Genomic DNA, 72,089 nt, shown 5'->3' on the forward strand with positions numbered 1-72,089 from the left:
AGTTTATTTGTGCTTAGTTTATTTCTGTCTAGTATTATTTTCTTAGTTTACTTTTGCTTAGTTTCTTTTTGTCTTGTTTTATTTTTCTCATATACCCAAAAATCCATAAAAATTTGAAAAACCTAAAAATTAAAAACTGCTGTTATGGGAGAACCCACAACCTACTTGGAGCTTATAGAATATTATAATAATTATAGAGAATCAAGAACGGGTAAAGTCATGAGTGCTGTGATAGAAAAATTGAATTCAATTGCTAAAATCTTGCTTAAACGCCATGATATAAATTGTTGCTCTCAACAGGGTACTAAACATCTGAAATTTCAATATGGCTTTAGTGAGGAATTTTTAATTAAGAACTATAATCGGAATAGCTATATTCATTTTGGGTTCGAAGAAGTAGAACAATTTGTCTTATTTATGGGATCCTCTGAGATAGAATCCTTCATGTCTAAAAATTATGAAACTTGTGTTGTTTGTAAGGACCTTAAAGATTATGTCTCTTCTATCCTTAATTTTTGCATAGAAAGTTACAGCGATAATCCTTATATCATTGATTATAAAGAGAGACTCGTTAATGCACAAGAATGCACTCACAATTTGCAGGAACCTACGGAAGAAGAAATTGATGAACCTGAAAGCTCATTGGATGAAAAAGAGGAGGAAATAGATGAACCTGAAAGCTCATTGGATGAAAAAGAAGAGGAGAGTGATGAACAAAAGGAGGAAGAATGGATTAGCTACCCATGCCAACCTTCTAATGAGAGTAACTCTTTATCTCTTACACTATTTGATTGTCCTCCATGCTTACTGAAATAGGTTGAATGTTATATTCCTGTGGATTCTCTTGAAATATTCCCTATGAGTAAAACTTGTGAGAATAATTATGCTACTATTATCTATGATAATCCAGGCTATTTTGATAAATCTTATGATAATGCTTTGTTTGTGCCTGATGTCGAAATGCATGATACTAAAGAATTTTGTTTAACAAATGTTTATGATAAAGCTCTAGATGATGGTCCTATGTTACTTGATAATATTAATTGTACTACTAATGAAAATGGGATTGGAGAGGCTTTGACTTTATCTATGAGTCCCATATCTCTTGAGATTGATCAATCATCTTGTTATATTATTGATAAAAGTGGATTTGAAAGTTTTAATCCCACTATTTTTGAGCTTGATAAAAATTATGTGTTTATGGATCATGAAAAACATGATTTATGTGATAGTTATATTGTTGAGTTTGTTAATGAAGCTACTGAAAATTACTATGAGAGAGGAAAATATGGTTGTAGAAATTTGCATGGTACTAGAACACCTCTCTATACGGTGAAAATTTTGAAGTTACTCTTGTTTTATCTTCTTATGCTTGTCACTTTGTTCTTCATTAATTTATTTGTGTACAAGATTCCTATGTATAGGAAGTGGGTTAGACTTAAATGTGTTTTGAATTTGCTTTTTGATGCTCTCTTTTGCTTCAACTCGTATTTCTTGCGAATGCATCATTAAAACTGCTGAGCCCATCTTAATGGCTATAAAGAAAGAACTTCTTGGAAGATAACCCATGTGTTTATTTTGCTACTGTTTTGTTGTGTTTTGGAAGTTGTTACTACTGTAGCAACCTCTCCTTATCTTTATTTTATTGCATTGTTGTGCCAAGTGAAGCCTCTAATCGAAGGTTGATACTAGATTTGGATTTCTACGCAGAAACAGATTTCTATCTGTCACGAATCTGGGCTGTTTTCTCTGTAGGTAACTCAGAAAAATCTGCCAATTTACGTGCGTGTTCCTCAGATATGTACACAACTTTCATTAGTTTTGAGTTTTCTGATTTGAGCAACGGAAGTACCTCTTTAAAATTCGTCTTTACTGGCTGTTCTATTTTGGCAGATTTTGTCTCTGTTTTTTGCATTGTCTCTTGTGGACTTTAAGCAAGGCTTTCTAGACGTGGAGAGCTGTAGCTAATGTTTTATTGAGTTCTTGCAATGTGTCACTACAGGACTAAAATTGGATTCAAGTTTTTTGAGTACTAACCCCTCTAATGAAGTTTATGAGAAGTTTGGTGTGAAGGAAGTTTTCAAGGGTCAAGAGAGGAGGATGATATATGATCAAGAAGAGTGAAAAGTCTAAGCTTGGGGATGCCCCCGTGGTTCATCCCTGCATATTTCAAGAAGACTCAAGCGTCTAAGCTTGGGGATGCCCAAGGCATCCCCTTCTTCATCAACTTATCAGGTTTCTTCTATTGAAACTATATTTTTATTCGGTCACATCATATGTGCTTTACTTGGAGCGTATGTGTGCTTTTATTTTTGTTTTTGTTTGAATAAAGATGGATCCTAGCAATCCTTGTGTGGGAGAGAGACACGCTCCGCTTTTTCATATGAACACTTGTTCTTCGTTTTACTTTTAATGTTCAATGATAAAAGTTGGAAGCTACAATACTTATGGTTATTTGGTTGGAAACAGAAAATGCCTCATATTGTCTTGGATAATTTGACACTTGGCAATTGTTTTGAGCTCTCAAGTATATTATGATTAAGTTTTTTTTCATGTAGTTTAAACCTATTAGTGGAGAACTACTGTAGAGCTTGTTAAAATTGGGTTGCATGATTGGTCTCTCTTAAGGTCTAGATATTTTCTGGTAAAAGTGTTTGAGCAACAAGGAAGACAGTGTAGAGTATTATAATGCTTGCAATATGTTCTTATGTAAGTTTTGCTGTACCGGTTCATACTTGTGTTTGCTTCAAATAACCTTGCTAGCCTAAGCCTTGTATCGAGAGGGAATACTTCTCATGCATCCAAAATCCTTGAGCCAACCACTATGCCATTTGTGTCCACCATACCTACCTACTACATGGTATTTCTCCGCCATTCCAAAGTAAATTGCTTGAGTGCTACCTTTAAACAATTCAAAATTTATTACCTCTGATTTGTGTCAATGTTTTATAGCTCATGAGGAAGTATGTGGTGTTTATCTTTCAATCTTGTTGGGCAACTTTCACCAATGGACTAGTGGCTTCATCCGCTTATCCAATAATTTTGCAAAAAGAGCTGGCAATGGGATTCCCAGTCCCAAATTAATTAACCTAAATAGACACTCCTCCATGGTATGTGATTGTTGGACGGCACCCGAAGGATTCGGTTATCCATGGCTTGAGAAAGCAAAGGTGGGGAGGAGTGTCATCATAATAAAACTAAAATAAAAAGGCACTCCTTCATGGTATGAGATTGTTGGCAGGCACCCGAGGATTCGGTTAGCCATGGTTTTTGAAAGAAAGGTTGGAAGGAGTGCCACCCAAAAATAAAATAAAATGGGAGCCGCTCTTTGAAGGTTTGTCTGGCAAGGGGGTTAGAGTGCCCACTACCATTCGTTGACAACAACAAACACCTCTCAAAACTTTACTTTTATGCTCTCTTTATGTTTTCAAAACCAAAGCTCTAGCACAAATATAGCAATCAATGCTTCCCTCTGCGAAGGGCCTTTCTTCTACTTTATGTTGAGTCAGTTTACCTACTTCCTTCCATCTTAGAAGCAAACACTTGTGTTAACTGTGCATCGATTCTTACATACTTGCTTATTTGCATTCATCATATTACTTTATGTTGACAATTATCCATGAGATATGCATGTTGAAAGTTGAAAGCAATCGCTGAAACTTATATCTTCCTTTGTGTTGCTTCGATGCCTTTACTTTGAATCTATTGCTTTATGAGTTAACTCTTGTGCAAGACCTTTTGATGCTTGTCTTGAAAGTACTCTTCATGAAAAGTTTTGCTATATGTTATCTATTTGTTAGCAACTATAACTCATTGCCTTGAGTCACTTCATTCATTTCATATGCTTTGTAATAGTATGATCAAGGTTATGTAAGTAGCATGTCACTACAGAAATTATTCTTTTTATCGTTTACCTACTCGAGGACGAGTAGGAACTAAGCTTGGGGATGCTGATACGTCTCCAACGTATCCATAATTTCTGAAGTTCCATGCTTGTTTTATGACAATACTTACATGTTTTGCTTGCACTTTATGATGATTTCATGCATTTTCCGGAACTAACCTATTAACAAGATGCCACAGTGCCAGTTCCTGTTTTCTGCTGTTTTTGGTTCCAGAAAGGCTGTTCGGGCAATATTCTCGGAATTGGACGAAATCAACGCCAAAGATCTTATTTTTCCCGGAAGCATCCAGAACACCGAAGGAGAGTCGGAGGAGAGCCAGGGGGCCACCACACACGTGGGCCGCGCGGGCTACACCCTGGCCGCGCCGGCCTGGTGTGGGGCCACCCTGTCGCCCCTCCTGCGCCGCCTCTTCGCCTATATAAGCCCTTTCGACCTAAAAACGCGAGACGAATTGACGAAACTCCAGAAAGACTCTAGGGGCGCCGCCACCATCGCGAAACTCCAATTCGGGGGACAGAAGTCCCTATTCCGGCACCCTGCCGGGACGGGGAAGTGCCCCCGGAGGCCATCTCCATCGACGCCACCGCCTCCATCATGCTCCGTGAGTAGTTCCCCCATGGACTACGGGTTCTAGCAGTAGCTAGTCGGTATTCTCTCCTCCATGTACTTCAATACAATGATCTCATGAGCTGCCTTACATGATTGAGATCCATCTGATGTAATCGGTGTTGTGTTTGTTGGGATCCGATGGATGATACATTATGATTAGTCTATCTATAAAGTTTGTGAAGTTATTGTTGCTGCAATCTTGTTATGCTTAATGCTTGTCACTAGGGCCCGAGTGGCATGATCTTAGATTTAAGCTCTATAATTATTGCTTAGATTGTATCTACAAGTTGTATGCACATGTCACTGTCCGGAACCAAAGGCCCCGAAGTGACAGAAATCGGGACAACCGGAGGGGATGGCGGTGATGTGAGGATCACATGTTTTCACGGAGTGTTAATGCTTTGCTCCGGTGCTCTATTAAAAGGAGTACCTTAATATCCAGTAGATTCCCTTGAGGCCCGGCTGCCACCGGCTGGTAGGACAAAAGATGTTGTGCAAGTTTCTCATTGCGAGCACGTACGACTATATATGGAAAACATGCCTACATGATTAATGAATTGATGTTCTTTCTTAATGCTTTATCAATCCTATCAATTGCCCAACTGTAATTTGTTCACCCAACACTTGTCACTTGTTATTGGAGAGTTACCACTAGTGTAGATCGCTGGGAACCCCGGTCCATCTCTCATCATCATATACTCGTTCTATATGTCATTGGAAGTAGTATCAACTATTTTCTGATGCCATTGCCTCTGTATTCTTTATTCTGCTGCTTTGTATTCTTGTTACTATTGCTCTCATATTACTGCTGCTTTCACATCACCCCTGTTGCTAGTGCTTTTCTAGGTGCAGCTGAATTGACAACTCAGTTGTTAAGACTTATAAGTATTCTTTACCTCCCCTTGTGTCGAATCAATAAATTTGGGTTTTACTTCCCTCGAAGACTGCCGCGATCCCCTATACTTGTGGGTTATCAGGGCGTTGAGCTCGGCTAATGTCGACGGGCCGGCACATGCGGCGGCGGGCGTGCAAGTGACGGAGAGGCTGCTACCCGGCATGGACGGTGAATCCCTAGCACCTGCGATATTGCCGGCGGCCGGAGGAGTCTCCATTGTAACATTAGTATTGCCGGCGGCGCCATCGAGTTGCTTCCGCCGAAGCTAATCACTTGCATTTGCGGGGGCGGGGGGGGGGGGGGCTTGTTTGCCACCCTCATACCACGCGATGGCAGAGATGAAATCAGCTTGGACTGAAGCGGCGACTTCAGCTGTGATATCAGGTACGAGTGAAGCTTTGAGTTGCGGTACCAAGCCAGCTTGGACTTGGGCTAGGATTGAGTCCCTCATTTCCTGCGCCTCCCGCTGCTTCCTCTCATTGCGCGCTTTTTTATCGGCCGCAGACAACAAGCCGTAGTGACCATGCTTGTAGCCTGTACCGGCGCCAGCCACACGGCCTCTATGCGGCCTTCTCGTAGGTGAATGCTCATTAACAATGTTTAGCGCCCATACGAGAGGCTTGTCCCAGGCTACCCTGCCCGTCGACGCCTGCGACGAGGAGCCTTCGTGTAATGTCCCAGGTTTAGAGACGATCGAGGGGTAGATTCTAGAAAGGGATGTGCATTGCATGGTAAATTCTGGGGAAATTTCGCGCTTTTAAACAAAAACTGCATCGGAGGGGGACAAGTTTCTCTCTCGACACCTTACAGGCTTAGGGTTTCGAGAGTGCGACAAACTTGTTTCTCATCTAACTAAACTAGGGTTTTGAGAAGAGAGGGGAGAGTTTACATCACAACTTAAGTTGCATGATTGAATTCAAACCTAAGTTGAATTTGAATTTCAAATTCAAACATCAAATAAACATCTCATAAATTCAATTGTGAGGAAATTCATTAAGTAAATTATAAATAATAAACAATATGAACAATTAAAATAAAGTAAAGCTCATTAGAGAAAACTTTGAGCTTTATTGATCATCACACAATTTACATTGTCATTACAATATTCATAAAGAAAATAAATGAATAATACAACACATTACAAGAATTGCTTAAATAGAAAAAGAAAAAGAAAATTACAAGTAAGAAAAATATATCCTAAGCTACAAGTTAATCTTGAGCTTGAAGATCTTCATCTTGATCAATTTCATGATCCCTGCATAGAAATCACACAAAAAGAACATTGTGCCAAGTGGCAATGCCAATTGGCAGGTTAGTAGAATAATGAAAATGAGAAGATATGGATCAGCTCTGCCGAGCTGATCATCTCACAGCCAAGCACATGCCAGATACCAAGTATCTGGTATATACACACACACAAGCAGCTCACACAGCCTGTGTGCATGCTCAACACCAAGCCAATGAGTGTGCATGTAGCACAACACACACACACACCAGCAGTGAGTCACATAGTGTGCCAGACCAAGCTGTCGACCAGGGAGAGCAAGGGAGCACCAAATATAAACTTTTCAGAGCCAAACCCTAGCTATTCATCGACATAATCTCCAGGGTAAGAACACAAGCACATCAAGAACAGGAAGAACAGCCACTGCTGTTCAACCTGCCTAACTCACCACAGCACTGAATCAAACACCACAAGATTGCAAGGAGGAGCAGGGCAAGCATCATCACCACACTGAAGAAATCCTCTACACCAACACCCATTTTCTAGGAGCTGGAGTGAGGTATACACAAAAGAACCTGAGCAAACACATGCTTTGCTCATAAATAAGCATCCAATGCATCACAGAAGCACAGAAGGGTAGGATACCCTGTTTGTATCATCATTTGGCTGTAAAGCCATTTGGTGCAAGCAAATTTGGGCATAGACCACTAGGCAATCATCCTATGGGAACAGCAGTTATGCAAATCAATACATAACTGAAGAAATCCAGCAAAAGATGAAGTCACAGCTAGCCTAGCCACACACTTAGCACCTACAGCTACTTATGCCATCAGATTATAGACAAAATCTTGTCTATATACTTTGTCAACATCAAAAGGGTCACTGGAAGTCCAATATTGGATCAAGCCAGTGAACAGTTATCCCAATCCAGCAAGCAATCATAAATCATAGTAAGTCACAGAGAGGGGAGCAACCATGACAGCATCACAAGTGCTGCCAGGGCCACCTCAACCCTGAGCCAAAGACAAGAACCACACATCATTATCCATTTGGGAATCAGTAGAGGGCTAGGGTACACAACTGAGTGTTGACATCCATCTAGCCCTAGCACATTTAATAGGATGATCACAACTGCAAAGCAGCTCACATCACTTATCCACTTCAGTAAAATTCAGGCAATACAGATAAGTGAACAAAACAAATAAATCAAAGCAACAGGGCTTTGCTGATGATCCAATGGATCATTGCAAGCAATAGCTACTGCTTTAGTAAGCACCAACACACACCAGGACCAGCCTGTGTGATACACATACATCATAGATTGAACAGAATTGAAGCACTGAAGAAACACAGTAGCTTTCACAAGCAACTGATGATCATATGATCATCAGAAGCTTGCTAGAGCATGCCAGGGCATGCTAGGGCATCACTGGCATCAACACATGAATCATATAAGTTAAACAGCCAAAGCTAAGCAATAATTGAATCACAGATAATGATATAAACCATTTTTATGATTGTATCCAGAAGCATATCATCAAAGAATTGATGTATATGGATCATAATTAAGCAAGGCTGAGCCTACCATGAGCCAACAATCTCTAATCACCAACCAAGCAGCACTGGTACTTGCTAAATAGCAAGAATCACTCACAGCAGTGAGCCAGGGAAGCATACATGAACACATATGAGTGACTGGTAAGCATAATAACATGAACAGATGCACAGGGCAAGAATCTAGCAAGAATGGCAAACACTGGCATGGCCAGGGCAACAATAGCCAAGGCCAGAAGAGGCAGTAGCATGAACAGCATGAGCAGCATAGCAGCAACAGCAGCACAGCAGTAGGGTTAGCACAACGGCTAGCACAGCAAACCAAGCGGAGTCATGAGCTTGACAATTCAATTCCGTTAGCTCTGTTTCCTCCGGCAAAAAGAGGATAATCGGTACCCCGCTGCTTGATCATTAAACCAGACTTGGGATAAAGGCTAAGAAAAAGGTATCCATTGGTCTAAGGCCAGAAGGAATATTTCCACAGCAGCAAGAACAGAACAGCAGCAGCATCACGGCATGGCCGCACCTCTACGAGGCACGGCAAGCCAGTGACCAAGCTAGACGGAGAAGAGGAAGGGAAGGAGTAGAACAGGCAAAGGAGAGAGAGCAGGAGGTGGCGCACATACCCGGGGCAAGCAGACGAGCAGATGCGGCCATGGCGGCCACGGCGGCGCACGCCGAGTGCTCGGTAGCACCTGGCCAGGCCAGGCCATGCGCCGACAAGCGCCGCAGCACCCCACACCACCGTGGCGAGGCCCACGGCGGCGCCACCGCGCCTGGAGCCCAGTGAACGGCGGGATCGAGCGATCCCGTTACCCTAGCACTAGAAGGGGTCGAGGCAGAGAGCAGCAGGTCGCCCGCGTCAGATCGACGCGGATGAAGATGACCGCCGTCGTGAGGCGCATCGATTGCGCATCATGGCGGGGGCCAGTTCCGGCGGAGCTCGCTGGAATCGAGCGGCGACGGCGGAGGCGACGCGAGTTGCCAGAGCGGCTAGGGTTAGGGTTCGGTCGCGCGTGAGAGGGAGAGAGAGAAGGTGGGCCCAGGGGCATTTTTGCCATTTCACAATTCAATTAAAATGCATAAACTTTGAAAAGGCACAATAAATACTTAATAGCTCTAAAAAAATAATTAAAAATATGAAAATATATCAGCATAAAATTCTCTATCATAATAAAATACAAAGTGGAATTTTTGAAGACAATTAAGAATAAGTCTTCATTTGATGATTTAAATAATCATTTAAATCACACATATAATTTTCAATAATAGAAATAAGTCCATTAATGCATTTGGACTTTAAAAACACCTTGACAACATTTCAAGGTTGTATATTACTTTAAATCAAGTATTCCCAAATTATTCTTAGTAATAACCTCCTACATGAAATAATAACGACATCGGAAGGGGGGAACAAACCCTAAAACTGGAACCATGCATAATTGCTTCTTTAACCATTGCCCTTATCGGACAATGATGCTATTTTTCAGAACCAGAGGACAAGGGTCAGTCCACACCTTCAAACTGCAAAACTTTGCAGTGTTCAGGCAAGTTCATCACTTGCTCATGTCATTCGAGTATTTCTATCAAATTACTTGCAAAGTATTATGGTTATCACTATTGCATAAAAATCAAAACCACTACTTTCATAACTATGAATATGACTATGTGGTGGGCAATGGAACCATGGATTGTCTTGATATGGTGGAGGTTCCATTGCAAGGGTTTATATCCATCTAGGATTTAACAACAAATGTCGCCAGTGATTCTTGTGCCGTAATAACCGTGTTAACCATAAGATCTGAAATGGGACGGACTAGTCAATCGTATTTCCACCTCTTGTACATCAACGGATGCGCTTACCGTAGCAGTTGTATCTTGCGGAGCAACTTGTGGGTGGGGAACCCATTCTAAGTCCCCACGGTTATCTTTTGTGCATACCGTAGCGGTTGCGGCTTGCGGAACAACTTGAGGGTGGGGATCCCACTCTAATTCCCCACGGTAATGTGGTCTATGATGGGTTGCAGCTACCGGCGAAGGAGTTTGGTTCGATCCCAGACTGTTGTCGTGGTCGGGGTCCGTCCTTAAATGGTGTAAGTGGACCGACGAGGACCCAGGGTCGGGGTTTGCAACAAAGGGTGGGTGTGCGAGGTAGCGGAGGAATATGATTGGCTATGACCTTATACCGGGCCTCACACCGAAGGAAGTGTGAACGGGAAAGCTGCCCGGTTGGCACCAAGGTTAAGATCTCTTATGGGTAAAGCAACACCCCTCTGCAGAGTGTAAAGAACTGTGACCTGTCACTCCCTGTTCCGGGATAAGGAACTGCGAACGCGGCCGGAAAGGAGCTCCATGAAGTTCTAGTAAACCGGTGAAGGTTGACGGACATAGCTCTTTGGAATAAAAGCAATCTCTTGAAGAAATGTTTATCAAAACTTGCATTGGTATTAGACTTTCTGGTCTAATATCGTAGCTAGTGCATTAAACACCTCTTATCTATAATGAACTTGTTGAGTACGCTCGTACTCATACCACTCTTAAATCCCATGCTTAGATTGTCTGAATCATCTGGAGGAGGACTACGACAACAATGAAGGAGCCGAGATCATCGGCTATGAAGAACCAAACCTCTCTGGAGGTATAGAAGGCGTAGACTACCTCATCGTCTACGGATCCGGAGAGGCTTCCGGAGGAGATCAAGCCTAGAGATATCCAGTAGTAGTAGTAACCGAGCAGCCCGAACTCTTAGTATTTAGCTGCTCGAGGAAATAAATGTATAACTTAATGAGACTCTTATATTGTAAGCTAAGTTGGGGTCGCCTCGAACCCAGGAGTATTCCTCTTAGGACCCAAGAGGAGCTCCGAGATGACATGTGTATGATAGTTGTAATAATAAATGAATGAGTTATGGACCTGCTATGTTCTGTTGTACTACTCTGAGGGATGTAATATTTGCGGAATGGTACTTCGTGAATGTTATATCAACGACTGGCATACTACAACATGCAGTGGTATGCAGGGTCACCACACTTCGTCACCTTGAGAAAGTCTTTGTCTTTCTTCTTCCTACGGAAGAAACGTGAACCATTTAGAAATGTTGCTACTATTATATGAATGATACTTGATCTAATTAAAACGGTAAATTTCTTACCAGTTTTTTCTCCAACGACAGGACCTTCTTGTCGTTCGTGAACCAAATTATGTTGGTTACGGCCTTGGGGTCAGTGACAAGTTCCCCGATTGGTTTCTTCTTATGGTAGCGGGACCTGATGAATCTTCTTTCAAGCGGGTCCTTGTACTTGAGCCAGGGGTTCTCAATGCCGGCATTTACATATGTCTCGTCCTCCTTCGCCCAATAGGGCTCCTTTCCCTCGTACCCACGGCTCCCAAGGTTGTGGTTGCCGATGTTAAGCTCCCGCATTTCCTTCCCCTACAACTTGCGATTCTTGGTCTCCTGTAGCTCTTCATTGGCCACAAAAGAATCAAAGTCCGTCTGGGAGACATGCGGAAAGGCAGAGTGGACCTCTTCGAAACCTTTGCCGTCAGCAATCAGCTTCCGCACCATGTACTTATAGCTGCTGAGGTGTTTGGTGAACTTCAGGAGGGCTTGTGAGTTCACAATGTTATTGGTTTCATGAGTGGAGACGTAGCCGCCTAGGAACTTGTATCGTGAGTGCAACCTCGCAATGAGCTGGGCTCGCAAATGTGCTTTGTTCTCAGCTCAGAGGTCCGTCTCGCTGAGATTGACGACCTCTCGGAGGATACATGCCAGTTGGTTGCCGTACCCCTTGGCAACATCCTGAGGCTCCACCGGCAAACCACTAGCGGGGTCCACCTCTAAGATTGTGTCTTTGCCGGTGGCGACCGTGTTTTGGCGTATTGCCTTCCGTGGCCTCTTGGAACCACTTGTTCTGGTGCCACTACTCCCGGCGGCGCCGCTAGGATCGTCGCCGCTTGGCTCGTAGGTACTACCCCCGTCGGCGCCGGTTGCCTCGTCGCCGCTTGGCTCGTCGGCACTACCCCCAGCGGCATCCTCCATCTCACAGTCCTCATCGCCGCCAACCCTAGCGGCCTCGGCATCCTCCTCCATCCTAAAGAAGTGCCTATTGTAGTGCTCCTCTAACTGTTCTTGAGACGCCATGGTGGCTTGCACTAATAGAAGATGAAAAGTGTTAGAATTCACAGAAATTTTTTGCATGACCTTTGCTAAAAATTGGTCATGCGGAGTGCTAGAATTGCCGGAAAGGAAATGAATCAACATTCCGGCACTCAATAGCAACTTAATCCCTGTAACAGAAATGCAATTCACATATATCATACATAGAAAAAATTTCATTTGCATTTTCATTTCTTTTCCAACCAGCAGCATGACAACAGTAGCTTCATTTTCATTTTAAAATCCTGATACATCTAGGAATTCCTGATACATTTTAGTAGTAGCAGCAGTATGTACTACAACCAGTATAGTGAGCATTTTACATCCCTGGCACCTACTGAGAACCTGTGTAGTGAGCATTTTACATTCCTGGCAGCAATAGTAGCAGCAGCAGCATTGCATGTACTACAACCAACAACAATAGTAGCAGCAGCATTCACCTACAGCTAGCATTCAAAAAATGCCTCCTCTTGCTTCATCCTTGCAAGACACTATGATATAGGTTCAGACTTCAGAGATTATGACAAGCATCTGAACCTCAATATTTATTTTTGGCAGCGATTGTGACAAGCATATAAAACTAACATGTTAATTTATATGTATAGGATCAGACTTCAGAGATATAGCAAACACTATGATATAAAAACTCTGTTCATAATTTTTTATATTTCCACAAAGATGAGTACAAGTGACAAGGGATTAACTTATCAATACCTACAGATTGTAGACTAGGGTTTTAGTCGGAAGTAGAGGGCAAGTAGATCTCGAAGGTTTCAGCCGAAAAGTGCTCGACGATTATGAAAACTAGGGTTGCGTGAAATAGTGAGTCGATCCTCTCTTTGTTCCTCGACTCCCCCTTATATAGGAGGCGGAGCCGAGGGATTCGTAATACACAAGTTACAGAGTCCGGGAGGGTTTCTAACCCGTCCCGTAAAATTACAAGTCTATATTTTCTAATACAACTCTAACTTTCCTTAATATAACTTGGGCTTCCAAACTTCATATTCTTCGACTCGTGGGCCTTCGGTAAACCCCGGGTACCATCTTTGGCAGGCCCATTGGGGATGCCTATGTCAACAAGCATGGCATAAGCAAATAATTTCAATTTAGGAACAGACTTTCAGAGGGCTAAACAGTTCTGATGGCAAAAAATACCCATGCTGTCAAAAAAAGTTCAGATCCTGCAAATGACAAAGGCAGTAGGTAAATCCTAACCCTACCGAGGAGGGGATTTCTGGGCATTTTATAAATGGTATAGTGAACTAAACCTACTGCTTCTTTACCTACTGCTTATTTACCTAAACAAATGGAATGGTGTTGCATTTTTTTGCTAAAATGAGAGAATCTACACACTAAAACATGTCATATTGCAAGCATTTAAATGAACCCTAAATCATCAAACATGTGTGTGAACTGAGATAATCAGAGCATATAACCTACTGCATATTTCATTCTAAATTAAGTGTTGCATTTTTTTTTGATAAAATGAGAGAATCTACACACTAAAACATGTCATATTGCAAGCATTTAAATGAACCATAAATCATCAAACATGTGTGTGAACTGAGATAATCAGAGCATATAACCCACTGCATATTTCATTCTAAATTAAGTGTTGCATTTTTTTGATAAAATGAGAGAATCTACACACTGAAACATGTCATATTGCAAGCATTTTCATCAAATGGTAGTGTGTGTTGTTTGAGGCAGACCAATGGGGGTACCAATTTCAATTTCAATCCTGGAAATCTCATACATGCAGGATACTTTTGCAACATTCTAATACAGCTAACAGTAGGATACTTTTGCAACATTCTAAGAAACATCATTCTACAACGAACTCCAAATTACTTTTGCATATGTACTGCTCCCTGTGGCATTTTAGCAAGCACTTAACCTGCAAAGTTGCAATAGGCTACAATAAACAAGATGATCACAACGGGCAGACCTAGCGGGTGCCGTCGATCATCTAGCATAAGGAGGAGGGAAAGTTTGCTGACGGCCGCGACGCAGGGGAGATAGCCGAGGGGGTCCGCAGGGCCAGCGCGTTTCTTGGCGGATGGGGATTCAGAGACAGATGGAGGGGGATTGGGGGCGGAAGAGGAGGATGACAAATTACCTGACTAGCAGTAGGGGGCCAACAGCGGCGGGCTAGCGGCAGGTCCGGGGCTCCCCTGCTCCTGCTCCTCCTCTCTGTAGCGGCGGGCGAGCGGTGGATCCGGGCCTTCCACGCGGCGGCGTACGAGGCAGGTGGTGGGGGCTGGTGGAGGTGGATGGTGGCTGGTGCAGAACGGCGGGTGTGGCGGTGCAGAACGACGGGTTAGGGTTCGACGTCGTCGTCTCGGCTCGATTTGGGAAGAATGGGGATTAGGAAGAGGATCGCGCGGTTAAGTCCCAGGTATACCCGCAGTAGTCTTACTGCCGGCGCACCAGGTCTTTGGTTCGCCAGGGACAAGTTTGCCCCCGGCGAACCAAAGGCCTGGTGCGCCAGCAGTAAGACTACTGCGGGTATACCTGGGACTTGGCCAAATCATGAAGGGTTGACCTGACCTCGGTAGCGTGGTCCTGCTTCTTCTTGTGGTGTATGTTGTGTCTTCGTTCTCGGATTCTTCCATCATTGGGTCTCCAACCTGTCCTTCGAAGTCTTCCTCGTTGGCGACTCCATCCATTGCGACGATGGTCCTCTTGCCTCTCCTCACGATAAAACGGCTAGGCCTGGATGGGTCGGTTATGAAGAAGCATTGATGCACGTGTTCTGCCAGTACCCATGGCTCATTCTGCGCGGTGGCGTTCGTGGACTTTGATTTGTTGGCTTCGGGTAGAAACATGGTGGTGAAATACCGGTCTTCTTTTGTGACGCTCTTAGCCCATCTGATACGGAACCTCGGCACTTTCTCCCCAATGTAGCTAAGCTCCCAGATTTCCTCGATCCTTCCGTAGTATCTAGTATTTACGTCACCCATCCAGGAATCCATCGTTACCCCTGAGTTCTGGTAAACACTGTTCTTGTCTTTTTCTTCCGTGTAGAATGTGTACCCGTTGATATCGTATGCTTGGTAAGTCATGATGTTGGGCGCGGGGCCATGTGACAAGGCAATACTAGTTTATCCTTGTCAGAATCCATTGGTGGGGGATTTGCATTAATGTGGTCTTTGAACCAGCGCGCGAAAGAGAAGTTGTGCTCTCTGAGTATTTCTGTTTCCATCATCATCGGCTTGCCACTGTTCTCTATCATGGTTTTGTGCTCTTTCAACCAAGGATCGATCAAGTCAATGTGTTGTAGCGCTACTAAGTTGGCCCTGTCAAAGTCGGAAGTCCGACCAGACTTGTGCACGTGCAGTTCCTTCCTTCCATTTTTGTGGCCTACTCCCTCGAACCTGTGGAGGTGCTTGTTTTGAGGCAAACCAACAGGGTCCTCGATGTCTAGATAATTCATGCAGAAAGAGATGCACTCTTCGGTGATCCAGCCCTGGACGATGCTTCCATCTGGATGTGACCTGTTACGAACGTATCCTTTAATAACCCCATTCATTCTTTCAAACGACATCATGTTGTGTAGGAATGCCGGCCCTAGATTGATGATATCATCCATGATATGGACCAACAGATGGACCATCACGTCAAAGAATGCAGGCGGGAAGTACATCTCAAGCTCACATAGGATCACCACGATCTCTTCCTGGAGCCTTGCGAGTTTCTTCACGCTTATCGACTTCCGAGTTATGACGTCGAAGAAGTTACAGAGCCCAGTCAGCGTTGCACGGACATGGTCATCCATTATACCTCGGATTGCAATCGGAAGAATCTGCGTCATCATCACGTGACAGTAATGAGACTTCATGCCGCTGAAGTTTCGTTTCTTGGGGTCCATGTATCTGTTATTAGCTCGGAGTAACCGAAGGGCACTCTGACTCCTAGAAGGCAATTGAAAAATTGATCGACCTCAGCCAGACTAAAAGTGAAGCAGGAGGGGGGACAGTAATAGTCTGGCTGCTTAATCCTTTTTCGCTTCTGACCGCCGTCCGTCTCCTCCTTCGACTGTCCCTCTTGGGCCGCCGGGATCTGAAGATCTTCCCTGCTGCCCAAAACTTTTAGGTCGTGTCTTGCTTTCGGCCCATCTTTGGTCCGGTCCGGCATGTTGAGAAGAGTGCCAAGCAAGCTCTCGCACACGTTCTTTGTAATATGCATGACATCAAGGCAGTGAGGTGTATCGAGAATTATCCAGTACGGCAAGTCCCAAAACACGGACCTCCTTTTCCATACACCAATGAGCGGCGTCGACGTGGTCTTTTTCTTCCTCTCTCCAGGCTTTTGACGAATCTTTCCCGGCGTAGGGCACTCCTTCCAACCTTTCAGTAATGTATCGATCTCTTCGCCGCTCTTTTTACGTGGAGGTCCTCGGGGTTCATTTGTACCATCGAACATATCTCCACGCTTTCTCCACGGGTCAGTCTTGTGTAGCCACCTTCGATGCCCCATGTAAATTGTTTTCGAAGAGCCGTGAGCCTTACCAAGCTGCAAAAACATCGTCTCTTCCATGCACCTGACATATGCCTTGTGTCCATGGCACACTGATGACCCACAAGTATAGGGGATCGCAACAGTCTTCGAGGGAAGTAAAACCCAATTTATTGATTCGACACAAGGGGAGACAAAGAACACTTGGAAGCCTTAACAGCGGAGTTGTCAATTCAGCTGCACCTGGAAACAGACTTGCTCGCAAGAGTTTATCAGTAGTAACAGTTTTATAGCGATAGTGATAGTGAAATAACAGCAGCAGAGTAACACAGACAGCAGTAGTGATTTTAGTAAACAGCAGGATTAAAATACTGTAGGCACGGGGACGGATGACGGGCGTTGCATGGATGAGAGAAACTCATGTAACAATCATAGCAGGGCATTTGCAGATAATAATAAAACGGTGTCCAAGTACAAAGCAATCAATAGGCATGTGTTCCGTATATAGTCGTGCGTGCTCGCAATGAGAAACTTGCACAACATCTTTTGTCCTACCAGCCGGTGGCAGCCGGGCCTCAAGGGAAACTACTGGATATTAAGGTACTCCTTTTAATAGAGTACCGGAGCAAAGCATTAACACTCCGTGAACACATGTGATCCTCACATCGCTACCATTCCCTCCGGTTGTCCCGATTTCTGTCACTTCGGGGCCATCGGTTCCGGACAGCGACATGTGTATACAACTTGCAGGTAAGATCAATAAACAATGAATATCATGATGAAACAATAACATGTTCAGATCTGTGATCATGGCACTCGGGCCCTAGTGACAAGCATTAAGCATAACAAGTTGCAACAATATCATCAAAGTACCAATTACGGACACTAGGCACTATGCCCTAACAATCTTATGCTATTACATGACCAATCTCATCCAATCCCTACCATCCCCTTCGGCCTACAGCGGGGGAATTACTCACACATGGATGGGGGAAACATGGCTGGTTGATGTAGAGGCATCGGCGGTGATGATGGCGATGATCTCCTCCAATTCCCCGTCCCGGCGGAGTGCCAGAACGGAGACTTCTGGCTCCCGCGACGGAGTTTCGCGATGTGGCGGCGTTACGGAGGGTTTACGGCGACTTCGACTTCTCCCCGTGCGTTTTTAGGTCGAGGCCGATAAATAGTCCGAAGGAGGGCGTCGGAGGCCGGCCGAGGGGCCACACCACATGGCGCGCGCAGGCCCCCCCTGGGCTGCGCCGCCCTATGGTGTGGGGCCCTCGGGCCTCCACCTTAATTGTCCTTCTGGCTCCGTCAGTATTCTGGGAAAATAGGGCCTTCTGCATAAATTCCGAGGATTTTCCCGAAAGTTGGATTTCTGCATAAAAACGAGACACCAGAACAGTTCTGCTGAAAACAGCGTTAGTCCGTGTTAGTTGCATCCAAAATACACACATTAGAGGCAAAACAATAGCAAAAGGGTTCGGAAAAGTAGATACGTTTTGGACGTATCACACACCTGGCACGAAATATAACCGTATCCGAGGTAGTCCTGCACCATCGTGATCAACGCGGCTCTCAGAGGGAAATATTCTTCCACGACGGCGTCCCATGTATCTACCCCTTCCTCCGCCCACAATGTTTCAAGCTCCTCCTTTAATAGTTCGAGATACATGTTGATATTGTTTCCTGGCTGTGTCGGCCCTTGAATTAGCATACTCATCTGTATGTACTTCCTCTTCATGCACAGCCAGGGCGGGAGGTTGTAAATTCATACAAACACGCGCCATGTGCTATGTGTGCTGCTCTGGTTTCCGAACGGATTGAATCTGTCCGTGCTCGCACCCAACCTGATGTTTCTGGGATCTGCCCCAAAACTTTTGAATTCATTGTCTAATGCTTTCCACTGGCTTGCATCCGAAGGGTGTGTCAGCACTGGGTGCTCAATCCGCTCTACATCATTCAACACTGCCTCCTTTCTTTCAGCGTGCCAGCGCATGAGCTTTGCTTCCTTGCGGTCCGCGTAGAACCGTTGCAGCCGGGGGGCGAGCGGGAAGTACCACACAACTTTCCGAGGAACTTTCTTCTTCCCTTTCTTGTACCGTTCAGCGTCACACACATGACATTTGGTCTTGTCCACGTGCTCCTTGCGATACATGATACAGTCGTTGATGCAGGCGTGATACTTTTTGTGGGGTAAGTCGAGAGGGCACTTGATTCTCTTGGCCTCGGCTAGACTACCAGGACACGTGTTCCCGGCAGGAAGGAGATCTTTCATGTATTCCAGAATGTCATCGACGCTTGTGTCCGTCCATCCATGTTTCGCCTTCATCTGCAGCACATCGAGCGCTACTCCCAAGCGGGACTCCCCCAACCCGCGACTTGAGCCGTACAACGGAGTATTCGAGTCTATCTCCAGTTGCTCAAGCTTTGATTTCCGCTTGGCGCCTTTCGTCTTTTCGAGAAGCAGATCTTGAAGATGAGGGTCCCGCACGACTGAAGCTAGCGGCACCACTTCGTCATCGGCAAGTTTATTGTCGTCGTCAAGGTTATTGTCGTCGTCAAGGTTATCGTCCTGTGCGACAAACTCTTCATCATCATAAATATCATGATGCCCTCCTTCTTGTCGGCCATTACCACCTGCTGCCGTCGCCCCATTGACCTCCGCGCCATCATCACTCATCCATTGAGTGTGTCCATGCATGAAACCATTAGTGAGCAGGTACCCCTGCAATTTGCCTGAATAGGGGTCGAACCATTTCCCTCGTTTGCATCTTCGGCATGGATACAATACCTCCGTGCGGTTATTTTCATACATGTCGATGATCGCGTGTTTCAGATATCTCATCACGACGCTTTCACTCATCTCGATAACCATTATCGCCTGCACGGTAAGATTATATAATTGATTAGAACCATGCATCCGACGGTAGTTTTCACGGAAAATTTCGGCATGACCTTCCTACACGGTAGGACATAGGAGCGCCAGAAATGTGCCGAAACGGAAACTTAACGAATCAAAATTTCGGCGCAACGTTGGCAACTCATTTTCAACGCCAACACACACAAGCACAAACACAACATATATATATGCCACACAGGAGCTTTGCTTCAAACGTCCAATATACGTCGATTTCATTCCTTAATTTGTTCATTAATCACCTATTTGTTTGATATATTTGTCAACGAGATCGAGACGTCGCGCCACGACCACGGCGTATGGAAGCCGACTTTCTAGATCTAGATCTAGATTGAGCGGTCAATGCGGGATAGTAGATCTAGATCTACATAGGAGGATGTGGGAGATGCATGTAGGAAGGGAAGATTTGCTCAAAAAGTATGATTTTGTTTGGTCAAATTGGCTAAATTGGGGGTAGAAATGGGCAAAAATAAGCTGGGTTGGGAGAAGGCTCGGGTTTGTGTGGAGGAGTGGAGTAGTGTTGGGTGTGTGAGTGCTGGTTGGTGGGAGAAATAAGTGCCAGGTTACTGCCGGCGCACCAGGGCATGGGTGCGCCGGCAGCACATAGCTCATTCGGCTATATCTGCTCCGGGCCAGGCCCAAGAATCATTGCCGGCGCACCAGCCTAGGGGCGCGCCGGCAATAGTAAATTTCTGCCGGTGCGCCCCTGGGCTAGTGCGCCGGCAATGATTCTTGGGCCTGGCCCAAATCGGGCGAGCCCATGCTAGGATTTGTCCTCGACACGTCTATTCCCGTGGTGCGTCGGCAGTAGGCCTGCATCGCCGGCGCGGCGACAAAGTGGTGCGCCGACACCTCTTTCCACCGGCGCATGTCCAAGGTGGTGCGCCGACACCACTTTCCTCCACCTATAGGCTTTTTCCTAGTAGTGCCGGTCACCATGCGTCGGGCCGCTGGCCTGATTCCGGACACATTTTTCGACCGTGCAAACACAAATAGTCGCTCAATGTCCGTTTGTGTCGCCACATTGGAGATGCCCTAAGACAACTCAAAGACTCATAGTGGGAGTAACATAGGTAGTAATATCACATAACCCAACACATTTTGGTGACATGTCATGACAATAAATGAAGAAAGAGAGTAAGGTGGTAACTAGCTATGTTACCATAACATCACACACCCAAGGATATGATGGGTCTACAACATAATAGGTATGAGTTTGCATGATACATATATTCGTTACTCTCTGATGGGCGTATAGTGTATACGATTAGGTTGAGCTCTAAGTGCAGAGTTTGTAGATGTGAAAGACGTGTTTTCTCCACGAGGGTGACTCGAGGGTAATATCGACCTCTCGGGGACTGTGTGTTAAGGGTTTATCTTCTTATCCTTCTCTTATGAGACCTGCAAAAGAAAGCAAAATATTTTGTGCCCTCAACCTCTTCAATTGGTTGTCAAGCACAAGGTGTGAACAAATATGTGAAAAGATAATAAATGCAAACAAGAAATAAATATGCAATGATATGGATAGTAATGCGATTGTGCTAGAAAACAGTGGGGTGTGTGAAACTAGTGGGATAGATCTATCTACTTGCACAGCTCCAAAAAACAACTTAATATGCAAATGATGGTAAATAAATATACAAAGATGGTGGAAACAATAATGGATGATATTTTTGGGTTTTGTATTGTGAATGTAAGAAATAAAAGTGTTTTTGTATTTTCGGATTTTTAAATGGATGAAACTAAAAGTTGTGTATAAAGTGTTGGAAAGGTGTTTATTATGATTAAAAATGGACTAGGGTTCATAGTTTCACAAATGCACTCTCGCTTTTACAAAGTGGTAGATAATGGAACACTAGAATTGACATATATGATTGCAACATAAATGTTTCATGATAAGTTACTAGTTATATGGGCATCACGTCCTAACATAGAGATCTTTTGTTTATTAATCTCTCTTATACTCCACCAAGATGAGAACTAAATCATAACACCCGAGTAATTAAGATAAATCAGAGTATATTATTAAGTTCTATGTCATGAAGTTAAAATAAGAACATGCCTAGTGAGGTCACCCCACATCCCCACATGCCTAGTGATCTAGTCATGGAGAAGTGGTAAGGTCACCCCACATCCCTGGTAGCATGGTATTCTCTTTATCCCTAGTGAGATAACAAAGTAAGGTAACCACCCGAGTGGATCACGAAATTTCTATCATTTTCACCGCACTAGCCACCCCCGTTACTCCATCTAATGCATACGTTCCCCCTCACACGCTCTCATACACAAGTTTGATCAGAACAAGTAAACAAGAACGGGGTACATAATATGCATCTACTTTCATAACTGAAACAAATCTATTGTAATCTCAAACATATATTAACTCATAAAAAGATACACCACAAAGGTATTACATAGATGATGGTAATCATGTTCAACTCATACGATACTAATTAGTGGATTTCAAAGAGATGATAGATACATATGTTACTTCCACAAACACATAGTCCAGGGGTGGACTACTCGCTCTTCATCATTGTGACGATGGTGGAGTCGTTGGAGGAGGTGGAGACCACGCCGGCAGCGCCCCGCTAGAGTTTCCCCCCTCCAATCTGCAACTCCAGGTCTCTGTTTTTGTGTTTTTGTGTTTTGGTTGCGCTCCTTTCTAAAAGGCATCGGGGGAGTATTTTTACAGACGTTTTTACATCAAGACGAAGGCACGAAGATGAAAACGGACGGCATCAGAGGCTCGAGGGCCAGGATGGGGCACCCCACGCAGCCAAGGAATCTAGCCGCGTGGGCCTACCCCTTTTGGTCCTTGAACTTCCTTTTTTTTGCGCTTCCTTGGCTCTTACTCCTTCTTCCTTCCAAAAACCGATCCTCGTAAAATCTTAGGTGATTTGGACGTTGTTTGAGTCCCTAAAGCATCAAAAATATAGAAAAAGGGGTTTTCTGACATTGCAGGGTTAATTCTAGAAAAATATGGTATTATGAAATATCCCCAAAATCAATATAAAATAATGATATAACCCTTATATGATGCAAATATGATTAAAATATAAGTAATACAATGCAAAGTTCATGTATGCATTTTACATGCATCAACATCCCCTAGGTTAACCTATACTCGTCCTCGAGTATGAAGGTGATAAAACTAACATGGACTTTGCATCTTAATACAATAAATGTATATTAAAGATGAGTACTATTGCTACATATAGTCAAATGATTCAATCCCAAAGGAGTAGCAATATACAAGATAGTTTATGAAGTGATATCAAATATTCAATGTAAGGATGTTTAATGATAATTCACAAAGTGTGACATAGAAGAAAGTAATATGGACCAAATGAATGCATAATGAAAAGTAAAAGACATCCTATAATGGTCATAGAGTATTCTTGTAGAAATTTGAATATAAAAGGTGAACACTTTGGAAATATAGATAAATAAGTAGAGGTAAAACATGAATAAGTCTCATCTAGCTTTCAAATGCTTCAATTTAAGTTAATATTTGCAATGTGGTATTCATTGGTGTGGAGCTCTCATTACCCCTATCATAGCATCTTGAATGGTTAAGTTGAAAGTGAAAGCAAATATGAGTATTGTGCTTGACAAAAAGTACAGGTTGAATGCCTCATGCCCCGTAAAAACAAATACCTCTCCAACTGGCTACTCAACTCGGACCACAAAACAAGTTCAAGTTCAAGTCATTGCAAGTAATAATAGCGTCATCAAGAGCGTCAACTGGGTACCTCTTGTCCCAGGACTTGGAACAAGCCCATATCAAAATGACAAGACAAATATACACAATGAACAATCTCAGTACTCTTTTTATTTACCAAAGGTATAGCTCTTTATTGTAAAGTGCATCACTGAGGGTTCACTGTTGCATGTAAGTAAATTTCCACCATGCATCACGCATGGCTTGGGTTAGCCGCCCATGCTTCTCTCTAGCCATTTATACTCACTCCTCAAACTTACCAAGTTTTCACAATTATTTCAGTCAATGTTAGGCATTCATAGACAAAAGTACATGATATCAACTAAATATAACGGATTGGATAGGGTTCTTCCGCAAACGGCCGCCGCCCCTCGATCTCCTATTCTCCTTCCTCCCGCCCCGTGCTCCAACAAGAACGAGTTCGTACCAAACTCTCCAGCCGAATCAAAATCAAGCTCGATTTCTTTTAGATTATTTTCTCCTCCCCGGAAAAAAAACCGCCCATATATAGCCCCTCTTCTCTGCCCGTGCGATTTCAACAGAAAGTCAACAGTTGATCGAATAAACTCGCCGGATTTTGTTCGCAACCAAGAAGCGATTTCATCAACAGATCTCCTTCATGGTGAATAGCATAAACTCGCCGGATTTCGTTCGCCACCGACGCCTCGAAATCGAGTTTTCCAATAACGATTTCGTCAACGCATCTCCTCGACGATGCATAGCTGGGCGAGCAGCAGCGGTGAGTTGCAGACTAGCCCGGACACCGACGGCGCATAGCTTGGTGAGCTGCGGCACAGCGGAAGGCAGTCGCAGACTAGCCCGGACATCGACGGCGCATAGCTCGGCGAGCTGCGGCCCCGCGGCAGGGAGTCACGGATTAGCGCTGACGCCAACGGCACCTGTGCCCTGGTCTCTTCGGCCTCTTTGAAGCTCTGGAATAGCCCTTCCCACAAGGGCGGCACACCCAGGGTGGCCGCTGCATCTCTATTTCCTCACTCCACAGATCTCATCCCACAGCTAACCTCCTCTCGCCCTGGAGATCTTCCCGACGGGAAGACTGAGCCAATCTCGCTGTAGGCCAGGACCTACAGGCTACAGCTCCGGTGAAACCTGTTTGATTTTTGGCTATGATTCGGTGGCGCTCCTTTGTGGCTGGCAGAGCAACCTGGTCGCCACCTCCATCCCAGGTCTCGTATTTATGCAGTGAAAATTAGCGACTTCTTCTAGCACTGAGATGGAGCAGTGCGTTGTTCTTTTCCTTGAAGTTGTGTGTATGTAAAAACGACTACGACGAATAGTTTTGTTCTGAATTGTATGTTTATGGAGTAGCAATTGCAACAAAAAAATATTGGAAGATGAGATGATAGAGAGAGAAAATGTCACTGATTTATGGCGAAATTAGTCAACGTCAGAGAATAGAACATGCAGAGCCGCCTAAGTAAAAAATGTCTATGATGGAACGCGAGGCCACACTTCACTTGCGCTGAAACGAGATGCCCAAATAGCCGATGCTTGCAGCCCATGGGGACTTTGGGGAGAGATGCGGTGGAGAGTAGAGAAAAAAGATGGCGTCGAGAAGCCACTCGGACTGTAAAAGGAAAATGTCTGTCAAAAATATAATTGTTCAGTTCTGGTTGTCTACTTATCTATTCTATCTTTCATTAAATTTATCGTCTAAAAAACCTAAAAATATTTAACCACCGGATGCTCTTTTTTAATTTGGTCGTTGTGTGTAGTACATATACCGCTTGAAAAAACGCCGAACAAGATTACATGGTCCGCAGGAGCTGAACACAATTTGTGGTGGGAAAACGGGTGTCGGGTGGCCGATGCGTGGGGAAATTCAAGAAAAGAAGCGAAGGCTTCGCCACCGAGTAGAAAACGACAGTGAGCCCAGGGCCGACGAGAAGGAAAGGGGGCAGGGCCGTGTGCATGCACGCCTAAGGTGGATGACAATGAGGCGAAAGTCAGGTGTAAGGGGTGGTGTGTTGTGAAAGTTCTCTTGGGTTCGGGAGCATCAGTGTTAGGTGTTGTTAATAATGATTAATAGACCGGTGATATTTTCACACAAAAATACCACAACAGGTCCATAATAGGTGTCGAGCCTTTAGTTCAAATTTGAACTAAATTAAACCAAACTCCGATACTTATTATAAATTGGAGGGAGTAGGTTACTAGAAAGCTATCATTTCTACTGGTTAGACTTGTAGCAACACACGAGCATATTTACAGTGTTTGTGCTTTTCGTCTCCCGATGCAACGCACGGGCATGTTTACTAGTATCAACTAAATATAATTAAGAGAAATATTGAAAAATTGCAATATGATAGCACATTAGTTAAATAGATTAATACTGTTGCAATCCCTGGCTTCTCAGACCTTTGCCGCTTCACCGTCCGACGTAGTTGTTGCGCGTAGGACGTGGTCTTCCTCCAAAGGATAAAAAGAGAAAAAAAACTCACCCCACTTCCGTTCGACCCACCCTCCTCACCTCCGTTCGTCCCTCCCCACCTGCAAGCCCACCTCGAAACCCTAGCTGGCTAGCTGCACCGGCCGTTGGAGATGGTAGCGGCGTTCTGGTCGGCGGCGAGGAGAGACTCCTTCTTCGAGGCCGCAGAGGGCTCCGCCACGCGTGACCAGATGCCCGATGCTGCGGGCGGCGGAGGCAGCCCCCGTCGGTTGAGGAGCCTGAGCAGTTTCCCGCCGTCTTCGCTCTTCTAGGTTCGTCCCTGCCCTTTTTTCTCTTCGATTTCGCAAGAAATCGTTCTCCAGGTCGAGTCAACGCGGGCAAGCACTGCCGCGCGAGATGCAGGGCTTGCCAGCTTCGCCGGAGGGAGAAGGACGGTGAGGAGATGGGGCGGAGCAGGAGGAGCGCGAGGCGGCAGGACACGACGCGTGTGACGGGCGTGGAGTAGCGGTTCAGACCTGAGCGCCATGGATAGGAAGAAGGGGAGGGAGCTGCATGTCGAGAGGGGCTCTATTTGCGTGGCCTTGTTGTCTATTTGAGAGAGATAGATGCTACGAGCGATTGATGTATAGTGCAGGAACCTCGATTCTGCTATAATGCCTTCAATTCTGCTACTCCTTGCTAAGGATTTGTTCTCCAATTTTGCTATTGCTTGCAATTTTGGTACTTACTGTACTGATTGATGTACTGGTGCGGCTATTAATCTATAGTTACAAAAAACCTGAATCAGTGCTCCGAGAGGACTCGCCGCCCTTGCCGCCTCTGCTGCCGTCGGAGGGGAGGTAGGTGGTGGTTATTTTCCCCATGACAAGCGCCGCGACGACAACGAGGGCGGTGGCCACCGCTGCGCCCTTCTTGCTCCCCTTCGCTCTTGGCAGAAGCGCGCTTTAGGGCCTCCTCCACATGTTCCGCGCTTCAGGGGCAACTATGGAGAAGGAGAGTTGGATGAATTGGAGGCACTCCGCCTCAGCGGAGGCAAGACGGCCAGCAATCTGAGGCGAAGAAATCATGGCGGCAACTGCTTCAGTTCAACACCTTGCTGGAGCAACAGCCAGAGATGGTCCTCACACCCAAGGCAACAATGTGCATCCAAGGAGGTGATATCCTCACCTTTTATGTCTCTCTGATTCCTTTTTATTGGATGTTAAGTACATGTGTTGGTTGCTTAAATTTGAACAATTTCGGTGAGATTTGTGCTCCAGAGCAGTCATGTTTGTGTCCATCTCTGGTTCCTCATGTTAGTAATTGGAAACCGCTTTCTTTTTAAAGTGTCTTCTATCTTCTATCTTCTATCATCTTATATCTTATATTTACTAATTGGAGACTCCCAACGAGCCTCCACGTTAATCCTAGAGATTAACAATTATTGTCCATTAGATGCACTAATGATATGTCTTCTGCCGTTGGATGGCATCCGTTTCGCGGTTTCCACACGCGAGAGGACTCTTCTATTCCCGTCTACTTCCCTAACAGAAAAAAAACTAATCACCGTGTGTTCCTAATCTCGCGGTGACGAATTATCCGGCCGCCGGCCTACAGCCTGAAGTTGATGTTCGTCGGTGCAGATGGGGAGAAGCCGCCTCATGTGCCTCTGTACGCCATAGCCGGAGCAGCTGTCAAACATTCCATCCGGCGGTGCTGGATCGGACGAGGAGCAGCGGCAAGACCTTCGCATCCGCAAATGGTGGATCAGACGCTGATGGATTATCCCAGCGCCGTGCTACATTCTAATCAGATCTGTGAGAATTGACCGATCACGTCTCCCAGCTGCCGCAATCTACGGTAAGCGGTTAATGATTTTAGGAGTCAAACTGACTGCTAGCCTGCTCGATTGAAGAGGTGCGCCTGATGTATGTGCAATTCTGTTGGTAGGCAAACTAACAGCTAGCCTATAGTTCGATTGAATAGGCGTGCGTCATGAATGTGTGCCATAGATTTAGATAATCAACCTCACAGTACGCCTTTCAGTATGCATTAAGTGCTCCCTGACACAAACACTCTTTCTGTCCTGTAAACAATGTCACAATTTTGTTTAGAGTTGAATGTATTTATACACTAAATCACACCTACGTATACCCAAATTTAGACAAAAAACTAGGAAGTACAAGTTATTTGGTAGATTTTGATATATATGTAACTTAATCTTATTTGTAGTACATCTCAAAAGAGATAATTATTTGTGCAATATTATGACATGATATTCAACTATGCTTTGCTATTGTACTTGCAGCACTCGAATTGTTACATTTTTTTCTTCAGTTTGGAAAAAAACTAATGTTTACTTGAGCAAAATAGCACGTGTACAACAGTAAGTTTGGGACATGGAAGCAAGAAGAGAAGTGGAGGAGCTCAAGAATTTGCAATTTAACCCCAATTTCATCGGACAAGGTTAGCCTTATAATATATTTTATTGTTGAATAAAAATATACCTGCAATCAAGGTGGTTGGTGGCTGTCGACGTGGGGGAAGCCGGTTCCCAGTATGGATGGCAATGGGTAGGGTAGCTCTAATTACCAGCTCTGTAATAACATACAGTATATAACTTTTTGATATGCACATCTATCTTCCACTAAAGTACTAATTTCGTTTAACTAGGTAAACATGAATCATCTATGCATACGGCCAAATTCTAATGGTTAAGATTTACACCAAATAATCTTGGATGCACTAGGCATTGGATCAACCATCTTCCGAACCACCAGATCTAATTAAACTGGACGCCGGCAGCTAACAAAAAAAATAGCGCAACGAAACTACAATACCGCCACATCCAGTAAAAATGAGTGCGACCCTAATGAAAAAATGAATTGCATCATAGAAACTTCACTACTGTGTCATCATCAAAAACAGACAAAATAGAAACTGAAACCAATAAAATTATTGCATTTAACCATATCGGAATGCATGCTGGAGAAAGTAATTATACGGTACTTCACCAATTTCTCTAAATCTAATCAATTCGCAGTTTATGCATGGAAAAAAGTTTCTATTTGTTGACTCCATCTATTTTTTCGGTAGGACCATTAAATGAATACGCACGGAAAACCTATCAGTTGCTAATATAAATTATATAAGGTGAAGGATTCAAGGTAGTTTATATGTACTATATGCAGTGAGTGATACAATTTTTAAATAAGATATGTGATTCACTAATGCATCTTCCATATTGTAAAATATCTGGGTTGAAAACTAATATAAACTCTGTAAATTGTGAAGGCCTTATATAATATATCTGTAGCTATATCTATGTAATATACTTTAAGTGCATGTATAGTTAACAAACTATAACACAATTCGACCAACAATTTATTTAAGGTGTTCATGTTTTAAATAGTTACTCCGCATTCGCTAATTAAGAGTCCAAATAAATGCATTATGCACCACAATTTATCTTATATTATACGAGGTAAATTTTGAAAAACACAATAGTTATTAATAACTAATATTTGTGAAGAAAAATGACTAGTTTGTATATAATTAGCATTTATTAGAAAATTAGACTCCAAATACTGATGTAACATCAAATGTTCATCAATCAGAGTTATGAGTATATAGGACTAGCCTATTGACATAGGTGTAACATAATCTCTAATCATCTCTGTTAAAAGAAATATCTCTGATCATCATGCCAAGATTAACAATATTGTTTTATAACTTCCTAATAATTGGATTCCCTTATATGAAGGCAACCATAGTTTACCATGTTCGGCAATAATAATTGCATCCAGAGTTTCTGCAACTGTTAGCAATGTCGGATTGGATGGAGAACTTTAACATTTGTTCAAGGGTGTGGAACTGAAGAGCCAGTTGCTCTTAACAAGTTATTGACGAGCAAGTCTGCTTAAAAGTGTATTGGTTTGGTTGTACATTTTTTCGCCTGAAGTTGTTTATTGATGTTGGAATTCGTCCAACTTCAATCTTAGATAGGACTGCCATTGTTCATTTGTGTATCCAATAAAAAAGAACTTAAACATGGAACTAATCTTCCATTATTTTGCTCGATTGCCACTTCATGTTGCCTCAATGTGAGACTATGAGGTATGATCAAATCCGGGATCTTCCTCACACTCATGCTGTCTCAAGGGAACAACGGACCACTGTTTATTTTGCTCCTCTATGTCCTCATTTTGTTTCTCCTCCTAATCTATCACAGTGCTAGCAAGAAGGAGGCGCGCCATGCATGGCAAGGCGACAAAAGTTTCGGTGTTGGCGATGCATGGCATGGAGTAGTCCCATGGAGTATGACATGCTCAACGCCCCCCTTACTGATCAGCAAGAACGATTTCTATGTGATTATTACACTGGACAATTTTTTCCATGTGATCTTGACGCTGAACCTTGGGTGCATCGATTGTGAACTGATGACGATCCAATGTATTTGCAACTCATAATCATGAGAACTCATTTCTGGCCATCTAGAGGAGAACATCATGAGAACTCTTTTCTGGCCATCTAGAGGATAGCTGGATATCTTTTTCTGAAGACCTGGACTCACTGAAAAATCTGGTAGTGGACATGAGCGAGGTTTGCTGCAAATACTTGGTGTAATATATTCCAAGTAAAATCTAAAGTTGTATGTGTAACCTTGATTCTCTAGAGTTATATTGTTTGTGACATTATGTAGTAGCTGGATAGGCAAGTTGAAAGAAATGTTTTGATCCTATTTTCTTTTGTATAATGTGTCAAAATAGAGCTAGAGCTGAGTACACGCCCGCCAATTTCGGCAGGTTGACAGAAGTAGCTTATCCACAAGAGAAACTGATACTCTTGTGCATGCTATATGCACAAGAGAAACTGATACTTTTGTGCATGCTATATACACAAGAGAAACTATGCTCTCTTCCTTGTATCAATAGTTAGATCTTGTTAGTATCTTCGTGATGGTTTGCGAGTACAATTCCAAATGTACTCACGGCTTTGTCCATAGCTATTAACTTGGCCAGACTATGAGGAGGACTATGAAGACGACGGAAGCTGCCTGGATGACTATGCGACCTAGGACGATCTCCAAGTCAGCTGCCTATAGGTCTAAGGCGTGACTTGGGCCCGACGCTGTTGACGTGTATCCGCTGCTATGTTTGTGTGAACTCGACCGAAGTGGCATTTATTTAAGACCGGGTCATGTGACCTTATTGTTGTAAGACTTTTATTCGGTACTTGTAATTGATGATTGTAACTCTGGATATTCAGTTCGGTTATGTGCTCACGGCACACTGATCATGGGATCGTGAGTTGGATGCATAACAGGGTATTTCGGACAGCTACTCCGGGGTCCCCACAGAGCTGGTATCAGAGCCATCCTGACCATAGGAAACCTTAGTTAGCATGGGTGTTAAGGTAGTACGTACAAAAACTATTTTTATATACTAAAAATGAGATGACTATATGCTGAAATAATGCCTAGTCTCTCCCCTATTAATTTCTCTTAGATTAGATGTTACTTGCATTAATCCTTAATGTTTTACTTTATGTACTTAAAATTTTGCACACTTTGATCATGTTACTAATTACAAACTTAAAATTTTGTGTAGATGGCCGCACCGATGTTCACTGAGAGCCCGTCAGCTGGGCTATGATCAGCCTCGCTACTTGTTTGAGACCACCCTCATCGAGGTGTCGCGGGCCGTTGGACGCTTGCTTCCCGAGGTGAAGGGAGGATAGATGGAGTGCACCAAGGACGATGAGCTGTCCTGGATGGTGGTTTGTACACTCCGTGGCTCCCATGTGAAGAACATCGAGGAGATTGTGGTCCAGGTCTTCGACCGCACTTGGGAGGAGGGACTTGTGAGGGTGCTGCAAGCATCTCTTGCACGCCTCTGCTTCCACCACCGTGTCGAGTTGGAGGCCAAGGGACTCCCGCATGAACTCTTGGGACATCGCAATGAGTATGGGATTCCTACTATGACACCTTACACCTGCCCCCTCGGACGCCAAGCGGCCGAGATGGAGAACCTGTTGTACAAGACTCAGCTCGGCCTTGAATCCAACCGGATGGAGAACGAAGTGCTGAAGCATGAGATGGAAGGGCTTAAGATGGATCTGAAGCTAGCCAAGCTCAAGTATCGCCTCCAGCAGAAGCAGAAGCTCCGTGTCCGTGAGGCCAACTATATGCTCAAGGTAAAGGTGATGCACCTTGATACGTCTCCAACGTATCGATAATTTCTTATGTTCCATGCTTATTTTATGATGATACACACATGTTTTATACATACTTTATGTCATATTTATGCAATTTCCGGCACTAACCTATTAACGAGATGCCGAAGAGTCAGTTGCTGTTTTCTGCTGTTTTTGGTTTCAGAAATCCTAGTAAGGAAATTTCTCGGAATTGGACGAAATCAACGCCCAGGGGCCTATTTTTCCACGAAGCTTCCAGAACACCGAAAGGGAACCGAAGTGGGGCGACGAGGCGCCGCCACACTAGGGCGGCGCGGCCCAGGGGGGGGCCCGCGCGGCCCTAGCGTGTGGGGCCCCCGTCAGCCCTCCGACTCCGCCCTTCCGCCTACTTAAAGTCTTCGTCGCGAACACCCCAGTACCGAGAGCCACGATACGAAAAACCTTCCAGAGACGCCGCCGCCGCCAATCCCATCTCGGGGGATTCAGGAGATCGCCTCCGGCACCCTGCCGGAGAGGGGAATCATCTCCCGGAGGACTCTTCACCGCCATGGTCGCCTCCGGAGTGGTGTGTGAGTAGTTCACCCCTGGACTACGGGTCCATAGCAGTAGCTAGATGGTCGTCTTCTCCTAATTGTGCTATCATTGTTAGATCTTGTGAGCTGCCTAACATGATCAAGATCATCTATTTGTAATGCTACATGTTGCGTTTGTTGGGATCTGATGAATAGTGAATGCTATGTTATGTTGATTATCAATCTATCATCTATGTGTTGTTTATGATCTTGCATGCTCTCCGTTGCTAGTAGAGGCTCTGGCCAAGTTTTTACTTGTAACTCCAAGAGGGAGTATTTATGCTCGATAGTGGGTTCATGCCTCCATTAAATCTGGGACAGTGACAGAAAGTTCTAAGGTTTTGGATGTGCTGTTGCCACTAGGGATAAAACATCAATGCTATGTCTAAGGATGTATTTGGTGATTACATTACGCACCATACTTAATGCAATTGTCTGTTGTTTGCAACTTAATACTGGAGGGGGTTCGGATGATAACCTGAAGGTGGACTTTTTAGGCATAGATGCATGCTGGATAGCGGTCTATGTACTTTGTCGTAATGCCCAATTGAATCTCACACTACTCATCATAACATGTATGTGCATGGTCATGCCCTCTTTATTTGTAAATTGCCCAACTGTAATTTATTCACCCAACATGCTATTTATCTTATGGGAGAGACACCTCTAGTGAACTGTGGACCCCGGTCCATTCTTTTACATCGAATACAATCTACTGCAATACTCGTTCTACTGTTCTCTGCAAACAATCATCATCCACACTATACATCTAATCCTTTGTTACAGCAAACCGGTGAGATTGACAACCTCACTGTCACGTTGGGGCAAAGTAATTTGGTTGTGTTGTGTAGGTTCCACGTTGGCGCCGGAATCCCTGGTGTTGCGCCGCACTACACTCCGCCGCCATCAACCTTCAACGTGCTTCTTGGCTCCTACTGGTTCGATAAACCTTGGTTTCTTACTGAGGGAAACTTACTGTTGTACGCATCACACCTTCCTCTTGGGGTTCCCAACGGTCGCGTGTTGAACGGAAAGACATACGTCAACTACGCGCAGCAAGTAAATTTCTGGCGCCGTTGCCGGGGAACGAAGAAAAGTTACACCACAAAGATTTTCAACTCCCACGTCAACAGCTAAATTTCTGGCGCCGTTGCCGGGGAGATCAAGACACGCTGCAAGGGGAGTCTCCACTTCCAATCTATTTACTTTGTTTTTGTCTTGCTTTACTTTTATTTACTTTTTTGTTTGCTGCACTAAAACAAAACACAAAAAAATTAGTTGCTAGCTTTACTTTATTTGCTATCTTGTTTGCTATATTAAAAACACAAAAAATTAGTTACTTGCATTTACTTTATCTAGTTTGCTTTATTTACTATTGCTAAAGTGGGTACTCCTGAAAATACTAAGTTGTGTGACTTCACAAACACAAATAATAATGATTTCATATGCACACCTATTGCTCCACCTGCTACTACAGCAGAATTCTTTGAAATTAAACCTGCTTTACTGAATCTTGTTATGAGAGAGCAATTTTCTGGTGTTAGTTCTGATGATGCTGCTACCCATCTTAATAATTTTGTTGAACTATGTGAAATGCAAAAGTATAAGGATGTAGATGGTGACATTATAAAATTAAAATTGTTTCCTTTCTCATTAAGAGGAAGAGCTAAAGATTGGTTGCTATCTCTACCTAAGAATAGTATTGATTCATGGACTAAATGTAAGGATGCTTTTATTGGTAGATATTATCCTCCTGCTAAAATTATATCTTTGAGAAGTAGCATAATGAATTTTAAGCAATTGGATACTGAGCATGTTTCCCAACCTTGGGAAAGAATGAAATCTTTGGTTAAAAATTACCCAACCCATGGACTGACTACTTGGATGATCATCCAAACCTTTTATGCAGGACTGAATTTTTCTTCACGGAACCTATTGGATTCAGCTGCTGGAGGTACCTTTATGTCCATCACTCTAGGCGCCGCAATAAATCTTCTTGATAATATGATGATTAATTACTCTGAATGGCACACGGAAAGAGCTCCACAAGGTAAGAAGGTAAATTCTGTCGAAGAAACCTCTACCTTGAGTGATAAGATTGATGCTATTATGTCTATGCTTGTGAATGGTAGGACTAATGTTGTTCCTAATAATGTTCCGTTAGCTTCATTGGTTGCTCAAGAAGAACATGTTGATGTGAACTTCATTAAAAATAATAATTTCAACAACAATGCTTATCGGAACAATTCTAGTAACAATTATAGGCCATATCCTTATAATAATGGTAACGGTTATGGTAATTCTTATGGGAATTATTACAACAATAATAGGAATACACCCCCTGGACTTGAAGCCATGCTTAAAGAATTTATTAGTACACAAACTGCTTTTAACAAATCTGTTGAAGAAAAGCTTGGGAAAATTGATATACTTGCTTCTAAAGTCGATAGTCTTGCTGCTGATGTTGATCTTTTGAAATCAAAAGTTATGCCTAATGAAAATAATGATATTAAGTCATTTGCTACAGCAAATGCCATCCAAGTTAGAATTAATGAGAATATAAGATTGATGGCCGAATTGCGTGCTAGGTGGGAAAAAGAAGAAAATGCTAAAGAAGACAATATAGCTAAAGTTTGGACTATTACCACCACTAGTAATGCTAATGCTCCACATGTTGCTGCACCTCCTACTATCAATGGTAAAATAATTGGTGTTGGCAATGTTTCTACTTCTAATGCAAAGCCTGCAAAACTGCCTGAAACTGCTAAAACTGCTGAAACTGCTTGTGATAAAACTGCTGAAATTTTTTCCAACATTGGGGACAATGATCCCATTGCTTTAGATTATAATGGTTTAGATTTTGATGATTGTCACATCTCTGAAGTTATAAAGTTCTTACAAAAACTTGCTAAGAGTCCTAATGCTAGTGCTATAAATTTGGCCTTTACAAAACATATTACAAATGCTCTCATAAAAGCTAGAGAAGAGAAATTAAATCGTGAAGCTTCTATTCTTAGGAAGTTAGAGGATGGTTGGGAGCCCATCATTAAGATGAAGGTCAATGACTTTGATTGTAATGCTTTATGTGATCTTGGTGCAAGTATTTCCGTTATGCCTAGAAAAATCTATAACATGCTTGACTTGCCACCATTGAAAAATTGTTATTTGGATGTTAATCTTGCTGATAATTCTACAAAGAAACCTTTGGGAAGAGTTGATAATGTTTGCATTACTGTTAACAATAACCTTGTCCCCGTTGATACTGTTGTGTTGGATATTGAATACAATGCATCTTGTCCCATTATATTGGGAAGACCTTTTCTTCGAACTGCTGGTGCTATTATTGACATGAAGGAAGGTAATATTAAATATCAATTTCCTCTCAAGAAAAGTATGGAACACTTCCCTAGAAAGAGAATGAAGTTACCTTTTGATTCTATCATTAGAACAAATTATGATGTTGATGCTTCATCTCTTGATGTTACTTGATACACACTTTCTGCGCCTAGCTGAAAGACGTTAAAGAAAAGCGCTTATGGGAGACAACCCATGATTTTACTACAGCACTTTTGTTTTATATTTGAGTCTTGGAAGTTGTTACTACTGTAGCAACCTCTCCTTATCTTAATTTTGTTGCATTGTTGTGCCAAGTAAAGTCTTTGATAGTAAGGTTCATACTAGATTTGGATTGCTGCACAGAAACATATTTCTTGCTATCACGAATTTGAGCAGTAGGCTCTGTAGGTAACTCAGAAAATTCTGCCAATTTACGTGAGTGATCCTCAGATATGTATGCAACTTTCATTCAATTTGAGCATTTTCATTTGAGCAAGTCTGGTGCACCTAGAAAATCCGTCTTTACGGACTGTTCTGTTTTGACAGATTCTGCCTTTTATTTCGCATTGCCTGTTTTGCTATGCTTGATGGATTTCTTTATTCCATTAACTTTAAGTAGCTTTGTGCAATGTCCAGAAGTGTTAAGAATGATTATGTCACCTCTGAACACGTGAAATTTGATTATGCACTAACCCTCTAATGAGTTGTTTTGAGTTTGGTGTGGAGGAAGTTTTCAAGGATCAAGAGAGGAGGATGATACAATACGATCAAGGAGAGTGAAAGCTCTAAGCTTGGGGATGCCCCGGTGGTTCATCCCTGCATATTTCAAGAAGACTCAAGCATCTAAGCTTGGGGATGCCCAAGGCATCCCCTTCTTCATCGACAACATTATCAGGTTCCTCTAATGAAACTATATTTTTATTCCATCACATCTTATGCGCTTTACTTGGAGCGTCTGTATGTTTTTTTTTTGTTTTTTTTTTGAATAAAGTTGGATCCTAGAATTCATTGTGTGGGAGAGAGACACGCTCCGCTGTTGCATATGGACAAATATGTCCTTAGGCTTTACTCATAATGTTCATGGCGAAGGTTGAAACTGCTTCGTTAAATTGTTATATGCATGGATGGAAACGGGAAATGTTATATGTGGTAATTGGTATAATATCTTGAATAATGTGATACTTGGCAATTGTTGTGCTCATGTTTAAACTCTTGCATCATATACTTTGCACCTATTAGTGAAGAAATACATAGAGCTTGCTAAATTTGGTTTGCATGATTGGTCTCTCTAAGGTCTAGATATTTTCCAGTAAGGGTCGAACAACAAGGAAGACGGTATAGAGTCTTATAATGCTTACAATATGTCTTTTATGTGAGTTTTGCTGTACCGGTTCATACTTGTGTTTGTTTCAAATAACCTTGCTAGCCTAAGCCTTATATTGAGAGGGAATACTTCTCATGCATCCAAAATCCTTGAGCCAAACACTATGCCACTTGTGTCCACCATATCTACCTACTACATGGTATTTCTCCGCCATTCCAAAGTAAATTGCTTGAGTGCTACCTTTAAAATTTCCATTCTTCGCCTTTGCAATATATAGCTCATGGGACAAATAGCCTAAAAACTATTGTGGTATTGAATATGTACTTATGCATCTTATCTCTTATAAGTTGCTTGTTGAGCTATAACCATGTTCCTGGGGACGCCATCAACTACCCTTTATTGAATATCATGTGAGTTGCTATGCATGTTCGTCTTGTCTGAAGTAAGGGCGATTTACCATGAGTTGAATGGTTTGAGTATGCATATTGTTAAAGAAGAGCATTGGGCCGCTAACTAAAGCCATGATCCATGGTGGAAGTTTCAGTTTTGGACAACTATCCTCAATCTCTTATGAGAATATTATTTGTTGTTGAATGCTTATGCATTAAAGAGGAGTCCATTATCTGTTGTCTATGTTGTCCTGGTATGGATGTCTAAGTTGAGAATAATCAAAAGCGAGAAATCCAATGCGAGCTTTCTCCTTAGACCTTTGTACAGGCGGCATAGAGGTACCCCTTTGCGACACTTGGTTAAAACATATGTATTGCGATGATAATCCAGGTAATCCGAGCTAATTAGGACAAGGTGCGGGCACTATTGGTAATCTATGCATGAGGCTTGCAACTTGTAGGATATAATTTACATAATGCATATGCTTTATTACTACCGTTGACAAAATTGTTTCTTGTTTTCAAAATCAAAGCTCTAGCACAAACATAGCAATCAATGCTTCCCTCTGCGAAGGGCCATTCTTCTACTTTTATGTTGAGTCAGTTCACCTATTTCTCTCCATCTCAAGAAGCAAACACTTGTGTGAACTGTGCATTGATTCTTACATACTTGCATATTGCACTCATTATATTACTTTATGTTGACAATATCCATGAGATATACATGTTACAAGTTGAAAGCAACCGCTGAAACTTATATCTTCCTTTGTGTTGCTTCAATACCTTTACTATGAATTTATTGCTTTATGAGGTAACTCTTATGCAAGACTTATTGATGCTTGTCTTGAAAGTACTATTCATGAAAAGTCTTTGTTATATGATTCAATTGTTTACTCATTATATTTACCATTGCTTCGAATCGCTGCATTCATTACATGTGCTTACAATAGTATGATCAAGATTATGATAGCATGTCACTTCACAAATTATCTTTGTTATCGTTTACCTACTCGGGACGAGTAGGAACTAAGCTTGGTGATGCTGATACGTCTCCAACGTATCGATAATTTCTTATGTTCCATGCTTGTTTTATGATGATACACACATGTTTTATACATACTTTATGTCATATTTATGCAATTTCCGGCACTAACCTATTAACGAGATGCCGAAGAGCCAGTTGCTGTTTTCTGCTGTTTTTGGTTTCAGAAATCCTAGTAAGGAAATATTCTCGGAATTGGACGAAATCAACGCCCAGGGGCCTATTTTTCCACGAAGCTTCCAGAACACCGAAAGGGAACCGAAGTGGGGCGACGAGGCGCCGCCACACTAGGGCGGCGCGGCCCAGGGGGGCCCGCGCGGCCCTAGCTTGTGGGGCCCCCGTCAGCCCTCCGACTCCGCCCTTCCGCCTACTTAAAGTCTTCGTCGCGAATACCCCAGTACCGAGAGCCACGATACGAAAAACCTTCCAGAGACGCCGCCGCCGCCAATCCCATCTCGGGGGATTCAGGAGATCGCCTCCGGCACCCTGCCGGAGAGGGGAATCATCTCCCGGAGGACTCTTCACCGCCATGGTCGCCTCCGGAGTGATGTGTGAGTAGTTCACCCCTGGACTACGGGTCCATAGCAGTAGCTAGATGGCCGTCTTCTCCTAATTGTGCTATCATTGTTAGATCTTGTGAGCTGCCTAACATGATCAAGATCATCTATTTGTAGTGCTACATGTTGCGTTTGTTGGGATCCGATGAATAGTGAATGCTATGTTATGTTGATTATCAATCTATCATCTATGTGTTGTTTATGATCTTGCATGCTCTCCGTTGCTAGTAGATGCTCTGGCCAAGTTTTTACTTGTAACTCCAAGAGGGAGTATTTATGCTCGATAGTGGGTTCATGCCTCCATTAAATCTGGGACAGTGACAAAAAGTTCTAAGGTTATGGATGTGCTGTTGCCACTAGGGATAAAACATCAATCCTATGTCTAAGGATGTATTTGTTGATTACATTACGCACCATACTTAATGCAATTGTCTATTGTTTGCAACTTAATACTGGAGGGGGTTCGGATGATAACCTGAAGGTGGACTTTTTAGGCATAGATGCATGCTGGATAGCGGTCTATGTACTTTGTCGTAATGCCCAATTGAATCTCACACTACTCATCATAACATGTATGTGCATGGTCATGCCCTCTTTATTTGTCAATTGCCCAACTGTAATTTGTTCACCCAACATGCTACTTATCTTATGGGAGAGACACCTCTAGTGAACTGTGGACCCCGGTCCATTCTTTTACATCGAATACAATCTACTGCAATACTCGTTCTACTGTTCTCTGCAAACAATCATCATCCACACTATACATCTAATCCTTTGTTACAGCAAGCCGGTGAGATTGACAACCTCACTGTCACGTTGGGGCAAAGTAATTTGGTTGTGTTGTGCAGGTTCCACGTTGGCGCCGGAATTCCCCGTGTTGCGCCGCACTACACTCCGCCGCCATCAACCTTCAACGTGCTTCTTGGCTCCTACTGGTTCGATAAACCTTGGTTTCTTACTGAGGGAAACTTACTGCTGTACGCATCACACCTTCCTCTTGGGGTTCCCAACGGTCGCGTGTTGAACGGAAAGACATACGTCAACTACGCGCAGCACACCTCAAGTCTGCCCTCCGCGATGCCGAGGACAAGCTAGAGAGCCTCCAGGACGAGGGCGAGGATATCCGTAAGGAGCATACCGCTCTCGTTAGCAACGATGAGGACTACATGGAAGAGGAAGGACTTGACGGGCTTGATGAAGAGGACGACAATGACCGCGCCTTCATCAACGACGAGGCCGTGGATCCCGCGCCTCTCCACACCGTCGAGGCTACCCCAGATGATGAGGAGGAAGACCCCGAGGAGCCTCCGTTTGATGACTTTTCCACCCCTCTCGACGACTTCTAGTTGTGCACTCGCGAGACTTATGTTAGGATGTGATGTCCCCGATGTAGTACCGTACTGTGTTGGTCCTTATGTGACCTTATGATGGTTGTGAACCTTGGTCCTTTTGGGTACTATCTATGGTTATGATTATGGTCGTTTGTTTTTGAGTTGATTGCCTTCTTCCGTTTTTGATAAAAAAATCGTTCATGCATTTACATACCCTCCCCCTTGAAGAGGACTTTCCTACCGGAGTTCCATTTGTCTTACCCTCTTCTCTCCCCAGATGGTCGAGACTCGCCGAGGAGGTTCCAGCTCCGATAACCCTCCACCCCCACCACCCCCGGATCCTAACATGGCCCAAATTCCGCGCCTCATAATGGAGGACCGTCAGAATGCCCACGCAGAAAGTGAAGCCAACATCGCCGCACTCAGGCAGATTGCCAGAGCCGCCGCCGGAAACCGCGATGATGAAGATAGAGAAGGGCACGGCAAAGAAGCTCCAAGATCACATCTCAGGGACTTTCAGAATACCAACCCGCCCGTGTTCTCCAAATGCACCGCACCTCGCGACGCGGATGATTGGCTCCGCACCATTGAGAACAACCTTGAGGTCGCTGCTATTGGAGCTCAGGAGAAGGTTCTTCTCGCCACTCATTTTCTCTCGGGCCCTGCGAGAGCATGGTGGGAGAAAGTCAAAGCCATGCAAGCCCCCGACCATGTCATCAACTGGGAGGAGTTTACCGCCAAGTTCCGTAAGGCACATATTCCCACGGGTTTGATCAAGTTGAAGCGTGATAAGTTCTTCAACTTGAAGCAGAACAACTCCAATGTTGTTGATTATCTCGACAGGTTTAACACCTTGGCAAGGTATGCCCCTCAGGACACAGATACCAATGATAAGAAGCGAGACCGCTTCATGAATGGTCTGCATGAGGAAATCCAGAGTATCCTTGTGGCTGAACCCTACCCTGACTTGGAAGCGATAGTGGATGCCGCTATTATGGTGGAATCCAAGCGCAAGGCTGCTTATGAGACCAGGAAGCGCAAGATGCAGCAGCAATAGGGTGGACCCAGCAACCCCAAGTACCACAGCCCACCCCCTGCTAGAACATCCAACCCACCACAGAGAAACCCCACCTGAGCTCCTTCCTATCGTCCCAATAGTTACAATACCAACCGTGCAGCTCCGCAAGTATCGTTCCAGAGGAGGAGGTTACAACAACAACCCCCGTCCCAATCCCCAGCTCGTACCCCGGGAGATGGTTGTTTCACTTGTGGGAAGCCGGGGCACTTCTCTCGTGAGTGCCCTACCAAGATAAAGACACCTCAGCGCGCCAATGCACCTAGGCCCAATCAAGCTCAAGCCAGAACTGCCTCAGGAAAGAAGCCCGTGATCAAGAAGCAAGCCAATGCTGCCCATGGACACCTGAATCATGTCAACGCTGAAGAATCTGAGGAGACTCCAGATATTGTGATGGGTACGTTCCTCGGCCATTCCATCCCTCCTGGAGACTTGTTTGATTCCGGAGCATCTCATTCTTTCGTTACCGAACCCTTCGTTAAGAAAAGTGGGATGGAGCCTACTGTCATGAGACGCCTCATGTTAGTCCAAATTCCCGGATCCACCGCTAAAACTCGTCTATCTTGCACACAAGTTTTTATAATTATACAAGGAGTACCTTTCCAAGTCGACCTTATAGTTCTAGGAGCTCAAGGTTTAGAGGTTATACTTGGTATGGATTGGATGACAAAGTATAAGGGACACATTGATTGCGCCCAAAAATCCATCACCCTAGCAAATGATCAAGGTTTAACAGTAAAATACACCGCCACCATACACTCATCTAAAGCCTTCTGCAAGAAAAGCATCTCTGGACCAACCATTGATCAGGTTCCCATCGTTTGTGAGTACCCTGATGTTTTTCGTGAAGAGTTGCCCAGTATGCCCCCAGATCGGGATATCGAGTTCATCATTGAATTAATCCCGGGTACCGCACCAATAGCTCAAAGACCCTATCGCATGAACCCTCAAGAGCTGATTGAGTTGAAGAGACAGTTGGATGACATGTTGAGCAAAGGTCTGATCCGACCTAGTGCTTCACCATGGGGATCACATGTGATCTTCATGGATAAAAGAGACGGTACTATCCGCCTATGTGTGGATTACTGTTTTCAAGACCGGAGATTTTGCCTATCTTCGAGTCACACCACTCAAAGGAATGAAGTGTTTTCACGTCAAGGGCAAGCTAGCACCAAGGTACATTGGACCCTTCAAAGTACTAAGCCGCCGAGGAGAAGTGTCTTATCAACTGGAATTACCCCTGAGTTGTCAGAACTCCATGATGTCTTCCATATCTCCCAACTTCGCAAATGTCTCCAAGTACCTAATACCCCGGAAGCCTTCAAGGATATCGATTATCGCGCTATCGATCTGTATCACGACTTAACCTACCGGGAGAACCCCATACGCATTCTGGAAGAGGCTGTACGAGTCACTCATCGGAGGAAGATCAAGTTTTATAAGGTTCAGTGGAGTAACCACTCAGAAGATGAAGCCACCTGGGAACGCGAAGATTACCTCAGGAAGGAGTTCCCCTACCTCTTCAAGCTCATAGCCTCGGAATCTTGGGACGAGATTCTTCTAAGGGGGAAAGTCTGTAACACCCCATTTTTCAGAACCTGCATATTTTCAAAACAACTTGAAAATTGGAGCCAACAAAAACTTTTGTTTGATGTTTGTGAGTGTGCTTAGATTTAATTCTTGCTTAACCTAGTTTGAACTTCACTTGGTGTGTTGATATGTACTTCATCACCTAGGGTTTTGCACCTCTGACAACATCACCACCTCTTATTTTTCTTTTTGCTCTTCAACACTTGTGCACACACATGTTGCCACCCTTTGGCACTTGCACATGGCATGGCCATTTCTCTATTCACCGCTGCCCCTTTTTCCTTTCTCTCTCTTTTCTTTTTGGGTGCTGCCAAGGGACAAAAGAAGAGGGAAAGCTTCCCCCTCTCTTTTTTCTTATTTTCCCTCCCTCTCTTTTCTCTCCCTAGTTTGGGTCGTGGACAACACCAGCTCTCCCTCCTCTGCCCTGGCCCAACCCTAACCGCACCACCCCCTCTCTTCTGGCCCACAGGCCACCGGTCGCCATTCTCCACCCAAAACCCTAGCCTCCCCCAGCCCGCGCACGCCTGCCAGAGACATGATGGCATAGAGCCTCGCTCGGCGCGCCATCGGCCTCGACTGCACGCACGCCTCCTCGACTCCCTCCCCTGCTGACGCCACCAGGAGGACGTCACTCCGGGCCCAGCTGGTGACGCCAGCCCTCGCGCGCCCGTTGGCCATCGCCACCGCCCACCCCACTACCGCACCCCTCTCCGCCTATAAAACCCCACCGAGAGCCACTCCTCTCCCTTCATCTCCCCCTCACTCATGCCGTTAGGCTTCCCAAACCCTTGCCTAGCTGCTGTCGCCGCTGCTGTCGCCGCCCGAGACGCTCACCGCATGGGTGACGCGCAGGTGGTCACCGCCGTGACGCCAACGACACCTCCCTCTCCTCTTGCTCGTCGCCAGCACCGTCCCCTGCAGCCCTAAACCTTTTCCCCTACCCCTTTCGCGTAGGTCTGCAGCGAGGCGACGACGACGACGATGCTCTGACGACGCCTGTGATGCAGACGCCACGGAACGAGGCGACGACGACGTGTCCGAGCGCCGCCAGGACAACCACGAGCCGCACGACCACGCCGCCCACACGTCTGCACGCCACCGATTCGCCGTGGACCGCCGGTAAGCTGCCGCGCCGCCCCTTTCTTCTCCTGTACCGACGGGCGCCATAGACGTCGAGTACGCGCCAGATATGGACTGTCGGATCTAGATCGGACGGGCGCATGGCGCATGCACGGCAACGTCGGCGTGCATGGCCACGTCCCCCGGCCTGGCCCGCCACGGGCCCCCGGCCTTTTTCTTTTTTTCCTTTTATCCCGCCATCGGAGAGCCCCACTGGGCCGGCCCATCACCGCAGCACCCACACGGCCCAGAGTTTCCTGCCCACGGGAAATCCGTTTAAATTTTTTGAAATAAATTTAAAACTTGAAATGTATCTGCAAGCATTTTTGTGAATAACTTTAGTTTGCTAGATCCAATTGAGATGATTCCAATTGCAGTAGAACAAGATTGAGAATATCTACCAGATGCCACTGACCATGTATTTTTAGGATTTTATACGATTTTTAGTAAATAGAACATGGCCATTGTATTCTGGTTAGTATTTCTAGCCTCTAAAATTGGAAAATTAATATTTTTGGATGAATCCAATTTTGTTGATCTTGTTTTGTTACTGTGCATCTAGGAAAAAATACCAGTAGTCTCTGTTCATGATATTTTGTCTCTGGTTATGAATGTATGTGTGTCACATGCAATGATAGGTTTAAAATCTATTTGTTTAATTCAAATCCTTGTCACCTTTTTATTTTAAAAATGGCCAACCTATGATTTGTTACTGTCAAACAACTCCCCTGCATGTTTTCATCATTTAAATATTTTACCCTTGGTTCTTGAGTTGTATTTTGATTGTATGTATCGTTTACTCTTGCGATGCTAGATACGAACGAGGGTGAAGTTGAAGGGGAGGACTTCAGAGAAGGATTTGAGGAAGACCAGGGACAAGACAACCAAGGCAAGCCATCTTTTGATCTCTGATGTGATGTCTCTTGGATGTCATCTTGTTGCTATCATTAGCATTTTGGTTCTATGTGTGATGATCTCCATATTATTGTCCTCTATGCTTGAATGCAAGCATGATATCTCTAGTAGTATTATCTTGTCAAGGTCTTGGTAATTAGTTGGATGTATGGCATCATGGCCGTTGTTATCCAACTTGGTTTATACTTCTAGCTTGAACATGTTCCACCTCGGGACAAGATTCAGACGACACCCCCTTTCTAGTGTAGAGGTATCAATGCCATGATCTTGGTGTATTCTCAAATTGTGATGAGTATGCCTATTTACCTAAGTAGTGTTGGTATTGGTAAATTCCCATTCCCATATATTGATTTGGTTAGACAACACCACAAATCTGTAAGTATATTCCCTCTTATGTTGTCATTATACATGCTTACCTTAAGCAAGTATGATCCACTCCAAATACCACATTTTCATACCATCATGGGCGTGATGACTTTCATCTCGGTCATGGTGATGTTTTAGTTCCACTCATGAAACTATAGGTTGGGAACCCCTCAAAGTTTACCTTGTTTTAAATGTTTATGAAAACCTTGGGTGAGTTAACCCAAGTGTATGTTTTAAGAAAGCAAAGGATCTTGACAAATATGTTCGGAAAAGTGGTGTATGGTTGTATGTTGGCAAGCCAAGGGAGTGTGGATGTTATGTTTTCAAAAAGGGCACTGCGTATAAGTGTTCGCCGTCCCAACTATACTAGCGCAACCACACTATCCAAAGTGGGCACGGGCTTAGTCCGTAGTCTGTCGAAATTGGCATGAGACATCTTCACAACTTTCTAGAGAGGGTCACGATGACCTCTGACGCCGGGTTGCGCTCTGAAGAAGGCAATACACTGTAGTTGCCTATAGCCGGACGATTACTGGGGGTCTTCTGTCATGGCACCGGAGATACGCTCAAAAGGAGGTATGCTGCCGGGGTGCCGGGAAGGGGTAAGCCCGCAGGGAAGGACTCGTGCCAAGGGAGACAGGCGAAAGACTATGACTAATTATCCGAGACTCGCATACTTTCATATGACGATCCGGGGATGATTCCGGCGGATTTATCGGTTCTTGTGGGGAAAGTGCGCAAACTCTGCAGAGTCAAAACTATTCGAATAGCCGCGCCCGCGGTCATGGACAAGTTGAAATGGCCATACTTAACCTGGGCTTGAGTTTTGTTTTTCTAAATGCTTTACAAAGGAAATGTGTGTTGGAGGTACCGGAAGGGTACGAGAAAGGCGTGTGTCGACCATATGGAGATGGTCGTGAGAAAATCAAACAAAGTGGGGGACTTCTCCTAGTGTTTCATGTAGAGGAACTCTTCTTCAATAAAGATATAGAGATGTCATAGCTATCTTTTGAAGTATCTTCTTCAATAAAGATATAGAGATGTCATAGAACTTCCCTAGTTTCTCCATCAACTGAGATGACGTGAAGCTAACTCTTCTTCAATAAAGATATAGAGATGTCGTAGATATCTTTTGAAGTATCTTCTTCAATAAAGATATAGAGATGCCATAGTACCACCTTAGTGTTCCCATCAATTGCGATGTCGGGATGCTATATCCATAAGAGAAACTTATACTCTTGTGCATGTTATATCCACAAGAGAAACTGATACTCTTGTGCATGCTATATCCACAAGAGAAACTGTCCTCTCTTCCTTGTCTCAATTGTTAGATCTTGTTAGTATCTTCGTGATGGGTGCGAGTACAATTCCAAATGTACTCACGGCTTTGTCCCTGGCTATTAACTTGGCCAAACTATGAGGAGGACTATCTCCAAGTCAGCTGCCTGTAGGTATATATAAGGCGTCTTCATAGTCTTCATAGTCCTAACAAGTCCTAATAATATTCATGAGATAAGAGGGAATTTTCCATGGCTTGTTTTGAGTAAGTTCAAAAGTTTAAAACTTGAGAACTTGCTATGTTGAAACAAACAACACTTTCATTCATTTCAAACAACACACATTACAAGCTAACACATTAATGGTTTTAAGAACCATTTATCCATGCTACGATACAAGGGATCCTGATACAAACTCACACCTATGCAAGTGAACAAGTGAAAACTACTCATCATCTACATCTATCGGGATGTAGTCATCTTATCCGGCCTCCATGAACTCATAGTCTTCCACATCAGTGTTCTCATCCTCTTCGAAGTCATCATCATCACTCAGGAAGGCTGCTCCTCCCTGAATGTCTTCACCTTCTTCTTCCATTTCCCTCAGCTGAGTCTCCTGAGCCTGAACAGTCTCCTCCAAGGATGCTATCTTCGCGCGGAGGCGAGCGATGGTGGAGTCCTTCTTCGCTCGCTGCTGGCGGAGTGTCTTGCGATCCTTGGCAAGCATCTTGATGGTCTCAGTCTGTTGAGACAGGTGGAGGTGAGTCTGGTTGGCGTAGAAGCGGGCGTTGTCCAGCTCCTTCTGGGTCTCGTGCAGCATAAAGTCAAGGTGCTCCACGTGGTGCTTCAGCTCGGGGTGTTACTGCAGGTCCATGGGTCCTCCAATGGAGTCATGCCTCGCAAAGTGAGCGAAGCGAGTTTCCTGGATCCCAATCACATTCTGCCCGCACATACGGGCTAGTGCTTCCTGCAGAGCACGAGCAAGTCCGTCCAACCAGTTGCTCTCCCAGATGGAGAAGTGGATCCTCTCGGATATGGGAGGCTCCATCTTGCCTCTCAGGTCCGCGATGATAACCCACTGTAGTTCCCCTCCGGACTGGTCGTTGACTTGAGTTCCGAAGAACTCCGGGTGTGGGCGCCCGAGATGCTCAGACAAAGCATCCAAGTCCCTCTCGAAAATCAAGCTACCGCCATTGCCCAGTTGGTAAAACTTGGTCTGGTTGAGTGGCTCCATCTGTAAGCGAATTGGAGGAGTAAGTTAGAGAGGTGAGTGATGCTGGCACGCAGTTAACGAGCCCGTTGGGAACCCCAAGAGGAAGGTGTGATGCGTACAGCGGCAAGTTTTCCCTCAGTAAAAAACCAAGGTTTATCGAACCAGTAGGAGCCAAGAAGCACGTTGAAGGTTGATGGCGGCGGAGTGTAGTGCGGCGCAACACCAGGGATTCCGGCGCCAACGTGGAACCTGCACAACACAACCAAAGTACTTTGTCCCAATGTAACAGTGAGGTTGTCATCTCACCGGCTTGCTGTAACAAAGGATTAGATGTATAGTGTGGATGATGATGTTTGCAGAGAACAATAGAACGAGTATTGCAGTAGATTGTATTCGATGTAAAAGAATGGACCGGGGTCCACAGTTCACTAGAGGTGTCTCTCCCATAAGAATAAGCATGTTGGGTGAACAAATTACAGTTGGGAAATTGACAAATAAAGAGGGCATGACCATGCACATACATGTTATGATGAGTAGTGTGAGATTTAATTGGGCATTACGACAAAGTACATAGACCGCTATCCAGCATGCATCTATGCCTAAAAAGTCCACCTTCAGGTTATCATCCGAACCCCTTCCAGTATTAAGTTGCAAACAACAGACAATTGCATTAAGTATGGTGCGTAATGTAATCAACAAATATATCCTTAGACATAGCATTGATGTTTTATCCCTAGTGGCAACAGCACATCCAAAACCTTAGAGGTTGCTGTCACTCCCCCAGATTTAATGGAGGCATGAACCCACTATCGAGCATAAATACTCCCTCTTGGAGTTACAAGCAAAAACTTGGCCAGAGCCTCTACTAGCAACGGAGAGCATGCAAGATCATAAACAACACATAGATGATAGATTGATAATCAACATAACATAGCATTCATTATTCATCGGATCCCAACAAACGCAACATGTAGCATTACATATAGATGATCTTGATCATGTTAGGCAGCTCACAAGATCCAACAATGATAGCACAATTAGGAGAAGACGTCCATCTAGCTACTGCTATGGACCCATAGTCCAGGGGTGAACTACTCACACATCACTCCGGAGGCGACCATGGCGGTGAAGAGTCCTCCGGGAGATGATTCCCCTCTCCGGCAGGGTGCCGGAGGCGATCTCCTGAATCCCCCGAGATGGGATTAGCGGCGGCGGCGCCTCTGGAAGGTTTTCCGTATCGTGGCTCTCGGTACTGGAGTTATTATCGACGAAGGCTTAAGTAGGCGGAAGAGGTAGGTTTAGGGGCGCCACGAGGGCCCCACACGCCAGGCCGGCGCGGCCAGGGCTTGGGCCGCGCCGCCCTGTTGTGTGGGCGCCTCGTCGCCCCACTTCGTTTCCTCTCCGGACTTCTGGAAGCTTCGTGGAAAAATAAGATCCTGGGCGTTGATTTCGTCCAATTCCGAGAATATTTCCTTACTAGGATTTCTGAAACCAAAAACAGCAGAAAACAGCAACTGGCTCTTCGGCATCTTGTTAATAGGTTAGTGCCGGAAAATGCATAAATATGACATAAAGTTTGTATAAAACATGTGTGTATCATCATAAAAGTAGCATGGAACATAAGAAATTATCGATACGTTGGAGACGTATCAGCATCCCCAAGCTTAGTTCCTACTCGTCCCGAGTAGGTAAACGATAACAAAGATAATTTCTGAAGTGACATGCCATCATAATCTTGATCAATACTATTGTAAGCACATGTAATGAATGCAGCGATTCGAAGCAATATAGATGCAATGAGTAAACAATTGAATCATATAGCAAAGACTTTTCATGAATAGTACTTTCAAGACAAGCATCAATAAGTCTTGCATAAGAGTTAACTCATAAAGCAATAAATTCAAAGTAAAGGTATTGAAGCAACACAAAGGAAGATTAAGTTTCAGCGGTTGCTTTCAACTTGTAACATGTATATCTCATGGATATTGTCAACATAAAGTAATATAACAAGTGCAATATGCAAATATGTAAGAATCAATGCACAGTTCACACAAGTGTTTGCTTCTTAAGATGGGAGGAAATAGGTGAACTGACTCAACATAAAAGTAGAAGAAAGGCCCTTCGCAGAGGGAAGCATTGATTGCTATGTTTGTGCTAGAGCTTTGATTTTGAAAACAAGAAACAATTTTGTCAACGGTAGTAATAAAGCATATGTATCATGTAAATTATATCCTACAAGTTGCAAGCCTCATGCATAGATTACCAATAGTGCCCGCACCTTGTCCTAATTAGCTCGGATTACCTGGATTATCACCGCAATACATATGTTTTAACCAAGTATCACAAAGGGGTACCTCTATGCCGCCTATACAAAGGTCTAAGGAGAAAGCTCGCATTGGATTTCTCGCTTTTGATTATTCTCAACTTAGACATCCATACCGGGACAACATAGACAACAGATAATGGACTCCTCTTTAATGTATAAGCATTCAACAACAATTAATATTCTCATAAGAGATTGAGGATTGTTGTCCAAAACTGAAACTTCCACCATGGATCATGGCTTTAGTTAGCGGCCCAATGCTCTTCTCTAACAATATGCATGCTCAAACCATTCAACTCATGGTAAATCACCCTTACTTCAGACAAGACGGACATGCATAGCAACTCACATGATATTCAACAAAGGGTAGTTGATGGCGTCCCCAGGAACATGGTTATCGCTCAACAAGCAACTTATAAGAGATAAAATGCATAAGTACATATTCAATACCACAATAGTTTTTAGGCTATTTGTCCCATGAGCTATATATTGCAAAGATAAAGAATAGAGATTTTAAAGGTAGCACTCAAGCAATTTACTTTGGAATGGCGGATAAATACCATGTAGTAGGTAGGTATGGTGGACACAAGTGGCATAGTGTTTGGCTCAAGGATTTTGGATGTATGAGAAGTAATCCCTCTCAATACAAGGCTTAGGCTAGCAAGGTTATTTGAAACAAACACAAGTATGAACCGGTACAGCAAAACTCACATAAAAGACATATTGTAAGCATTATAAGACTCTACACCGTCTTCCTTGTTGTTCGATCCTTACTAGAAAATATCTAGACTCTAGAGAGACCAATCATGCAAACCAAATTTCAACAACCTCTATGTATTTCTTCATTAATAGGTGCAAAGTATATGATGCAAGAGCTTAAACATGAGCACAACAATTGCCAAGTATAAAATTATTCAAGGCATTATACCAATTACCACATGTAGCATTTCCCGTTTCCAACCATATAACAATTTAACGAAGCAGTTCAACCTTCGCCATGAACATTATGAGTAAAGCCTAAGGACATATTTTTCCATATGCAACAGCGGAGCGTGTATCTCTCCCACACAATGAATGCTAGGATCCAACTTTATTCAAACAAAACAAAAACAAAAACAAACAGACGCTCCAAGCAAAGCACATAAGATGTGACGGAATAAAAATATAGTTTCACTAGAGGAACCTGCTAATGTTGTCGATGAAGAAGGGGATGCCTTGGGAATCCCCAAGCTTAGATGCTTGAGTCTTCTTGAAATATGCAGCGATGAACCACCGGGGCATCCCCAAGCTTAGAGCTTTCACTCTCCTTGATCATATTGTATCATCCTCCTCTCTTGATCCTTGAAAACTTCCTCCAGACCAAACTCAAAACAACTCATTATAGGGTTAGTGCATAATCAAAATTCACATGTTCAGAGGTGACATAATCATTCTTAACACTTATGGACATTGCACAAAGCTACTGAAAGTTAATGGAACAAAGAAATCCATCAAGCATAGCAAAACAGGCAATGCGAAAGGCAGAATCTGTCAAAACAGAACAGTCCGTAAATACGAATTTGTAAGAGGAACCAGACTTGCTCAAATGAAAATGCTCAAATTGAATGAAAGTTGCGTACATATCTGAGGATCACTCACGTAAATTGGCAGAATTTTCTGAGTTACCTACAGAGAATTCAACCCAGATTCGTGACAGCAAGAAATCTAGTATGAACCTTACTATCAAAGACTTTACTTGGCACAACAATGCAACAAAATTAAGATAAGGAGAGGTTGCTACAGTAGTAACAACTTCCAAGAATCAACAAAACAGTAGCAAAATAAAAACATGGGTTATCTCCCAAGAAGTGCTTTCTTTATAGCCATTAAGATGGGCTCAGTAATTTCAATGATGCTCACATAACGATGAGAGTTGAAGCAAAAGAGAGCATCAAAAGCAAATAAGAAACACTTTTAAGTCTAACCCACTTCCTATGAAAAGGAATCTTGCACACAAATAAATTCATGAAGAACAAAGTGACAAGCATAGGAAGATAAAACACAAGTAACTTCAAAATTTCCAGCATATAGAGAGGTGTTTTAGTAACATGAAAACTTCTACAACCATATTTTCCTCTCTCATAATAATTTCCAGTAGCATCATGAACAAACTCAACAATATAACTATCAAATTAAACATTCTTATCATGAGTCTCATGCATAAAATTATTACTCTCCACATAAGCATAATCAATTTTATTAGTTGTAGTGGGAGCAAATTCAACAAAGTAGCTATCATTATTATTCTCATCAAGTGTAGGAGGCATAGTATAATCATAATAAAATTTACTCTCCATAGTAGGTGGCACCAAAAGACCACTATCATTATAATCATCATAAATAGGAGGCAAAGTATCATCAAAGAAAATTTTCTCCTCAATGCTTGGGGGACTAAAAATATCATGCTCATCAAAACCAACTTCCCCAAGCTTAGATTCTTCCATAGCTTTAGAAATAACAGTGTTCATACTAATAACATTGCTACTAGCATGCAAATAAGGTTCAATAGGTTTTTTAATTTTCGCATCAAACAATCCATGTCTTAACTCAGGAAATAGCTTCAAAAGCTCACTGTTGCTTTCCATTATGCTTAACTAGTGAAATAAAAACATGCATGATATTAAGTAAAGTAAAACAAGTAACTAATTTTTTGTGTTTTCGATATAATGCAGCAAACAAAGTAGTAAATAAAAGTAAAGCAAGACAAAAACAAAATAAAAGAGATTGGAAGTGGAGACTCCCCTTGCAGCGTGTCTTGATCTCCCCGGCAACGGCGCCAGAAAAAGTCTTGATGCTGGCACGCAGTTAACGAGCCCGTTGGGAACCCCAAGAGGAAGGTGTGATGCTTACAGCGGCAAGTTTTCCCTCAGTAAGAAACCAAGGTTTATCGAACCAGTAGGAGCCAAGAAGCACGTTGAAGGTTGATGGCGGCGGAGTGTAGTGCGGCGCAACACCAGGGATTCCGGCGCCAACGTGGAACCTGCACAACACAACCAAAGTACTTTGTCCCAACGTAACATAAGCATGTTGGGTGAAAAAATTACAGTTGGGCAATTGACAAATAAAGAGGGCATGACCATGCACATACATGTTATGATGAGTAGTGTGAGATTTAATTGGGCATTACGACAAAGTACATAGACCGCTATCCAGCATGCATCTATGCCTAAAAAGTCCACCTTCAGGTTATCATCCGAACCCCTTCCAGTATTAAGTTGCAAACAACAGACAATTGCATTAAGTATGGTGCGTAATGTAATCAACAAATATATCCTTAGACATAGCATCGATGTTTTATCCCTAGTGGCAACAGCACATCCACAACCTTAGAGGTTGCTGTCACTCCCCCAGATTTAATGGAGGCATGAACCCACTATCGAGCATAAATACTCCCTCTTGGAGTTACAAGCAAAAACTTGGCCAGAGCCTCTACTAGCAGCGGAGAGCATGCAAGATCATAAACAACACATAGATGATAGATTGATTATCAACATAACATAGCATTCATTATTCATCGGATCCCAACAAACGCAACATGTAGCATTACAGATAGATGATCTTGATCATGTTAGGTAGCTCACAAGATCCAACAATGATAGCATAATTAGGAGAAGACGATGATACGTCCAATTTGCATCACTATTTTATATCATAATTTGCTGTTATGCATTGATATATTTCATATTTGGACATAATACTTATGTTATTTCATCTATTTTGCATGATTCATGATTATTGGAGGATCGAGCACCGGAGCCAGGATTCTGCTGGAAAAAGCGCCGTCAGAATGCAATATTTTGGAAGATCAACAGTTGACGGAAATTATACCAAAAATCCTATTTTTCCAGATGACGAAGGGAGCCAGAAGGGGGAGCTGAGGGGACCCGAGGTGGGCCCACCCCATAGGCCGGCGCGGCCCAGGGCCTGGCCGCGCTGCCCAGTGAGGAGGGGGGCCCACAGCCCCTCTCGCCTCCTTTTCTTCGCGAATTCCTTCGTCCCGAAGACCTAAGCTCCAGAGGGTACCTCACGAAGAGTTACAGCCGCCTCTGCGGGGCGGAGAACACCAGAGAGAAAAGAGCTCTCCGGTGGGCTGAGATCCGCCGGGGAAATTCCCTCCGGGAGGGGGAAATCGACGCCATCGTCACCGTCATCGAGCTGGACATCATCTCCATCGCCATCATCATCATCTTCACCATCATCACCGCCGTCTCCACCGCTGGACATCGTCACCGCCGTAGCAATTTGGGGTTTGATCTTGATTGTTTGATAGGGGAAACTCTCCCGGTATTGATTTCTACTTGTTATTGATGCCATTGAGTGAAACCGTTGAACCAAGGTTTATGTTCAGATTGTTATTCATCATCATATCACCTCTGATCATGTTCCATATGATGTCTCGTGAGTAGTTCGTTTAGTTCTTGAGGACATGGGTGAAGTCTAAATGCTAGTAGTGAAGTATGGTTGAGTAATATTCAATGTTATGATATTTAAGTTGTGGTGTTATTCTTCTAGTGGTGTCGTGTGAACGTCGACTACACGACACTTCACCTTTATGGGCCTAGGGGAATGCATCTTGTACTCGTTTGCCAATTGCGGGGTTGCCGGAGTGACGAGAAACACGAGCCCCCGTTGGTATATCGATGCGGGAGGGATAGCGAGGATCTCGTAGTTTAAGGCTGTGGTTAGATTTATCTTAATTACTTTCTTGTAGTTGCGGATGCTTGCAAGGGGTATAATCACAAGTATGTATTAGTCCTAGGAAGGGCGGTACATTAGCACAGGTTCACCCACACAACACTTATCAAAACAATGAAGATTAATTAGCCGTATGTAGCAAAATCACTAGACTAAAATCCCGTGTGTCCTCGAGAACGTTTGGTCATCATAAGTAAACAAACCAGCTTGTCCTTTGTGCTAAAAAGGATTGGGCCACTCGCTGCAATTGTTACTCTCGCACTTTACTTACTCGTACTTTATTCATCTGTTACATCAAAACCCCCTGAATACTTGTCTGTGAGCATTTACAGTGAATCCTTCATCGAAACTGCTTGTCAACACCTTCTGCTCCTCGTTGGGATCGACATTCTTACTTATCGAAGATACTACGATACACCCCCTATACTTGTGGGTCATCAAGACTATTTTCTGGCGCCGTTGCCGGGGAGTGAAGCGCTATTGGTAAGGGAAACTTCTACTGTTTGTGCTGATTTTATTTCTGCCTGCTGCCATAATTCATTATGGAGAGATCTCCTTTTGAATGTTTATTTGGGAAATCTGCTACTACTGCAAAGGTAGTGGATGAGGCGCCAGGTAAGGAAGAGATACCATACAAAATACCTATGAAAATTATTGAACACGTAGTGGGTAACCGTTATACAGGGGATGGAACTGTCCACCCTAGAGATCATTTACTGTTCTTACATGAATTATGCGGTTTATTCAAGTGTGCATGTATTGCTATGGATGAAGTGAGGAAGAAACTATTCTCTATATCATTGTCTGGTAAAGCGGCGCATTGGTATAAATTACTGGATAATGTGGATTCTCTTGAATGGAATGATATTGTGCCCCGGTTTTATTCTAAGTTCTATCCTCCAAGTGAAATTCACAAGGATCGGAATCGCATATATAATTTTTGGCCTCATGATGGAGAGAGTATTGCCCAAGCTTGGGGGAGATTGAAGTCTTTAATGCTCAAATGCCCCATTCATGAGCTTCCTGGTAATATTATTATTGATAATTTCTATGCAAGACTTTCTTTTGAAGACAAGACCTTGCTGGATACTTCTTGTTCTGGATCATTCACGCGCAACAAAGAAGAGTTTAAAAGGGACCTTCTTAATCGGATCCAGGAAAATACCGAAGGATGGGAGAACGACAAAGATAGAGAATCAGGTATAAATTATGATTATAAATGCATTGAAGCTTTTATGGATACTGATAAATTTCGTAATATGAGTGCTACTTATGGTCTTGATTCTCAAGTTGCTGCAAATCTTTATAAAGCTTTTGCCTCTCATTATGAATTGCCTAAGAAGAATTTTGATAAGTATCATGAACCGTATAAAGATAAAATTGATTCATCTATTAATAAATGCGCTGTAGTTGAAACTGTTGATCATGTTATTCCTGAAGCTTATATTGAAAAAACTCCTTTCCCTGCTAAAATGAAGGAGTACTCTGTTATAAATAGTGCGGTTCATAAAAGTGAAAAGAAACCTATAGAACCTGAAGAACAAATAAAAGTTGAACCCGCTGTTGCAATAGTTAAAGATCTTGTGACTGAAAATGTGGAGGATGGTCATATTATTTTCTGTGAAGATGCTTCTAATATTGTTTCACATCCTAATAAGGCCAAGAAAGCTAGTGTTCCTATGCTATCTGTTAGAATTGGTGATCATTGCTATTATGGTTTATGTGATATTGGTGCAAGTATTAGTGCTATTCCTTATGAGCTTTACACGGAGATTATGCACGAAATTGGTTCTTGTGAACTTGAAGATATTGATGTGGTTATTCAGCTGGCTAATAGAGAAACTATCTCTCCAATTGGTATTGTTCGAGATGTGGAAGTTCTATGCGGTAAGATTAAATATCCTGCTGACTTTTTGGTACTTGGTTCTGCTGCTAGTGAATATTGTCCTATCATTTTTGGTTGACCTTTTCTAAATACTTGTGGAGCTATTATAGATTGCAAGAAATAGAAAATTTTGACTAAATTTGCTGGTGAATCTTATGAGTTTAACTTTTCTAAATTTACCAAAACTCCTTATAAAATTGATCCGCCTAATGATGATTTTAAAATGGAACAGTGTGCATCTATTGTTCTTGTTCCTAATAATCCTTTGCAGCAACATTTGGAGAATAGCGAGAGTGAAGTTTTTAGGCAAGAAAGAGATGAGCTTGATGAAATTTTTCTTCGCCAACCTATTCTTAAGCATGATCTACCGGTGGAAGATCTGGGTACAACACCACCACCAAAGGAAGATCCTGTCTTTGATTTAAAACCATTGCCTGATAATCTTAAATATGCTCATATTGATGATAAGAAAATATATCCTGTTATGATTAGTTCTAAGCTTTCAGAGTTTGAAGAAGAAAGGTTATTGGAAATATTGAAGAAACACCGAGGTGCTATTGGCTACACTCTTGATGACTTGAAGGGGATTTCTCCCTCTATTTGCCAACACGCCATTAATATGGAAGATGATGCGAAGCCTGTTGTTGAACCTCAGCGTCGTCTAATTCCTAAGATGAAGGATGTGGTAATAAATGAGGTATTAAGACTTCTTGAAGCTGGTATTATATATCCTATTGCTGATAGTAGATGGGTTAGTCCTGTGCATTGTGTTCCTAAGAAAGGAGGAATGACTGTTGTGCCTAATGATAATGATGTGCTCATACCTCAAAGAGTAGTTGTAGGATATAGAATGTGCATTGATTATCGAAAAGTTAATAAGGTTACTAAAAAAGATCATTACCCTTTGCCTTTTATTGATCAAATGTTAGAAAGGTTATCTAAAAATACTCACTTTTGTTTTCTTGATGGTTATTCTGGGTTTTCACAAATTGCTGTTAAAACTAAAGATCAAGAGAAAACCACTTTCACTTGTCCCTATGGAACTTATGCTTATAGACGTATGCCTTTTGGTTTATGTAATGCTCCTGCTACTTTTCAAAGATGCATGTCTGCTATTTTTCATGGCTTTTGCGAGAGTATTGTAGAGGTATTCATGGATGATTTTTCTGTCTATGGGAATTCTTTTGATAATTGCTTGCGGAACCTTGATAAAGTTTTGCAGAGATGTGAAGAAACTAACCTTGTTCTTAATTGGGAGAAATGCCACTTTATGGTTAATGAAGGAATTGTATTGGGACATAAAATTTCCGAGAGGGGTATTGAAGTTGGTAGAGCTAAAGTTGAAGCAATTGAGAAGATGCCCTATCCTAGGGATGTTAAAGGTATTCGTAGTGTTCTTGGTCATGCTGGGTTTTATAGGAGGTTTATTAAAGACTTCTCCAAGATTTCAAAGCCTCTTACTAATCTTCTTCAAAAAGATGTACCTTTTGTTTTTGATGATGATTGTAAGGAAGCTTTTGAAACTCTAAAGAAAGCCTTAACAACTGCTCCTATAGTTGAACCTCCTGATTGGAATTTACCATTTGAAATTATGTGTGATGCTAGTGATTTTGCTGTAGGCGCTGTTCTTGGACAGCGAGTGAATAAAAAATTGAATGTTATTCATTATGCTAGTAAAACTCTTGATGCTGCTCAAAGAAATTATGCTACTACTGAAAAAGAATTGTTAGCTGTAGTCTTTGCTTGTGATAAGTTTAGATCTTATATTTTTGATTCAAAAGTTACTATTCATACTGATCATGCTGCAATCAGATACCTTATGCAAAAGAAAGATGCTAAGCCAAGGCTTATTAGATGGGTACTTCTGTTGCAAGAATTTGATTTACATATTGTAGATAGGAAAGGTGCTGATAATCCTGTTGCTGATAATTTGTCTAGATTGGAAAATATTGCTTATGATCCTGTTCCTGTTAATGATAGTTTTCCAAATGAACAATTGGCTGTAATAAAGGTGAGCTCGCGAGACAGTCCTTGGTATGCTGATTATGCTAACTTTATTGTTTCCAAGTACTTGCCTCCAACCTTTTCAGCTCAGCAAAGGAGGAAATTCTTTTATGACTTGAGGCATTATTTCTGGGATGACCCACACTTATATAAAGAAGGAGTGGATGGTATTCTGCGAAGATGTGTTCCCGAATATGAACAACAAGAGATATTGAGTAAATGTCATGGTAGTGCTTATGGAGGACATCACGCCAGAGAAAGAACCGCGCAAAAGGTTCTACAATCAGGTTTTTATTGGCCAACTCTCTTCAAAGATGCAAGGAAGTTTATCTTATCTTGTGATGAATGTCAAAGGGTTGGTAATATCTCCAGACGCAATGAAATGCCTATGAATTATACTCTTGTTATTGAACCGTTCGATTGTTGGGGATTTGACTTCATGGGACCTTTTCCCTCTTCAGAAGGTAACACTCATATACTTGTTGCTGTTGATTATGTTACTAAATGGGTGGAAGCCATACCTACAAAAAGTGCTGATGGTGAGACCTCTTTAAGAATGCTTTTAGATATTATTTTTCCTAGATTTGGAGTTCCTAGATATATTATGACTGATGGAGGTTCTCATTTTATTCATGGTGGTTTTAGAAAAACTCTCGCTAAATATGGTATTAATCATAGAATTGCTTCCGCTTATCATCCTCAAACTACTGGGCAAGTAGAACTATCAAATAGAGAAATTAAATCTATCTTGCAAAAGACTGTTAATAAAACTAGAAAGAATTGGGCTAGTAAATTGAAGGATGCACTATGGGCTTAAAGAACTGCTTATAAGAACCCCATGGGAATGTCACCTTATAAAATGGTTTATGGGAAAGCTTGTCATTTACCTTTAGAACTAGAGCACAAAGCTTATTGGGCAGTTAGAGAATTAAATAAAGATCCTAAACTTGCCGGTAATAAGAGGTTGTTGCAATTGAGTTCTCTAGACGAATGGAGAAGTGAAGCTTATGAAAATGCTAAACTCTTTAAAGAGAAAGTTAAGAAATGGCATGATAGAAGGATTATCAAAAGAGAATTTAATATTGGGGATAAAGTCCTATTGTATCGGTCTCGTCTCAGATTCTTTGCAGGGAAATTACTCTCGAAGTGGGAAGGACCATATGTTGTTGAGGAGGTGTATCGTTCAGGAGCAATTAAAATTAGCTCTCTCCAAGGCAATGCCACACAAGTGGTGAATGGACAAAGACTCAAGCATTATATCTCAGGTGATTCTTATAATGTAGATGTTGATATTATTCGAGTGGAAACACCGGAGGCCTTCATCAAAGGACAAATTGACAGTTCGCCAGAACTCGACTTTGAATAGGTAACAGTACTGGTAATGAAAAGTTCGCAATTTACTTTCTGAACAATATTTTTGCTGTTTTTGGAAAATATGAAAAATTACGAGATCGAAACGGAGTGGAAGAGACGCACGAGGGCGTGCCCCCATAGGCCGGCGCGGCCTGGCCTTGGCCCGCGCCGCCCTATGAGCTGGCCGCCTCGTCGCCCCTTTCCGACTCCGGTTCGACCTGGTACTTTCCTTTTGACATAATTTTTTTTCCTATATAATCCCCCGGACCCCTGGAGGTCCGTATATCGTTTTCTCGACGTGTTTTGTTTCGAGCTGTTTCTGCCAGGATCTGTTTTCAGTCTAGAAGCACCATGGTCTCCAAGAACAAGGGCAAGGAGCTTTCGGATGAAGATATTCAAGATCCCGAGTGGAAAGAGGTGGACAAGAGTGTCAAGGAAGAGGATGAAGAAGAGGTGGAGGAAGACTCTCGCGCACACCTGCGTGCTACCATAGCAAGCGTCAAGGTGGTGGACAACCCTTTTAGTGCAAACAAGAGCGCAAGAATTCGCACCGGAGGAGGGGTTCCACGTCATTACCTAGCCCCGAAGACATCCTTCTCAGGCACTCACCATCCCTTCTGCAATCTAATTTTCAATAGTCAAATTGAAAGGACTCCCAAGGCAGCATTGCCTAGCAATTGGGATATAGATCGTTCTAACACTGCAGGAAGGATGAAGCCTGAGGGTGAAGAGTTGGGAAATAACTCCAAGAGTTGGGACTCGCCGTCGGATATACTTCTTAACCGCGTCGAGCACAATTCGGAGATGATTCGCAACCTCACGTACAAGATTGATGAGCTTCAGGAGCTTGTTGAGAAGCTTGTCAGGAATTCATCACCACCATCGCCGAAGGAGTAATTCATCATCGGTATTGGCATCCCCTTGGTTTGTTCCAAGCTTGGGGGAGTGCCGCGGTATCACATCATCACTATCTTTTACTTTTTACTGTCAAGTAGTGTCATATCATGAGTAGGAAGTTATCATATAAGATGGGTTGCAGTTTGGAAGTATCTCTCCTTTAGTTGGTTGTCTATGTATCCCTTGGTGTGAGTTATCGTTATGGAATATTAATGAGAAGTCTTATCATTTACATATTGTACATCTTATTTTAGTTTGCAATCTCTATTATATGATTGATCTTGATTTTAGTATTGGTATCACTTTGGGAGCATTGAATAAATCTATTTGGTTTTGGCAAACTTAGCATTGGTCAATAGCAACAACACTTTGAGGTTTAAGTAGAAAAGAGGAATACATGTAGTTGTTTCATTGTCTTTCTTTCTTGTTAGCTCATAGCTTATTATTCTGAAGTTAAAACTGTTTGTGCTTATAAGGAAGATGCATGATTATTCCTATCACATGTATATTTGTTTGCTTCCTTCAACTCTTATGCTTGCTAATTAACCTTGCTAGCCAAAGACCTGTACTGAGAGGGAATACTTCTCGTGCATCCAAACCTTAACCCAAACCTATGCCATTTGTGTCCACCATAACTACCTACTACATGGTATTTCCTGCCATTCCAAGTAAATACTTCGTGTGCTACCTTTAAACAATTCAAAATTTACTATCTCTTATTTGTGTCAATGTTTTATAGCTCATGAGGAAGTATGTGGTGTTTTATCTTTCAATCTTGTTGGGCAACTTTCACCAATGGACTAGTGGCTTCATCCGCTTATCCAATAATTTTGCAAAAAGAGCTGGCAATGGGATTCCCAGTCCCAAATTAATTAATAAAAATAGACACTCCTCCATGGTATGTGATTGATGGACGGCACCCGAAGGATTCGGTTAGCCATGGCTTGTGTAAGCAAAGGTTGGGGGGGGGGGGTGTCATCATAAAACTAAAATAAAAAGGCACTCCTTCATGGTATGAGATTGTTGGTAGGCACCCGAGGATTCGGTTAGCCATGGTTTGTGAAAGAAAGGTTGGAAGGAGTGCCACACAAAATAAAAATAAAATGGGAGCCGCTATTTGAAGGTTTGTCTGGCAAGGGGGTTAGAGTACCCGCTACCAGTTGTTGACAACAACAAACACCTCTCAAAATGTTACTTTCATTCTCTTTATATGATTTCAAAACTGAAAAAGCTCTAGCACATGATTTAATCCCTGCTTCCATTTGCGAAGGGCCTGTCTTTTACTTTATGTTGAGTCAGTAAACCTATTTCCCTCCATCTTGAGCAAGCATTTGAGTTGTTGTGATTAAACCATTATATTGTGATTTGCTTCATCATGTCTTTTACTCTTCCTTATTTAGTACAAGTTTTATCTGAATGAATATAGCTTTGCAAGTTATCAATGATCATGAGGAGACTATTATGATTGAGTATGCAAGTTGTGCCATATAAACTTTAACATGAGAGCGCTGCTCAATGAGATAAGTATAATCTGTTAATTGTTCTCTGACCAAGAACGAAGTTTGCCATCACCAACTATGATTTCTTATGCACCTTTATTTGTGATCACCTTATACTTGTTTCAAGTTGAGTTATATGAGGAAGATGTTTACTAGAATGTCTTGTGTGAATGAATATGATGCTTCTTGTCCGTATTTTACTTATTGACTCTTCACTCCATAAACATGTGGTCCTGTTTACCGAGTTCAGTTTCGCTTGGGGACAAGCGAAGTCTAAGCTTGGGGGGAGTTGATACGTCCAATTTGCATCACTATTTTATATCATAATTTGCTGTTATTCATTGATATATTTCATATTTGGACATAATACTTATGTTATTTCATCTATTTTGCATGATTCATGATTATTGGAGGATCGAGCACCGGAGCCAGGATTCTGCTGGAAAAAGCGCCGTCAGAATGCAATATTTCGGAAGATCAACAGTTGACGGAAATTATACCAAAAATCCTATTTTTCCAGATGACGAAGGGAGCCAGAAGGGGGAGCTGAGGGGACCCGAGGTGGGCCCACCCCATAGGCCGGCGCGGCCCAGGGCCTGGCCGCGCTGCCCAGTGAGGAGGGGGGCCCACAGCCCCTCTCGCCTCCTTTTCTTCGCGAATTCCTTCGTCCCGAAGACCTAAGCTCCAGAGGGTACCTCACGAAGAGTTACAGCCGCCTCTGCGGGGCGGAGAACACCAGAGAGAAAAGAGCTCTCCGGCGGGCTGAGATCCGCCGGGGAAATTCCCTCCGGGAGGGGGAAATCGACGCCATCGTCACCGTCATCGAGCTGGACATCATCTCCATCGCCATCATCATCATCTTCACCATCATCACCGCCGTCTCCACCGCTGGACATCGTCACCGCCGTAGCAATTTGGGGTTTGATCTTGATTGTTTGATAGGGGAAACTCTCCCGGTATTGATTTCTACTTGTTATTGATGCCATTGAGTGAAACCGTTGAACCAAGGTTTATGTTCAGATTGTTATTCATCATCATATCACCTCTGATCATGTTCCATATGATGTCTCGTGAGTAGTTCGTTTATTTCTTGAGGACATGGGTGAAGTCTAAATGTTAGTAGTGAAGTATGGTTGAGTAATATTCAATGTTATGATATTTAAGTTGTGGTGTTATTCTTCTAGTGGTGTCGTGTGAACGTCGACTACACGACACTTCACCTTTATGGGCATAGGGGAATGCATCTTGTACTCGTTTGCCAATTGCGGGGTTGCCGGAGTGACAGAAACCTGAGCCCCCGTTGGTATATCGATGCAGGAGGGATAGCAGGATCTCAGAGTTTAAGGCTGTGGTTAGATTTATCTTAATTACTTTCTTGTAGTTGCGGATGCTTGCAAGGGGTATAATCACAAGTATGTATTAGTCCTAGGAAGGGCGGTACATTAGCACAGGTTCACCCACACAACACTTATCAAAACAATGAAGATTAATTAGCCGTATGTAGCGAAATCACTAGACTAAAATCCCGTGTGTCCTCGAGAACGTTTGGTCATCATAAGTAAACAAACCGGCTTGTCCTTTGTGCTAAAAAGGATTGGGCCACTCGCTGCAATTGTTACTCTCGCACTTTACTTACTCGTACTTTATTCATCTGTTACATCAAAACCCCCTGAATACTTGTCTGTGAGCATTTACAGTGAATCCTTCATCGAAACTGCTTGTCAACACCTTCTGCTCCTCGTTGGGATCGACATTCTTACTTATCGAAGATACTACGATACACCCCCTATACTTGTGGGTCATCAGACGACCATCTAGCTACTGCTATGGACCCATAGTCCAGGGGTGAACTACTCACACATCACTCCGGAGGCGACCATGGCGGTGAAGAGTCCTCCAGGAGATGATTCCCCTCTCCGGCAGGGTGCCGGAGGCGATCTCCTGAATCCCCTGAGATGGGATTGGCGGCGGCGGCGTCTCTGGAAGGTTTTCCGTATCGTGGCTCTCGGTACTGTAGTTATTATCGACGAAGGCTTAAGTAGGCGGAAGAGGTAGGTTTAGGGGCGCCACGAGGGCCCCACACGCCAGGCCGGCGCGGCCAGGGCTTGGGCCGCGCCGCCCTGTTGTGTGGGCGCCTCGTCGCCCCACTTCGTTTCCTCTCCGGACTTCTGGAAGCTTCGTGGAAAAATAAGATCCTGGGCGTTGATTTCGTCCAATTCCGAGAATATTTCCTTACTAGGATTTCTGAAACCAAAAACAGCAGAAAACATCAACTGGCTCTTCGGCATCTTGTTAATAGGTTAGTGCCGGAAAATGCATAAATATGACATAAATTATGTATAAAACATGTGTGTATCATCATAAAAGTAGCATGGAACATAAGAAATTATCGATACGTTGGAGACGTATCAGTGAGCAAGTGTGTCAAAGTTCTAGGTGGAATTACAAGTAAAAGTAAGGCATGAACTTATCTTTTTGAAAAAGATCTCAAGGGTAAGAGTGTGAATAAAGTTTTCATAAGTATTCACTTTACTTATTTTTGAAACTAAGTTTTTCAAACGTCCATTCTAACTAGGGTCTCCTAAGGTCAAACAATGGCTCTGATACCAACTTGTCAACACCCGGATTTTTAAGTCCAGGTGCCTATTATGCCATACATCGCAATCCCAGGAAGATGGTTTTTGCGAGACATAACACTTGAATATCATAGAGTCATCATTCATTACAACACCATAATAGTCTTACAACAAAAAGGATCACATGATCCATTCTCATTACAACACTTGATCTAAGGATCAATACATAACACATAGCGAAAGCGAAGTTGTAGAAGTCCATCTAATCCACATGCAACGCTTGACGTTAGAAGACGATCCTAGTTATCGTAGACGTCATGTTGTCCATCATCCTGATAATGTTGCTCCTCTTCATAGTCTGGCCATTTGAATAGCCAGGGACACAGCCGTGAGTACTTTCAAGTACTCGCAAACTAATACTAGTGTAAGTACTAACAGTTTTAGTAAGAGGGTACTAAGCTCTAAGTTTATTTGCATAAAGCCAATTTTATTTCATAAGCATTTATTAAACAAAGACTCTTCATTTATCTAATTTAACTCAAGTGGGAACATTAGTGTCATTCCCACAACTCTGTTGTGATTCAAAATCAAAATCACCTTTCAAATTCACTTCATAAGCAAACCTTTTAGAAAAGTTCTGATGATGGAACAGTATGGCCTTTCCAACTGTCCATGACCGAGGACGCGGCTATTAGAATAGGTTTACACTCTGCAGAGGTTGCACACTTGTGCCACAGCATTTGATTACATCCGTCAGGGATAACCCTGAATAATCATAACTCAGTATGCGGATCATCAACCATAAACCTTTCACTTACATAACCTAGTATAGGCACCTCTCCCCATGAGCTTGGCCTCCCAGTGATAACCAACTGCTATCCTGGGAACTGCACAGGGCTTGGGCAGGACATTCAACTCTTTTCACGTCATTTCACTTTCAACGGAGGAAGCCTTGGCATAACCTCTATGACGCTTGTTCAGAGGGAACCCATACTAAGACACATAAATTTCCAGCTAAAGCCTTACCCATAATCAGGTATTGTGGGGGTACTCAAGAATTGGAATGGTATCGCATCCAACCCAATCATCAGTGTTTATGCAAATCACCATTTCATCCAAGTCACTTTCACCTTCAAAATCTTTCAATAGAATGACTCATCATTCCAAGGTTTTCAAATTTCAAAGATTCACATGTTCCCAGCTAGAGTAGTCATTTTTAATTTAGCACTAGCAACTAGTCATGAGGGCTGCTATCTATCTTTTAACTTTTTAGGCTAACTTTGATATTCTTGCACTACCTTATCTAGACCCTAAAAGATTTTCTTATTGGTGTCATTGCAACTCTGATCCCTACAAAGTTCCTGATTTATGTTACAGGTGTATTATCTAACACTCCCGCCTTACACAAATTTCTTTATTCTATCACACCAAATAGGATCAAATCCCTTTACGCGTAGAATTTGTTGCAGAAAGGGCCATTTAACCTTATCATACGCCTTTTCAAAGTCTATTTAAAATATCACCCCATCAAGTTTTTTCCTATGCATTTCATGAATTGTCTCATGGAGAACTACCACTCCTTCTAGAATGTGCCTTCCCGGAATAAACACCGTCTGAGTAGGTCTAATCACTTTTTGAGCTACCTCAGAAATACGATTTGTCGCAACTTTAGTAAATGACTTAAAACTCACATTTAGCAAGCAAATTGGCCTATATTGTTGAATCTAAGTTGCATTCTCCTTTTTAGGCAGTAAAGTAATCACTCCAAAATTCAGTTTATACAAAGGCAATTCACCTTTCTGAAATCTCTCAAATAAAGCCACCAGATCATATTTAATAACCCCCCAAAAGTGTTGGTAAAATTTTGCAGGAAAACCATCCGGTCTAGGTGATTTATTATGTTCCATTTTAAAAATAGCATCATGAACCTCCTCCATTGAGAAGTTCGCAGTTAACACTCTATTCTCATCCGCCGACAATTGTGGAATATCCTCAGTTCTCCCTTCATCCAACGTGACAGAACTAAGCTCTGGATGCCAAACAATTTCTTATAATACTCCGAAATATATACCCTTAGATTATCATCCTCGACTATCATCGTACCCTCCTCTTGTTCAAGTTGATAGATTTTATTTTTTCTATGTTTACCATTGGCTATGAGGTGGAAATATTTGGTATTTTCACCCCCTTCCTGAATATACTTAACTTTAGTCCTTTGTGCCCACTTAATCTCTTCCTCTCTTCGAAGTTTATTTAATTTGTGATTGGCTTGTTTTAACTCATCAGGCTCAACAATAGATAGCAGCATTGTTTCCGCCTTAATGTCCAGCGAGTCTATGATGTTCAATAACCGTTCCTTCTCCCTCTCATATTTTCCACTTAAATTTTTCGCCCAACCCCGTAAGAATCGGCGCAAATGCCTAATCTTATTTTGGCAAGTTTGAATTGGGGTTTTTCCGATGTGGCCAGCCGCCCATTCATTTGCAATCGGCTCATAAAATCCCTCTTGCTCTAACCAGGCCAACTCAAACGAGAAGCGCGGCTTATTACCTATATGTGTCTGAATACCCACATCAATCAAAAGCGGGGTGTGGTCAGATCCAGAGCGAGATAAAGCCTGGACAGTGACCAAAGGGAATTTTTTCCCATTCAACACTCGCTAGCACCCTATCCAATTTTTCGTATGTAGGGGTTTCTCTTCTACTTGCCCAGGTAAATTGCCGACCCGACATAGCAATTTCTCGTAGATTAAGATTCTCAATGATCGCATAAAAAATGAAAGGCTTAAAGTCTCCGGCCAAAAGCATAGGTATCATTTCAGATTCACAAGTCCTAACTAACTCTGCAAGAAACTCATACTTATTCTTATCTTGTGCCGCACCATACACCGGCACAAGCAACCACTCAAACCCATCTATTTTCGAAGTAATAGACAACTTTACACAATAGTCTCCAGTATCCACCCTATTAACCACCAATGTAGTAGTATTAATCCCTACAAGAATTCCTCCCGACCTCCCATGAGGCGGCAAACAAAACCATGCAAACTCCTTATCCGCTGCTAGATCACGAAGGAAAGGAACTGCGAAATTGGATCGTCCTGTCTCTAACAAAGCTATGAAATCAAGGTCATACTCCCTAATTGATTCTTTCACAAACAAATGTTTTCCCGGATCCTTAAACCCCTCACTATTCCAAGTTAAACCTCTCAGATTATTCATTGATATTTGGTATTTTTAACTCTAACTCGGTTACTCCTCTGCACCATTTTATTATCATATGATTTTTTCTTACGACCTTTTATAACATTTGGAATAACCAAAGGTACATTCATTTCATCATCTAAATGGTCATCCCCATCCAGGTCATCACAAAGGTCTGAAGCACGTGTTACCGCCAAACAAGAAGCGGTATCATGAACCAAATTATCCGAATTGCTAAGCATGGTTACTGTTTGTTCTAATTCAACGTCCTTAATTAATCAAGCAGATGTAATACACTCAGAATGAGAAGTACCCAAAGAAACCCCCAACGATATAGCATTCTCAATTATATGATCATCCGTAAAAGCAGAAATTGAAGTTGGTTTGGATGGAGACTTACCAAGCACAGGCATCTCCGCACGTTTCTTGGCGATCAACATCGCTCTCTCCATCTGTATAACATCCATGTTAGACTGAGCACGTAGTCTTCCACTCTACCGTGCTCCACGCGAAGCCTCTTCATGAATCCCCCCAAACGCAACAATTTGCTGAGGAGTATACTGCGGCATCTTAGGTAGATCCTTACTCACGGCAACTGGAGTAGATCCAAGTGTAACCCCACTCTGATCATGAAAAACATGCTGTTGAAAAGATGTTTCACAATTCATCTTCAAACTAGAAAAAATCGGAGATTGTAAAACCTTTGTTGGTGTGATCGACGTCAAATTTATTGATGTAGGCTGCATGCAATGTGGGCTGCCATGCATAGCAGGCCGGGCATGAGCAGGGCCGGTGGTTGCACTTGGGCGCAGCGGGGCTGCTGGGCTAGCAGGCCTTGCCCACGCCGCCATCTCCACCCGGGCATGCGGCTGCTGCACCACCCCTGCATGCCTCGGGCTGTGGGCGCCATGCAAGATCGACGGCGCCACAGCCAGGCCGTCCTCTTCTCTTCCCTTCCTCACAGTAGCATGGTCACATAGCATTGGAGAGGGAGGTGCAAGGACAAAATTAGGCATACACTCGCCACCCTTGTCCGCGACCGTGCAAAAACAATTAAATAATTTTTTAGGCCTTAAACATATTTCATTTGCATGAGAAAATACAGTATCATACCTTCCTGTATTTTTAACCACACCTACTGTATGAACACTATCATTAGGTGGCTAGGTTGAACCCCCCTTATCTCCTTTATCCCCCTCATTTTGTCCGTGTGGTGACCCTGCATACCACTGCATGTTGTATTATGCCAGTCGTTGATATAACATTCACGAAGTACCATTCCGCAAATATTACATCCCTCAGAGTAGTACAACAGAACATAGCAGGTCCATAACTCATTCATTAATTATTACAAGCATAATGTACATATCATCTCGGAGCTCCTCTTGGGTCCTAAGAGGAATACTCCTGGGTTCTAGGCGAACCCAACTTAACTTACAATATAGAAGTCTCACTAGGTTATACATTTATTCCCTCGAGCAGTTAAGTACTAAGAGTTCGTACTGCTCGGATACTTGTACTACTAGGTTATTCTAGACTTAATCTTCTCCGGAAGCCTCCCCGGTTTCGTAGACTATAAGGTAGTCTACTCCTTCAACACCTCCAGAGAGGTCTAGTTCTTCATAGCCGATGATCTCGGCTCCTTCAGGGTTGTCGTTGTCCTCCTCTAGACGGTTCAGACAATCTAAGCAGGGGATTTAAGAGTGGGATGAGTACGAGCGTACTCAACAAGTTCATTATAGAAAAGAGGTGTTTAATGCACTAGCTACGATACTAGACCAGAAAGTCTAATACCAATGCAAGTTTTGATAAACATTTCTTCAAGAGGTTGCTTTTATTTCAAAGAACTATGTCCGTCAGCCTTCACCGGTTTACTAGAACTTCATGGAGCTCCTTTTCGGCCGCGTTCGCAGTTCCATATCCCGGAACAGGGAGTGACAGGTTACGGTTCTTTACACTCTGCAGAGGTGTGTTGCTTTACCCATAAGAGATCTTAACCTTGGTGCCAACCGGGCAGCTTTCCCGTCCACACTTCCTATGGTGTGAGGCCCGGTATAAGGTCTAGCCAATCATGTTCCTCCGCTACCTCGGACACCCACCCGTTGCTGCAATCTCCGACCCTGGGTCCACGCCGGTCCCATTATTCCCATATATTTCAGGGTGGACCCCGACCACGACGTCAATGCAGGGCTCTACCATACATTCCTACGCCGGCAGTTGCAACCCATCATAGACCTCATTACCGTTGGGACTTCTACGGGTTCCCACCCCTGCATCATGTCTCGCAAGATCATGTGCACCCAGTAATGAACATCCGTTGATGAACGATAGGTGGAAACACTTTTGACTACTCCGTCCCACTCCGGATCTTATGGTTAACACGGGTATTACGGCACAAGAATCACTGGATGACATTTGTTGTTTAATCCTAGATGGATATAAACCCTTGCAATGGAACCTCCACCATATCAACACAATCCATGGTTCCATTGCCCACCACATAGTCATATTCATAGTTATGAATATAGTGGTTTTGGTTTTTATGCAATAGTGATAATCATAGTACTTTGCAAGTAATTTGATAAAGATACTCAAATGACATGGGCAAGTGATGAACTTGCCTGAATATTGCAAAGTGTTGCAGTTGGATGGTGTGGACTGACCCTTGTCCTCTGTTTCTGAAAAATAGCATCATTGTCCGATAAGGGCAATGGTTAAAGAAGCATTTATGCATGATTCCAGTTTTAGGGTTTGTTCCCCCCTTCCGATGTCGTTATTATTTCATGTGAGAGGTTTAATACTAAGGATAATTTGGGGATACTCTGTTTAGGGCAAAATACAACCTTGAAATGTTGTCAAGGTGTTTTTAAAGTCCAAAAGAATTTATGGACTTATTTTCATTATTGAAAATAATATATGTGATTTAAATGATTATTTTAATCCTCAAATTTGAACTTATTCTTCTTTATCTTTAAAAAATTCTATTTCATATTTTATTATGATAGAGTTGTAATGTCCCAGGTTTAGAGACGATCGAGGGGTAGATTTTAGAAAGGGATGTGCATTGCATTGTAAATTCCGGGGAAATTTCGCGCTTTTAAAACAAAACTGCATCAAAGGGGGACAGGTTTCTCTTTCGACATCCTACAGGGTTAGGGTTTCGAGAGTGCGATGAACTTGTTCCTACTTGTCTAAATTATGGTTTTGAGAAGAGAGAAGTGGAATTGCATTGAAATCATAAGTTGCATGATTGAATTACAAGTTAAGTTGTTTGAATGAATTCAAACCAAATTTGAATTTGAATTTCAAATACAAACATCAAATGGTTATCACATAATTCAAATTTGAGATAATTTAACAAACAATTATCATTAAGCAAGAATATAAGTAATACAACAATTACATAAAGCTCAGTAAGGAAAACTTGAGCTTTATTGATAACCACACACATAATACATTGTCTTTACAATATTCAGAAT

The 72,089-nt window shown here is 43.0% G+C and overlaps 1 long non-coding RNA gene across 1 annotated transcript; it reads left to right on the forward strand.

The window, feature by feature from the left end:
* The first annotated feature begins 25,916 nt into the window (after positions 1-25,916).
* Positions 25,917-30,502, forward strand: LOC127317595 (uncharacterized). The gene is made up of 3 exons (XR_011749263.1): positions 25,917-26,167; positions 26,644-28,301; positions 30,067-30,502. It is a non-coding gene; the product is annotated as an uncharacterized lncRNA (long non-coding RNA).
* Positions 30,503-72,089: the final 41,587 nt, after the last annotated feature.

This window comes from Lolium perenne, chromosome 7 (genome assembly GCF_019359855.2).
Source record: "Lolium perenne isolate Kyuss_39 chromosome 7, Kyuss_2.0, whole genome shotgun sequence".
In the NCBI taxonomy this organism is placed as follows: domain Eukaryota; kingdom Viridiplantae; phylum Streptophyta; class Magnoliopsida; order Poales; family Poaceae; genus Lolium; species Lolium perenne.